At 47.0% G+C, this 72,089-nt stretch overlaps 1 protein-coding gene and 1 pseudogene across 4 annotated transcripts; both read right to left on the bottom strand.

Moving 5' to 3' along the window:
* Nucleotides 1-35,911: 35,911 nt before the first annotated feature.
* Nucleotides 35,912-57,257, bottom strand: LOC311360529 (WW domain-containing adapter protein with coiled-coil-like). 3 transcript variants are annotated; one of them, XM_084480611.1, is made up of 13 exons: nt 56,948-57,257; nt 56,437-56,470; nt 55,462-55,657; nt 54,488-54,582; nt 51,155-51,270; nt 49,165-49,259; nt 48,009-48,311; nt 46,419-46,550; nt 41,887-42,047; nt 40,467-40,564; nt 39,728-39,923; nt 38,646-38,773; nt 35,912-37,845 (listed from the first exon to the last, which is right to left on the bottom strand). In XM_084480611.1, the coding sequence occupies exons 1-13, from the start codon at nt 56,986-56,988 to the stop codon at nt 37,776-37,778; spliced, it is 1,665 nt and encodes a 554-aa protein (XP_084336737.1). In that variant the 5' UTR covers nt 56,989-57,257; the 3' UTR covers nt 35,912-37,775. The 3 variants fall into 3 exon arrangements, with proteins under 3 accessions (XP_084336737.1, XP_084336736.1, XP_084336738.1); XM_084480610.1 differs by having other exon boundaries at nt 35,913-37,845; nt 41,887-42,050; XM_084480612.1 differs by having other exon boundaries at nt 35,913-37,845; nt 40,467-40,561; nt 41,887-42,050.
* Nucleotides 57,258-59,181: 1,924 nt separating this feature from the next.
* On the bottom strand, nt 59,182-65,458 carry LOC311360728 (E3 ubiquitin-protein ligase TRIM35-like; annotated as a pseudogene). Its single transcript has 4 exons — nt 65,330-65,458; nt 61,586-63,877; nt 59,552-60,579; nt 59,182-59,196 (listed from the first exon to the last, which is right to left on the bottom strand). The product of its transcript is annotated as an E3 ubiquitin-protein ligase TRIM35-like (transcript).
* Nucleotides 65,459-72,089: the final 6,631 nt, after the last annotated feature.

The following is a 72,089-nucleotide window of genomic DNA, read 5'->3' as shown; positions in this document are numbered from 1 at the left end:
ATTGACTGTAATGCTTCTAAGGGTATTGTACAATTCTCCCTCATGCTTTGTGCTGCATTGGCTCTCTCAAACATTGTGATGACTGATGATGTGTGATGACGAGTGACACACGAGATCACACAGTGTTGTCACATACGTCGTCATGTAAGTATCAGGCAGGGAGACGATCTCAATATCCTTTAAACTGAACAATAAAGACAGAAGTGAATCATTTATCACATTTCCTGCTCATATAATCATGAATCAAAACGTCCTAATCCAACTTAAATCATTCATCTTTACCTTGTTTGAACTCAAAAACTCTCAATATGGCTCCAACAGTTCTAGACTGATGCAGTAGAGAAGGTTCTAGAATATGGCAGGAGAAGGTTACTGTACAGACCCTGGTCTGACCCCTCCATGACCCTGTGTGTGTGTGTGTGTGTGTGTGTGTGTGTGTGTGTGTGTGTGTGTTGTGACTGGATAGCACACAGGGGGAAATCCCTCCCTGTGTTTCCATACAGAGAGACCTGATCTGCTTCTGATGCCCACCCAGTTTGAAGCCCCTCTTTTCCCCTTGGACTTTGATCTGCCTAATCCGCAGCCCCAGAGACACGGGGCCCCAGAGACATGAGGCCCCAGAAACACGGGGCCCCACAGACACGGGGCCCCAGAGACACGGGGCCCCACAGACACGGGGCCCCAGAGACACGGGCCCCCAGAGACACGGGGCCCCAGAGACATGAGGCCCCAGAGACACGGGGCCCCAGAAACACGGGGCCCCAGAGACATGAGGCCCCAGAAACACGGGGCCCCACAGACACGGGGCCCCAGAGACATGAGGCCCCAGAGACACGGGGCCCCAGAAACATGAGGCCCCAGAGACACGGGGCCCCAGAGACACGGGGCCCCAGAGACACGGGGCCCCAGAGACACGGGGCCCCTCCATGAGGCCCCAGAGACACGGGGCCCCAGAGACATGAGGCCCCAGAGACACGGGGCCCCAGAGACATGAGGCCCCAGAGACACGAGGTCCCAGAGACAAGGGGCCCCAGAGACACGGGGCTCCTCCATGAGGCCCCAGAGACACGAGGTCCCAGAGACAAGGGGCCCCAGAGACACGGGGCTCCTCCATGAGGCCCCCGCTGTGGGCTGCTGCGTGGCGGGCTGCTGCGTGGCGGGGTCTGGGTGTGGGCTGCTGCGTGGCGGGGTCTGGGTGTGGGCTGCTGCGTGGCGGGGTCTGGGTGTGGGCTGCTGCGTGGCGGGCTGCTGCGTGGCGGGGTCTGGGTGTGGGCTGCTGCGTGGCGGGGTCTGGGTGTGGGCTGCTGCGTGGCGGGGTCTGGGTGTGGGCTGCTGCGTGGCGGGGTCTGGGTGTGGGCTGCTGCGTGGCGGGGTCTGGGTGTGGGGTGCTGCGTGGCGGGGTCTGGGTGTGGGGTGCTGCGTGGCGGGGTCTGGGTGCGGGCTGCTGCGTGGCGGGCTGCTGCGTGGCGGGGTCTGGGTCCGTGTTGTTAGACCAGACCTAACCGACCCGGCCTCGTCGATACACCGCCTCATCTCCTCTCAGTCTGGTCCGGGGAGGAAGCCACTGGATCAGTGCGTAGCGGTCTCCACGAGGTGGAGATGTGTACGCTGTACGCAGCCCGCCGGTGCACGCTGCACCGTTTGATATCGCCTGCCGCGGGATAACAAATCCGAAAGACAGCGAAGGTTAAAGGTGTGGATTGAAAAACAAATGAAGAGGACACAAAAAAAAACACTGAAATATCCGTCGAGCACTAAATCAACCTCAAGAACCTGACCCAGGCCCCAAGCCGGCCCTGACAGCAAGGTGTGTGTGTGTGTGTGTGTGTGTGTGTGTGTGTGTGTGTGTGTGTGTGTGTGTGTGTGTGTGTGTGTGTGTGTGTGTGTGTGTGTACCATAACATTGCGGTCGTCCTTGCGGGTGATAGCGCTGCACTGGTACCACCACAGCCAGCACCCAGTGGGTGTCACAGCGAGACTGGAGATTAATGGTGTGTGCTGAGCACAGAGGACGACCAGAGCCTGGCGGGACGAGGTCTTCAGAGGCAGGAAAATAAATAAATACATGAACAAATAAATACAACGTTTAGAATAAATAAATAAATCCAAGACAGAGGCATGCTGATGTGTAGAATATTATAATATATATTATAGTGTATATATATAATAATAATAATAATAATAATAATAATAATAATAATACCAGGTGTGGTGAGAGTAAAATAAAAAAAAAACATTTCAAATGTGAAATACAAAAAACAAGAAAAATATTTTCATAAATATGATGGAGCAATAATGGGGGTAGCCGTGGGACCTGGACATTTGTTTTGACCATAATCACAGTGGGCACGTATCGCTTTCGTCTGCTTTATGTCTTGTTTTTGTAACCACAGGAGAATCAATTCTAAGAATTGGAAACCCAAAACAGTGCAGCCTGAAATGGATCCCATGGAGCGCATTCAACCTATTAGATCATCAGTAGTCTTTCATCTTCCCTTGTGCTTTTCCATCCACAACCGTCCCTCTTGAAAAACACTTCAACAAGTAGATATTTCTGTTTTGCTTTCATTGTTTTTCCTTTGGCATTTATATCTTCCTCATCATAGTAGAGTGTCACAAATACAAAGATACACATTTTAGAACTCAGACAAGGGTCTGTGTGATATTGTTTTTGTTATACATTGTTATTGTGATGACCAGATAATGTACCTGGTCGCTAACAACCCATGTATATGCAACCGATCTAACTTTATTTTATCATTGCTCATTTGATATGCATTGTGTTTCACCATGTCTGTTGCTACCTCAACCCCGTCTCTGTCAATTTCATTTGCACATGAAAGCACTCGTCCTGATTTCCACTTCCGTGAGAATGAGACTCTGCGTTGATTTGGCTCCAAATTAAATGAGGCGTCACTTGAGACGCTGGCAGCCTGCCTGCGGGGCCGTCGCTGGGCCTCTGGGATGGAGAGGTTTTAAAACAACAGGCGCCTCGTCTGAAGCCTGCTGCCTGGGGTGACCTCGGCCAACAGGTTATTACTCTAGCTCTATATCTCTCTGGGCTGCTTCTGTGGACTCTCTCTATGGCTCTATGCACTGGCTCATGGTCTCTCTCTCTCTCTCTCTCTCTCTCTCTCTCTCTCTCTCTCTCTCTCTCTCTCTCTCTCTCTCTCTCTCTCTCTCTCTCTCTCAGAGAGGTATCAGTGAGATATGGGTTGGTGTCCCAACTTTGCCTTCATTTTCTATCTATTTTACTCTTTTTTTTTTCTTTTACTTATCTATTACTTTATTTTTATTGTATGAATAAGCAATAGATCATGACAGTCTGTGGAATGTTCTCATTATACCACAGTTAAGGAGACGCGCAGCGGTGGGACGGCTATTTTGCCGTACATTAGTGTGGCAAAATGAAAGTCATAGACATCCTCAATTTTGAAAAAACAAGAAAGTTGGAAAAGCATTTTTTTAACGAATACTAAAAAGTAGTCCCTCCTGGCTGCCTGCAAAGTGCGCGGCGGTTGCTATGCAACACACTGTAGCGTCCTTCAGAGAGAAGGCTAGGCTAGAGACGGTAGCTTGATTCGCCGGCAATTTAGCCTACTATCGAGTTCACTCACCGTGTGCCTATTGCTTTACAACATTTCCACCCTCTCCAGCAATCAACATATTTTTAGGCTTCAGTGAACTATGCTATTGCTTTTGTAAATAAATAAACAACAGTTCAAGTTAGGCACGGAGTGATACTGAACTCTGTAAACTGATTGGGCATGATAGCTGCTATGTATACTATATGCTCATTATACAACAGTTGGGAACCAATCAGATCGCTTGATTTAAGCCACCCGTTTTATAACAATGTTTATATATGAAGCAATTTGAGTCTGCCTTGTGTATGAAAAGTGCTATATAAATAAAGTTGCCTTGCCTTGTCTTGCTTTTCTCTCTCTCCCTCCCTCCCTCTCTCTCTATCTATCTATCTATCTCTCTCTCTCTGTACCTCTCTCTATGGCCCTATGGTCTCTCTATGGCCCTATGGTCTCTCTATGGTCTCTCTATGGCCCTACGGTCTCTCTCTATGGCCCTATGGTCTCTCTACGGTCTCTCTATGGCCCTACGGTCTCTCTCTATGTCCCTATGGTCTCTCTATGGTCTCTCTATGGCCCTATGGTCTCTCTATGGTCTCTCTATGGCCCTACGGTCTCTCTATGGCCCTACAGTCTCTCTCTATGGCCCTACGGTCTCTCTATGGCCCTACGGTCTCTCTATGGCCCTACAGTCTCTCTCTATGGCCCTACAGTCTCTCTCTATGGCCCTATGGTCTCTCTATGTCCCTATGGTCTCTCTATGGCCCTACGGTCTCTCTATGGTCTCTCTATGGCCCTATGGTCTCTCTCTATGGTCTCTCTATGGTCTCTCTATGGCCCTATGGTCTCTCTATGGCCCTACGGTCTCTCTCTATGGCCCTACGGTCTCTCTCTATGGCCCTATGGTCTCTCTATGGCCCTATGGTCTCTCTATGGCCCTATGGTCTCTCTATGGTCTCTCTACGGTCTCTCTATGGCCCTACGGTCTCTCTATGGCCCTATGGTCTCTCTATGGCCCTATGGTCTCTCTATGGTCTCTCTATGGCCCTACGGTCTCTCTATGGCCCTATGGTCTCTCTATGGCCCTATGGTCTCTCTATGGTCTCTCTATGGCCCTACGGTCTCTCTATGGTCTCTCTATGGCCCTATGGTCTCTCTATGGCCCTATGGTCTCTCTATGGCCCTACGGTCTCTCTCTATGGCCCTACGGTCTCTCTCTATGGCCCTACGGTCTCTCTCTATGGCCCTACGGTCTCTCTCTATGGCCCTACGGTCTCTCTCTATGGCCCTACGGTCTCTCTATGGTCTCTCTATGGCCCTATGGTCTCTCTATGGCCCTATGGTCTCTCTATGGCCCTATGGTCTCTCTATGGCCCTACGGTCTCTCTCTATGGCCCTACGGTCTCTCTCTATGGCCCTACAGTCTCTCTCTATGGCCCTACAGTCTCTCTCTATGGCCCTATGGTCTCTCTATGGCCCTATGGTCTCTCTATGGCCCTATGGTCTCTCTATGGCCCTATGGTCTCTCTATGGCCCTATGGTCTCTCTATGGCCCTACGGTCTCTCTCTATGGCCCTATGGTCTCTCTCTATGGCCCTACGGTCTCTCTCTATGGCCCTACGGTCTCTCTATGGTCTCTCTATGGCCCTATGGTCTCTCTATGGCCCTATGGTCTCTCTATGGCCCTATGGTCTCTCTATGGCCCTACGGTCTCTCTCTATGGCCCTACGGTCTCTCTCTATGGCCCTACAGTCTCTCTCTATGGCCCTACAGTCTCTCTCTATGGCCCTATGGTCTCTCTATGGCCCTATGGTCTCTCTATGGCCCTATGGTCTCTCTATGGCCCTATGGTCTCTCTATGGCCCTATGGTCTCTCTATGGTCTCTCTATGGCCCTACGGTCTCTCTATGGTCTCTCTATGGCCCTATGGTCTCTCTATGGCCCTACGGTCTCTCTCTATGGCCCTACGGTCTCTCTCTATGGCCCTATGGTCTCTCTATGGCCCTACGGTCTCTCTCTATGGTCTCTCTATGGCCCTATGGTCTCTCTATGGTCTCTCTACGGTCTCTCTATGGCCCTACGGTCTCTCTCTATGGCCCTATGGTCTCTCTATGGCCCTATGGTCTCTCTAGCCCCTCTCCCGTGGACCAAACTCTCCCATCCTGCTTTTGTCTTTACTGTAGTGCCGTTCACTCCAGCGACTGCAGTAGTGCAGTAGTGCAGTAGTACTGCAGTCCCAGATATTAACTGCTTCGTCGCCGATCGCCAGTGATGCAGAAACATGTATCTATTCCGGCGTGATGCTACGACGCAAGTCCCAGCCTTTGCCGTTTAAATAGACAGTAACAACGTTGGTGACATCAAACAACCAGAAAGGCATATAGGACAGGGGTCAGTATACAAATGATTGTTGTGGGGGTTTTCCTTCCTTTTACCACCAAAGCCTCACTGACTATGCAGGGTATGTAAAATAGGCGTCTCCTTTCTGATTGTCAGCAGATAATAATGTCTGTTGTTTTCGTGGTGTGTAACGTTTGAGGTCAGATAAGCGCCGGAGAACAGGGTTAGTAAACAGTAGATAGCAGCACAGAGGCCAGGGAAAATGTTCTGGTGATTAATACATTTTTGTGAGCAAAGCCAGCGGGTGTAAGGGGTCTCCTGCCCAGTAGCAAAGGGGCAGCGACCATTGTGGTGGAAAAAGGGTGTAATCATTTGGATGGCTCCATTTATTTATTTATTTATTAGTTTATTTGTCAGGGACAATGCAGCGCACATTATTACATACATAGCTATCACAGTCAATGGCATAACAATGTCTGTAGATGTGTTACATAAAAGGTTTCTAGCCGTTGGCTAATTTGCAACCCCAGTCCCTGGTCAGACCTTTCTAAAAACACGTTGTAGTCCAAAAATATTCTAAAAAGTATAGTATACATGTGCATACACCTCTCTATACACATAGAGACCAACAAAACATCAAGTTTAATCTTAGTGTTCGTACCCTAACCATACACATCAGAACAACCACAACATACATAGGAACATCACAAACAGCAAGTCATGTAACACAACCCCCAGACACCCATCCGCCCGCAAACTCTCACTTGTACGGACAGCCAGCCACAATATACACAAATACAATAACTATTGGAGAATGTGCTTGTGTGTTTACTGGGACCACTTTATCCAGGACGGCAACTCCGGTCAGAGAGTAGACTCATACACAGGGAACAGTTCTGGTTGTTTATATCTTCAATATTGCGAATGACATCAAGGAATCAAGCAATGGATGAATGATGAATAATGATTGAATGAATGATGAATGAATGATTGAATGAATGAATGAATGAATGAATGGTGAATGATTGAATGAATGGTTTTTCTGTAAGACAGAATAAGAAATAGACAAATACTTATTACAAGATCCACCTAAACATCGGGCCTAACACCCCATAAATGCTATATAAACATAACAAATAGTTTCCACATACACACGTTGGCATAGCGCAATATAACAGCCGACAACGGCGCAGCCGAGTGACGTATACACAATGCTACACGAGGTACAGGCTCATACAATAGCTACCCAATTCGTGAATGAATCAACTAAATAGCGGAAACCAGCTCAAACATGAAATCACGCCCACTAATATGGAACCGAATTGCGGACTGCATATAATATTTATCATATGTAAATATTCATAAATATACGTGGTTCAGTACATTACTCACTCTTCACGAACGCATTCTTGTCGTGGCGTGCTATGCGGTCGCGCGCAACAGGCTCTGACGTAGCCCCGTACACCTAGTGATTCTAGGACCCCACGGCGCTACCTGGGCTGTCCCAAATGCCTGAACAGAAATAACGATATATATATATACACGCATTCTATACGTAATACAATAAACAAACTAATAGGGAATTTACAACAATAACACAGACAGCAAATCACATACGATACAACCTCCAGATACCTAGCCGCCCGCAAACTCTCACCTATGCGAACAGCCAGTTACATATACACACACACACACACACACACACAACATACAACAACACAGACACAAAACATCACATCACGTACGACACAACCCCCAGATACCCAACCCCCTGCAAACTCTGATCGAGTAGTGATCGAGTAGATGGTAAGATATCCGTGTCCAAAGAAGTATAGCCTCGGTATTTCGTTTATATTTACCGCCTGGTCGTTGATGTCTTGGGATAGGCCTATTTGCTCGGATTGGTTTTGTTTATTCAGGTTTTTATGTTGACCAAGTGGCAACAGCAGGAGCCAACAGCAAAGCAGCAGTGCGCAAACATTTCCCTCATCTTTAGGATTATTATTATTGTTCTTTGATGATTGTCTTTGTTTTGTTCTAGAGCCAGTAAATGTTTCATTAAAAGCAAGGGCTATCAAGCCGAATGATAGCAGAACAAACGAGTAAAAGAGGATTTGAGTGGAGCCTGACAAACCGCTCAACTCCTCAGCAGCCATCTTGCTGCTGTAGCTCAATTTCAACACGTAGCCATGTGCTGGCTCTACGGTCTCTCTATGGCGTTCACACTGGACAATTCTTAGGCAAACTAAACATTGTTCATATAGGAAGGTTCATGTTAACCTGGCTGAATTTTCTGCTTCCAGTCCGCTGTAAAGGTGTACATTCAACCCACGATGCATTGGTTCTTGGTTTGCTTCATACAGAACGGATCACGTCGACCTAAAGCCAACCGAGCCCGTGTTCACTTGGAGGCGGAGCACCAGGCCCATTAACAAGAAGACCACCAAGAGGACCACCAAGAGGACCACCAGGCCCGTTAACAAGAAGACCACCAAGAGGACCACCAAGAGGACCACCAGGCCCGTTAACAAGAAGACCACCAAGAGGACCACCAAGAGGACCACCAGGCCCGTTAACAAGAAGACCACCAAGAGGACCACCAAGAGGACCACCAGGCCCGTTAACAAGAAGACCACCAAGAGGACCACCAAGAGGACCACCAGGCCCGTTAACAAGAAGACCACCAAGAGGACCACCAAGAGGACCACCAGGCCCGTTAACAAGAAGACCACCAAGAGGACCACCAAGAGGACCACCAGGCCCGTTAACAAGAAGACCACCAAGAGGACCACCAAGAGGACCACCAGGCCCGTTAACAAGAAGACCACCAAGAGGACCACCAGGCCCGTTAACAAGAGGACCACCAAGAGGACCACCAAGAGGACCACCAGGCCCGTTAACAAGAGGACCACCAAGAGGACCACCAAGAGGACCACCAGGCCCGTTAACAAGAGGACCACCAAGAGGACCACCAGGAGGACCACCAGGAGGACCACCAGGCCCGTTAACAAGAGGACCACCAAGAGGACCACCAGGCCCGTTAACAAGAAGACCACCAAGAGGACCACCAAGAGGACCACCAGGAGGACCACCAGGCCCGTTAACAAGAGGACCACCAGGAGGACCACCAAGAGGACCACCAGGCCCGTTAACAAGAGGACCACCAGGCCCGTTAACAAGAGGACCACCGTTCATTGACTTGGTCCGCACCAGAGTTTGATTGAGAGTTCACACCACCTCTCTCTCTCTCTATGGTCTATGTACCGCCTCTATGGTCTCTCTATGGCCCTACGGTCTCTCTCTCTCTCTCTATGGTCTATGTACTGCCTCTATGGTCTCTCTATGGCCCTACGGTCTCTCTCTCTCTCTCTATGGTCTATGTACCGCCTCTATGGTCTCTCTATGGCCCTACGGTCTCTCTCTCTCTCTCTATGGTCTATGTACTGCCTCTATGGTCTCTCTATGGCCCTACGGTCTCTCTCTCTCTCTCTATGGTCTATGTACTGCCTCTATGGTCTCTCTATGGCCCTACGGTCTCTCTCTCTCTATGGTCTATGTACTGCCTGAACTTTTAATCCCTTAACATAGTGAGTGTGTGTTTGTGTGTGTGTGTGTGTGTGTTATCTTCGGCAGAGCAATTGTGTGCAACCGTTTCTCTCAGGAGTAATAAAGTATCTGTCCATCCCCTGTGTGTTGTTAGAAAGCACACGCCTGAATTTGTGAGGTTCATAGATCCTGTCTCTGAGGAGCACACGCACACACAGAAGTGTGTGTGTGTATGTGTGTGTGTGTGTGTGTGTGTGTGTGTCCAGGTAGGGAGCCGTGAGCTGGGACACCCTGGGGTCCGGGGTAATGAGCGCCTAACACTACACACCCACACGCACTGACCCACACGCACACAATTATGAACACACGCTTGAATCGATGCGAAGAGTCCCAAGACAACTCTGCTATGCACGAAAAATGGATAGGAATGACACCATTGGGACCATTAATACCTATAGCAGGACACTGAATCATATTCTACAAGAGAGTGAGCGCGTAGAGACAGTCGGCAGCGTTGTTGCTACTATTCAGTAGCGAGAGAATATTACTCCTGCCATGTCAGTGTAACATTCTCATGCATAAATCTTCCTTTCAAGTTTAAGTTTAGTTGATGTACTTCATTTTTCTGCATTTAGGTGAAAAACAACTCTTTGATTTGGGTACTCCTTTGATTCTTCCCAGGCAAGCCTTTGAACGATCGATCAAAAAACAAACCAACGAAAGCCTAATCAACCTTCTGTTGACGGACAAAGCATTAAATATTCTATTCCAAATTTTCCGGTCCAAGCATGACAAAGATCCAGTATTTCTTAATCCTTTGAAGGAGAATGGTAAGCTATTCGAGGTACATTCTCAAAGGTTACTCTGAAGGTTAAATCAGATCCCGGAAATCAGTCCCGGATATTGAGTTCAACAAACCCATTTGTTCTTCTTATCGTTTGTATTTATTTTTAATTTTTTTTATTTTACGTTTATTTGACAGGGACAATGCACAACAGGGGCGGACCGTACTGTTAGGCAAACCAGGCACTTGCCTGGAGCCCCAAGTCCGATGGGGGCCCCATCGAGGCATTTTGGGGCCCCCAAAATACCGTCCTAATATTTCTTCCCCATATCCATATTGTCTTTATAAAAATCAGATTGCAACTGCGGCACGGAAACCCCCCCCCCCCGTCAACAATCCCGTTCGACCGCGACTCTGTTACGGAATCACCCCCCCCCCCCCCCCCGTCAACAATCCCGTTCGACCGCGACTCTGTTACGGAATCACCCCCCCCCCCCGTCAACAATCCCGTTCAGCTTTGCCTGGAGCCCCCAAAGGGCTAAATACACCACTGATGCACAATATATAAATGGGCCAGATTTTAGCCACAAGGCTAATTTCCATCTGTTGTCCCTGGACAGGAGTTGATGTTATAAATCAAATTAAAAGACAACATGTGATCAGTGATGCAGAGTAATACAATTGAGTAATTGAGTAAAAAGAAACATGAAATAAGATGAGAATAAACACAGAGACAAGAATCAATGACTAGAAATGTTCACAACGTTGGTTTGCCTTCAACCATTTCTGCCTAATTGAAAGGTGGTGAGTTTGTATTGCAGTCATTCTATTACTAGGTGTCTAACATGGCCTGAGGTACATTTTAAAACAGATTTATGCCGTTACAAACTGTTTTTTCTTGTACACTTCTTGACAGCAAAGTATTTGATTAAATAAGCTTGATTATGGGAAGACACATTGGGAGCATAAGTATTACCAAGTATCTCCACTGAGGCAAGACTGTCAAGGCTGTTCAGGACTTTTATATTCACATTATGTGTGCAAACATAAAAGAATACAAATAAACACAAACCAAAGGGCTTCTCCCCGTGTCAAATAGGTAAAAACAAAAGGGGGCTATGGTCTATATTGGGAGACTTGTTTTTGACAACAGACACCTTGCCTACAGTGGTGATACAAATTCAAACTAACACCTTTCAGAACCTTGCAGAAGGGACGGGAGCTACCTCTCGCTCCGAGAAGAACTAGAAAGTGTGGTCAATTAACTTGTAATAAAGTAAAGAAGGTTCATTGTTTGTGAGAATATTGTTTAGGAACCATTTTTCCTCGGCACAAACGTACTGTAATCATTTTCCAAAAGCGCTTCAACATCGCACAATAAGGCGTCTTCATAATTAGGAGCGAGCGAGAGTGAAAAATCCATATTCTCCGTTGGCCTCGTGAAGCGCTCTCCTCCTCCCTCCAGACTGTTCATTAGCTTCTCCTCGGTCCGAAGCCAACGTGACGAGGGGGCTTCTGGGAGGAGGCCGAGGAGGGCGGGGATAGGAGGAGAAGAGAGACCCAACACGAGGGAGGAAGCTGCTAGATAACGTCGAGGTCAGTGGACGGACCGGTCCAGAGAAAATCAATGTGAGCCACGGGTAGATTTCCCAGGAGGAGAACGTGTAGGAGGAGGAGGAGGAGCAAGGAGCGAGCTCCCGTCATGTGACTAACAACCTGGAGGGCCCAAATGAAGATCACAATCAGGGGGAGAAAATTAGATTCCTCCTCCTCCACCTCCTCTTCCTCCTCCTCCTCCTCCTCCTCCTCTGAACAGGGGTCTCCAGCCAGCATAGGGCCCCCCCCCTCTGGAGTGGTATCAAACTTGAGAAGTGGGGGCTCATGTGTAATTTTTCATTTCGGGGCCCTTGGGATTCGGAGTCAATGGAGTTCCGCGGGCACGTTAAATCAACGTCAGAGAGGGTATTCTCACCCAGGCACTGAGCTGCCAATGGTTACCGGTCGTCGATTGCTCCTGTGTTCTTTGTTTCTTCTATGTTGCCATTGGTGTTTGGTCAAATGATCAGAAAACAATGAGTAAAATACTTTGTAATTAACTGAGAAACCTGCTCCCTGACGTCTCTCTCTCTCTCTCTCTCTCTCTCTCTCTCTCTCTCTCTCTCTCTCTCCCTCTCTCTCTGTCTGGGGGCCAAAGCGAAGGGCCCATCAGGCCGATATGAAGATAAACAGAACAGTGGTACCAGCCATCCATCAAAGCAGTGGTCTACTTACAGCATGTGTCAGAGCAGCCCATTGTAGTATCGCTGTTCACCGGTCTGCTGGCCCGGAACGGGACAGGACACCGCGTCGCGCCCGCACGCCCCGCCACCCCCACCAGTACAACTGGGCCAACGCGCTGGGAAAGAAATCACGGAGCAGCGATGAAAGAAAGAAAGGAGTAAGCTGTATGCACTGTCGTGATTCAGAGCTGACGTGGCGTGTGAGCGCGGGGGAACGGCGGGTCAGCAGAAGAAAAAGAACGGAGTAAAAAAACACTAAGCTATGTTCAGTTATAATTCAAATGTGCCGCGCGGTGTCGCGACGCAAGCGGCCAGCGAGCTGCGAGAGAAGGCAGAAGGAGACGAGGAGAAATAAAACACGGTTATAGTACGGTCATAAATCAACAGCCACGTTATCACGTCACGGCGTTGAGAGATTACACCGACACCGTCCAGGGCCGCATGGGCAGAGGACATCATCCTCATATCTGCAACCTTCATTCTCCTCCCAGAATGACCTCTGACCTCGGTCTGCCTGCATGTCATTATGGGCTGTTTTGTTGCTGTCACAGGACCTGTCATCCTAACGCCGTTGTTTTGTTGTTGGTATTCTTACTGCTAAATCTGATCCGATTGGGTCGGGACAATTTTTTCCCAGACCAATCCGATCTCCCGTTCTGTCTGCGATAAGAGCAGGTGTTTATGCAGCGTTGTCCTCCCGTTGTCGCTGCCGTGGTGACACAGAGCTCTCCACCGTCATTACCTCTCACAGAAACGATCTCATGTGTGATCTCCTGAACCACCACTGGTACCCCCCTCCCAGGGGAGGCAGTGAGCAGCCAATGAGGCGGCTCGGTGGGCCGCGGGCAGCGTCGCCGTGGCCCCCGGGTCGAGCCCAGGGGCAGCGCGCCGGGCTGTCGCTGGGGGGCCAGAGAGAAGCCAGAGGGCAGCAGCCGTCCAGTCGCCCCGGAGAGGGTTGGCTGTGGTGGTCTCTGCTGGGGTCGGCGCGGGGGGCAGCCTCCCGGGGTTCACCTCCCCACGGGGCCACGCCGACTGAACCACTACAGGAACACAACCTCCTCTGTGGCGGCATGGAGACGGTCACGCAGACGCAGGTGGGCTCTCCAGGGGCCCCACGCGGGCCGGGCACACTGGGCCGAGGGCGAGGGATGCAGAGGCAGGGACGAGAAAGAGAGAGAGGTATGGCCTTGCAACTGTCGACTGTAGCGGGGCCCTACTCTGGGGGCCCCTGGCCTGGTGCTGTTGTAGCGGGGCCCTACTCTGGGGGCCCCTGGCCTGGTGCTGTTGTAGCGGGGCCCTACTCTGGGGGCCCCTGGCCTGGTGCTGTTGTAGCGGGGCCCTACTCTGGGGGCCCCTGGCCTGGTGCTGTTGTAGCGGGGCCCTACTCTGGGGGCCCCTGGCGTAGCACCAGGCCAGGGGCCCCCCAGAGTAGGGCCCCGCTACAACAGCACCAGGCCAGGGGCCCCCAGACAGAGTAGGGCCCCGCTACAACAGCACCAGGCCAGGGGCCCCCAGACAGAGTGGCTGTTGTTATACTGAGCATTAGAAAGGGGTTAGCAGCGTAATGCTGGGCCCCTCTGTACGTGTTGTTGCTCTGTGGAGGAAGGTGTGCAGGGCGTGTTGAATGGAGAGCAGAGAGCTGAGGTTCGGAGAGCCAGCGGGCCGTTCACCAGGGACCCTCTCATTAACTAAGAGAACAGCTCCTCCTGGCCGCTCTGCCTCATCTGCCTCGCCACCGCGCCGCATCTTACATTCAATTACCAACATCCAGAATACGGACTGGGAAAAGGAATAATCATGTCAATGGGCTAATCCTATAATCCTAATCACGTTTTGCTGATATTTGAGGGCATTGCTCTGTAACAGCCATGAAGACTACATTTGTGTATCATATTGGACTGTGCACAGGTAAAGGCAGAATGACATTCTGCAGAATGAGAGGCAAATCAAATCCACAACCGGACGGGATTTGCTCCAGCGACGAAGCTGGCGCGCTCACACCCACACAGACTCCGTCTCAGAGCCCAGCGGAGACCCGTGAGAGCCAGGGGGCGGCGCGCCACCGGCTGCACAGCGGCGTCTCTCGCTCGGCCGCGCTGGACCTGCTAACCACCACAAACAGGGACAGAGCCAGACGGAGACAACAATAGCTGTAGGCCAGCGTGACACGGAGGGAGGGAGGGGGAGGGGGGGGCAGCAGTGGTTGAGCTGGTACCGGCTTCCAGACCCAATCTCCACAACCTGTGAGCAGCCTTGAGCAGGACGAGCTGATCCCAAATGCTCCTCACTGTCACTTTTGATCCAAAAAAGCTGCCTAGTGCCTGAGTACTACTATACATACAGGAAGGTTGGATATCCACCTCTGGCCTACAAACTAAACCCCAGAACTCACTAAGCAGTATTTATCTTTCCAAACAGGGGGTGAAGTGACACACCCGCAGTGTGTGAGTGGGTCGGTCAGAGCCCAGGCTCCATAAAGCAGCAGTGTCACCTGAATTCATAACAAAAGGCTCCAGCGTAGCCGGCAGCAATAGTCTCTTTTGACCTACGTTCCCAAGTTCCAATTTCAAAAGTATTGGCGACCAAAGTCCTTGCGTAGCACAATGATTATTTTCCACTCTATTTTAAATATGAGTTACCATTATTCACTTGAAACCAAGTGTGATTGTTGCGTAATACACACACATGGTGCTGCTGAAGTATGCAGGAAGAGGTTTGGAGAGGTGAGGTCAAGGAGACTCTCTTTTCCTCTCTCTCTCTCTCTCTCTCCTCTCAGCACACTCTCTCTCTCTCTCTCTCTCTATCTATCTCCCAGTGTACAGTATATTATGCCCTCTCTCTCTCTCTCTCTCTCTTGCCTCTCTCTCTCTCTCTCTCTCTCGCCACGCTCCACTCTCCCCTCTGTTTCGCTCCCTATCTTCTGCTCTCTCTCTCCCCCAGTCCTTTCTCTCTCTCCTTCTCTGTATCCTGTACACACTCTGCTGCTTTTCTGCTATGTACGTTTTTTGGTTGTTTTTCAGACAAGGCAAGGTGAAACCCAAGTTCCCTCCAACTTCCTTGCTCACACACACACACACACACACACACACATACACTGCGTACATATACAGATGCACACAGCCATACAGACACACACACACACACACACACACACACCTTGCATGATCTTTCTCCCACATTCTCCCACAGCTTTATACACTTCTGCACACACATCTTCTGTCTCTCTCTCTCTCTGTGGCACTCACACACACACACACACCTCTCTCTGCTCTGTGGTTCAGGGCTCCATCTTTGGAGACACACACACACACACACACACACGCAGACCCACTAGTCCGGCACTTTCATTATTTACCCAAACGGGGAGACCCCGGCCCGGCTACGACTCCAGCGCCTCTCATTTGGAAACCAGCAGATGCTCGTCCACAAAGTTATGTTAATCCACATCCCACCGCTGTGCGTGTGTGCGCGTGTGTGTGTGTGTGTGTGTGTGTGTGTGTGTGTGTGTGTGTGTGTGTGTGTGTGTGTGTGTGTGTGTAGCAGGGCGCTACTTGGGGAGCGCCGTGTCGCAGCCTGCCTGCCTGGTTGGAGCAAAAGCCCCGGCTAGCGTAGCGTAGCTCACCTCTCCCCTCGTCGGCGTCGAAAGCTACACTCGGCTAATCCAAGACCGCGGCGCGGCGCGGCCAAACCATCCATCAACGCCAGGCGGCGGGTCAGAGGCCGGCAGTGAGGACGCGTTCGCCCTTTACACGCCGAGACCCCCGCGCTCAGGAGGAGCTACCAGAGAGAGGCTGGAGGGCCGAGGGCCGAGGGCCAGCAGGGAGAGGGACCGCTGGAGGGCCGAGGGCCGAGGGCCAGCAGGGAGAGGGACCGCTGGAGGGCCGAGGGCCGAGGGCCAGCAGGGAGAGGGACCGCTGGAGGGCCGAGGGCCAGCAGGGAGAGGGACCGCTGGAGGGCCGAGGGCCGAGGGCCAGCAGGGAGAGGGACCGCTGGAGGGCCGAGGGCCGAGGGCCAGCAGGGAGAGGGACCGCTGGAGGGCCGAGGGCCGAGGGCCAGCAGGGAGAGGGGCCGCTGGAGGGCCGAGGGCCAGCAGGGAGAGGGACCGCTGGAGGGCTGAGGGCCGAGGGCCAGCAGGGAGAGGGACCGCTGGAGGGCTGAGGGCCGAGGGCCAGCAGGGAGAGGGGCCGCTGGAGGGCTGAGGGCCGAGGGCCAGCAGGGAGAGGGACCGCTGGAGGGCCGAGGGCCAGCAGGGAGAGGGACCTCTGGAGGGCCGAGGGCCGAGGGCCAGCAGGGAGAGGGACCGCTGGAGGGCCGAGGGCCAGCAGGGAGAGGGACCGCTGGAGGGCCGAGGGCCAGCAGGGAGAGGGACCGCTGGAGGGCCGAGGGCCGAGGGCCAGCAGGGAGAGGGACCGCTGGAGGGCCGAGGGCCGAGGGCCAGCAGGGAGAGGGGCCGCGGCGTTGAGCCTCAGACTAATACCAGTGACGATGGTTGTAGCACTCCTCTCCCTGGAGAGGTGGACCAGTGAGACCAGTTTGCAACCAACTGAATCCCCCCACACAGCTCCACTTCACTGGTCTGTACTGGTCTGTACTGTGTGAGGTATCCTGTACTGGTCTGTACTGGTCTGTACTGGTCTGTACTGTGTGAGGTGTCCTGTACTGGTCTGTACTGGTCTGTACTGTGTGAGGTGTCCTGTACTGGTCTGTACTGGTCTGTACTGTGTGAGGTATCCTGTACTGGTCTGTACTGTGTGAGGTATCCTGTACTGGTCTGTACTGTGTGAGGTATCCTGTACTGGTCTGTACTGTGTGAGGTATCCTGTACTGGTCTGTACTGGTCTGTACTGTGTGAGGTATCCTGTACTGGTCTGTACTGGTCTGTACTGTGTGAGGTATCCTGTACTGGTCTGTACTGGTCTGTACTGTGTGAGGTATCCTGTACTGGTCTGTACTGGTCTGTACTGTGTGAGGTATCCTGTACTGGTCTGTACTGTGTGAGGTATCCTGTACTGGTCTGTACTGTGTGAGGTATCCTGTACTGGTCTGTACTGGTCTGTGCTGTGTGAGGTGTCCTGTACTGGTCTGTACTGTGTGAGGTATCCTGTACTGGTCTGTACTGGTCTGTACTGTGTGAGGTATCCTGTACTGGTCTGTACTGTGTGAGGTATCCTGTACTGGTCTGTACTGGTCTGTACTGTGTGAGGTATCCTGTACTGGTCTGTACTGTGTGAGGTATCCTGTACTGGTCTGTACTGTGTGAGGTATCCTGTACTGGTCTGTACTGGTCTGTGCTGTGTGAGGTGTCCTGTACTGGTCTGTACTGGTCTGTACTGTGTGAGGTATCCTGTACTGGTCTGTACTGGTCTGTACTGTGTGAGGTATCCTGTACTGGTCTGTACTGGTCTGTACTGTGTGAGGTATCCTGTACTGGTCTATACTGGTCTGTATTGGCCAGTAGGTACTTCCAAAATGATGTCATCGTCCAAGAGCGCATTGCGTAGTCGTGTCAATTGATGAGGGTCCTTCATTGATTTATGAATTGTCTCTAGTTATTCTAGACACTGTAAATGTAAAACTACAGGTCATAGTAGGGCTTCTACCACGTTGATAAAATCAATACAAATCATGGAGCTGAATGAACACATGCTGCAATTACCGCACCAAGGTCGATTTCTGACAGCGTTGGCCTGCGATTAAATGAGTTTTACCGACCACAAATGTGTATCTTTGTCCATGTGACCATGGACACTGTACATGTTGTAGTTGTTATTCTCACACACACTCCTCTTATTGCGTCCATAGTGGTAAACTACATTCAGTACATCAGTTGTATGTGTTGATCATCTCAATAGAATTCTGTGCTACAAGCCAATGTTTACTTGCACTGTGGTACGTCAATATAGGTTGCTTTTGATGATATAATATATATACTGTATATCTCTCTCTCTCTATATATATATATATATATATATTAGTGGTGGCCGTTATCGGCGTTAACGTGCATAACGCAAGACTCTTATCGAGCGAAAAAAATATCGCCGTTACTCTATTCTCAAAGTTGAACTAACCAGAAGCTGAGTGTTTAATAAAATATACTGTCCATAATCGCGCCATATGCTGGAGACAATGTAGCAATGATAATAGAAACAACTTGGGTGAGCGATGACACGTTTTGGGTTGATCGTGACATCAGAGCATCGAAATAGTTGGTGTTGTTGTTGTAATAATCCAAATCTTCCCCCGAGCTGCCCGCCTTGGTACGGCGGTAGGCGGACGTGTACCAGCCATCTGCCGTCAACGCCGCCCCGGCTGCCGCTGCTGCCGCGACGCGCACCGGAGACGAGCGTCCCGTGGACCTGTAGCGAGAGCGCGTCCCGGCGGCGTTATATTTTCCCGCGTTTGAGTTTGTGATAGTAAGCGTGTAGTAAGTTATGCTAGAGTTTGTGATGCATTTTGGAAACAGGAGATGAGCCCCTGGTCTAATGCGCCACCTGGCTTGAGAAACCCGTTCTCAAAGACTTACTTTTAGTCATTGTTTAGGTAGCACACACATATTATGAATGCCTTCGGCAGAATTCAAATGAGCCATTTTAATCTAGATTAATTCCAAGATTAATCTAGATTAAAAAAAATAATCTATGCCCACCACTAATATATATGTGCAGTCATCACAAGTTTCAACAACTTTCTCAAAAAGAGTGGTAGCCTATTTTTGGTTATCAAACAGGAAACAAGAAACAAACGTCTCAAATACACGTATTGTAGAACGTATCCATTGTAGTTGAACATACACGAGAGCGTTAAGCTTCTCGGATATTTATAGTACAACACAACGGTGTGTGCCACATTTAATATATGAAACGGCTCATTATAACTCTCCTAGACAACAACGCTGCTAAAAAAGGATCACAAATGGGTCGTAGCCACAGGCCTAACCCCCCCCCCCTTCGTAGTGTTCTGAGCACAAAACACAATCTGTTTATTTAAATAAAAACTGGTCCTCTCTAGAGCCCTTTGTCCACTCTAGGCCCCTGTAGAAACATGGCGGGGCAACGTGGCTGCCCCCAGCGAGGAGGAACGGTAGATATGCAGATACTATGAAGGGCTCAATCTACGGTAACGAAAACACAACCATCGCAATCAGAATCCTTTCATTGTCCTTGTACAGTGTTGATGTACAACGTCCTGCTTGACAGCCTCTGTATGTACGGCGGCTGTACTACATCAAGTCCTGTACGGGGAACGTAGCAGTGGATAAACACGTCCGAGGGTTCCCCCGTCAGAAGCCCTGGACCGACAGCAGGTCAGGACACTGCTTATTTGAGTGGGATTATACCAGGGGCGGAGTGGGGCACTAGAAGCCACCGGGAGAATTCTGACCGGCCCCAGCCCAGCCCACCACCGGCCCACCACCAGCCCAGTGGCGTAGCGATCGCGATTGTTGACGGGTGTGGGGGTCGCGGTCGAGCGCTGAAGTAGAATAATGATGTATAACGCGTAGGCCCGGCTTACACACGTCTGGCGGCAGCTCACATTAAATGTGGGCTGGTCCACCTGACCTCGGTGGTCAACCGCCCGACCGGGAAAACTCCCCATCGTCCCGACGGCCACTCCGCCCCTGGATTATACTATATTACTATGTACTATATATTAGAAAATACTAATATATATATATCAGGGTTGCCAACTTTGGGTTTTTGGCTGGAGTGAGACTCTGTCAAATCTTAAAATGCTGACATTATAGCAGCTGTTGTTGACGGGGGGGGGGGGGGGGGGGGGGGGTGGGGTATGGGCTTGAGTGTCACGCCAGATGCGTGAGAGTTGGTCACCCTGTATATATTATATTCCCTTTCTGCCAAGTGGGTTCTGCCAGATGCCACACACTCCACCTTTAACTGCACTTGGTTTAGGCTTTGTTGAACAATGGGGCGTTGCTTAAAATGTCCAACACAATTAGTTAGAAGGCATTTGGATTTAATGAGTTCAATATAATGACTCATGCCTGGCTTTCTCACAGAGCTGATTTGTTTTTCAGCTCAGAAGCACATTCAGCTTGTCTGACACTCACTGCTACATTGCAGTAAAATGCTGTTTGGAAATATATAAATATATATAAATAAATACTGACATATAACTTATAATATAGCATATAACCTATATTGTTTATTAAACACGTGTATGTGTGTGTGTGTGTGTGTGTGTGAGAGTGTGTGTGTGTGTGTGTGTGGGTGTTTGTGTGTTTGTGTTTGTGGGAGAACAATAAAGTAGTAGTAAAGTAAATAAGTCGTGTGATATTTAAAGCGTGGTGCAGAGGAGGGCCATGTGCGGCCTCCTGATAGGGGGGTGTCCTGCTTGTGTCCTGCAGGCAGAGAGGTGTGCTGTGCACTCCTGTGAAACGCTGCCTCAGCACTTGTATTCTGCTTCACGAGGACAGGCCCGCAAACAGAACACCTCCGCTGACGCAGACAAATCCACTTCCAACTGATTATTCAGTCGGAAATGGTTTTTATACAATTATACGAATAACTTTCATGTTTATTTTTTTTTTAAGATTTATTTTTTGCATTTTATTATAGAGAGAGACAGAGAGGAAAGTATGGAAGACAGAGGGGAAGACATGCAGTAAATGACCCAGGCCAGATTCGATCCTGGGTCTCTACGATTAGGCCTTTGCCTAATATATGGTGTGCACCTTAGCCCAGTGCACCACCGGGGCTCCTGTTTATTTTATTCTGAACATTACATTTTAGTTAGAAAGAAATTGTTCAAAGGGATGGCACCTAATCAATCACCGTGACACAGTGTTGTAATGGGAAAAGAGTTTGAGTGAAACATTTAGTAAACTGAGTGATTGTGGGATTTGCTTTCTCGCGATAGATCCCGACTTTACATTTGGTCTGTTTGTGTGTTGGGGTGAAGTCAGAGGAGTGAACTCAGCGACAGACCGGCGGCTGAACGAAGGCGGAGGGCTTTGTTGTCGGCAGACATGTTGTCAGGCGTTTGTGTTTCAATCAGGAGAGACACGCTGACATGACCTGATGATAATAAGCTCTCGAGTTGTTTGTCGGGGCATTGTGCGAGCTGAACGGGGGATGGTTAATATAGAGAGGTCATATCAGGCGTAATGTCTCTCTCTCTATGTATCCACCCGGTTGTTTGGCACACAGGGCCCCCTGCCGTGCTCATTCAGGAGCCACTGTCTCCGCCTTTAGTTCAAATGGAACAGGAACAATGATCTCTGGTTTGTGTCATCAAAATGCATTATGGGGAAAATAATTTTTTACAACAGAACAGAAGTACCTATCCAGCTTTTAGTGTTTCAAGAAAGAGATGAATTGGACGAGAGAGAGAGACAGAGAGAGAGAGAGAGAGAGAGAGAGAGAGAGAGAGAGAGAGCGAGAGAGAGAGAGAGAGAGGAAAACCGAAGAGAAAGCAAACAACCACATCACTCACTTCTCTCCCGCTGTCTCCTCACTCACCTACAATCGTTCTCTCATCTCGACGCAGCGCTAAGGGGAGATCGATACCTCATTTGGTCGGCCATTTTTAAAGTCCCAAAAACGATATTTGATCATTGGTTGACCGCGGCTCCAGCCATACCCCTCTCATTTTACAAGGAGAACATTAAAGCATTGAACGTTCATTGGAGAACATCAAACCATCTTTTGTGCTGCGTGAATCCTGTTTGCTTTGGCTGTTTGAACAGCGCTTAGCACGCTGGGAGATGAAACACATCAATAATGAGGCTCACGTTGCGCAAGACTTTCATGTTTCTCATTAAAACCAAGACAAAGCCAAACCTCCTGTAACCCGTCTCTCCATTCACAAACCAACTGCTCCTCGGGCGGAGACAGCCCAGGAGGGGGGAGGGGCTGCTGCCGCTGGGCCGCGTCAGCCCAGAGAAGAAGATGCACCAGCCATGGATTGTTTTAGTGTATGTTTCACTACGTTAAGAATGTTGAAATACATATCTTTGAATTGATCAAGTCCCACCGTTGCTCTTAGTCTTGGAGTATTTGTTCTATATTGAAGATGTCTCCATTTTGCTCTTGCTCCAACTGTCTGTTTAAACTCATTAAACAGCAGGTAAACAATATTGGTGTCTATAAAACGGGTGGCTTAAATCAAGCGATCTGATTGGTTCCTAACTGTTGTATAATGAGCGTATGCATAACTGCTATGACGCATAACTGCTATCAGTTTGCAGAGTCCAGTATCACTCCGCGCCTAACTTGAACTGTTGTTTATTTATTTATAAAAGTAATAGCATAGTTCACTGAAGCCTAAAAATATGTTGATTGCTGGAGAGGGTGGAAATGTTGTAAAGCAATAGGCACACGGTGAGTGAACTGCACGATAGTAGGCAAAATTGCCAGAGAACCAAGCTACCGTCTCTAGCCTTCTCTCTAAAGGACGCTACAGTGTGTTGCATAGCAACCACCGCACACTTTGCAGGCAGCCAGGAGGGACTACTTTTTTGTATTTGTTAAAAAAATACTTTCCGACTCAAAATTTAGGGTGACTATGACTTTCATTTCGCCATACTTACGTAACCGTTTATAAAAGCAATAGATCACTTCAGTCTGTGAACGCGCAGCGTAGGGACAAACAACGCCCCTTAACTGTGGTATAATGAGCACATTCCACAGCCTTGATCATGATCTATTGCTTAATTATTACAAGGCTCTTCTAAATGCTGTGGAACTCCGGAAATCGGGAAGGCCCATGTAAGTGAACAGAGCGTTCACTTACATGGGCCTTCCCGATTTCCGGAGGTGAATTATCTTTCAATAATGACCGTTGCTAAGCATATAATGACCGCTGTCAAGGAAAGTGGATTTTTTTTGCCGTCTTTCGTATCACTCCGCAAGTAGTCCGGTAACTTATCAACCCCAGCTGAATTGTAAAAAGACACACCGTGTGAAGTTATTTTTTCGTTTTGGCAAGTAGCTGTGAAATAGGCGGGATAATGTATAGAACGTTACCGGTCATCATCTAAAATAAGCCTTAATTTCTAATAAGCTTATTTCCTGATAATGACCGGTGTTCTATACATTATCCCTTACATATTTGACCTCAATCCATCCATCTGGTACCCACGGCAACAGAGCGGGGAGTGTCCGACAGCATATCTTCCTTTAATAGAAACCTGGTGGGATGATCACAGATGGTCTGAGATGGTCTCTTGGCACGCCGACTCACTCCATGGCAGCCCTGGTTCCTCCTGCTCTACAAACGTCGACCCTGGACGAGAAACGTTTGAATTTCCTCGGTAAGAAAGACAGAAATAGAGCTTTGGGTTGGGTTGATGGATGTAGGTTTAGACTAAGGAAAGAAAATAACCATGAAAAGAGAAAGAGAAAGGAACATGGGTGGTTAGAGGGGGAATATGGTTGGGGTGGAGTGGCTAGAGTTGGATGGCGGGGCAGAACCTGGTAGAAGGTTCCAGGGTCCATTCCCCAGGAACAGGCATGGAATTTCGTGATTTTAGGGGCAAGGCCGCTTGGCCTGCAGCGGGGCAATGTTTTTGAGGGCACAAAGGCCACATGCCAGGGCATCAAGGTCATGAGTTAAAAAACATGATTTTGATTTCACTTAAATAGACAAATCCATTTCTAAAAGCATTAAAGCCTTTTTAATAAACAGTCTAACACTTCTAGAGAAATTGTTAATTGTTTTGCAATTTTTATCTGCATCTTGAAGAGCCCTTTTGCAATAATTCTCCACTTCTTTTTCAAAAGGAAAAAAAGTTGAGTGAATTAGTTGAATTTTGTTAAAGGTTAAAACTGTATTATTGTCTATAAGATTATAATTTGCCATAAGTAATATATCTTTTTAAATGACACATTATAATTAAGATTATATCAAAATGATAATAACCCTCCCGCTGCCGTCATGGGGGTCACCAGTGTTGCCAGATTGGGCGGGAAATCTGGCCCAATCTGGCAAGCAAAAAATTGCAGCAAAAGTGCAGCAAAAAGCTCCACTGCACTTGAACTTCAGAAATGCTTGAGAAAATGTAACTTGTGTGAACGCTACCACATTACTTGGTCAATAAAAGAGCTAAGCTACTCAAAAGCTATTTGATTCAGAAAAAAACTATTTGTTGATCTTTCGAACGCTTACATCTATTGTCATGTCGTCTTTGGGATCGCTGTGCTGTACGGATCGGGTAGCCCATCAACGAGAGCTCTTTAACGCTTGCATTTTTATTGGTCACACTTGTTGATAAAGTTGCTGTTGTGTTGACCAATCACGTACATGTACTAACACTCTGTTGGCCGGGGCGGACTTGACAGGAGCGGGCAGAGAGGCAGGGGGAAGGAAAAAACTAAAGGGGCAGAGCGCGGGGCACCAAGGCCACAGTGGCCGATGGGCATACGATTTTCAGAAGGGCATCACGGCCAGATAGCGATGTACCTTTCAAAAGTTTTTTTTGTGCTTCCAACATCTCCTTTACACCCCTAACATTCCTCAAATTAAAACATTCTTCAAACCAGAGGGCACACTAGTGCCCTGCTAGTCTGCTAGTCCCTCTTTCTATTGGATAGGGCGTCTTCATTGGCCACTCTTGATTGGTTCACTCATATGTTGATATATACCTCAGTTATATACACATAACAAAAGGCTTCTTATAAAGAAAGAAGACCTTGTTTATGGTCACAGTAGCATCTGATAGTCAGATCCATCGGCCTAGGACAACGCAGGAGGAGCAGGAGGTGGACTAGAGGGAAACGTTGGCACTGGAATGAGATAAATACCTATTGAAATGTCATGGCCCAGTTCTGTCTGAACGAGCTTTAAATACACTCCTGGGATATATGTATATGAGCTATGAGACTGCACACATTGCACACAGCGTATTCATGAGGAAGCAGCATGTGGGGATGGTTCTACATAATAATGTTTCAATGTATATAAATAGTTTGACTTTCCTCAGTGGACATCATCATGGAGAATAACAATCAAAATACAAGCACAAAGGGTTAACCCTAACCCAGGTGATTGGATGGTGTACTGAGGGATAACAGGTCCATCTATTGGAGCTCCCAGCGGTCTCAGGGCACAATAACACACCTTGTGGAAAGGTCCACATATCAGATGTTTTCTGACGCATCTTGAAGATCCTTAATGATTCATTGTTGTTGGCGGGCCAATACCATGGAATTATCTTGGTTTGGACATCCTCTTCATCCTCATCCTCATCCTCATCTTACCAGTAACCTTGGTAACCCCTGACGGAACATATAGCACCAACTTTGACATAGACATATGATTATCGATCGATTTAACAAAGACAAGTTGAAATTAAAAACGAAGAAATTTAAAAAAGAGTGTGAAAGAGAGAGAGAGGAAGAGAGAGAGAGCGAGAGAGAAAGAAAAAATATAGAAAGAAAAAGAAAGGCGGGCAGAACTAATTAAATTGTCATTAATGCAACTCATTTTCATTCTTCTGCATTGTGAATGTTAGCCACGAGACCACCCTCTTACATTGGTTGGCTCCAGCCACATCGCTGTACACTATAAAAAGGTTAGTGAAATGCCACATCTTAACTGCAATTAATCAGGGCCACATGTGTTCCCAGCTGACCTTTGTCAGACTGGGCCACGGCGCTGCAGGGAAACAAGGACTCAAGGATACCCACCTTTCACCTCAAGATGTGTAACTCCCCAGGGGCTTTTACATGGGTGGCATTTACCGGTTGACATTGATGAAGATGACAAAATCAGTTTTTACCAAGTATCAAGCATTACCAAGACAACATTCCTCATTTCACTGCCTCATGTTTGAAAACATGGCAGCTGTTCTGGTTTGCTTTAATCACTTCCCTTGTTATTTCCGGGTTATCTGCGGTGAACTGGACCACTTCCGGCCACTGCTTCTGTCAATAACGCTCGCTAGCTTAGCTGCTACTTGACAGACCGTCCAGTGTACTGTAAAAACATGAGTCATTTTTCTATTAAAGCCGGTAAGCGTTTGAAACTTCAGCACCAAGTACAGAAGACTTCTCTTCAGTGCTGTGTACCGCTGTGTACCAATTCATCGCGGTATAATTCCATCCTGAGTTTCCATCGTTTCCCTGTGACTGAAGAGGTGAAGTCTGTGTGGACAGCAAAGGTTCGGCAGGAGAACTTCTCCCCGACTGCCGGTACTCAAGTTTGCAGTGTTCATTTTCTACCTGGGGATTCTGTGGGATTAACGACTGGACCGAGACGTTTAACAAAGGGCGCAGTCACATGTCTGTTCGCCTGGAACAATTCTTCTCTTCCGGCATCCAGGCTCAATGTCTGGCAACGTCGCCCGAGACCTCCGAGGCCAGAGTTACTGCCGGGGAGCATGTCTGAAGAAGAGCACAGCGTTCAGCCTATGGAAGTTACCGTTACCGGCCATGACTACTGTGTCACTCCCAACCCGTCCATGGTAGTTTATGAGCTGACGAGGGAAAACAAAAAACTCAGGAGGAAGATTGAGGAGCTCCAACACCAGCTAGAGGCTCTGCAGCTGCGGTCTACTTTTAATATCCAACGCATCGCCGGATCTGACGAGGATATTTGCTTTTATACAAGGTATGTTTATTATACTGATTGCCACCTCTCCCTCTCCCCGTGTGTGTGTGTTTTCAATTGCCATGGCCCTTGTCTTGGACCAAGTTTTTTGGCCCAATGATTGTGCGACAGCTCTGCAGCCTATCCAACAGCAACCCTAACTATCAAATCTTCACAGATCTGTTAAAGGACAATTCCAGTATTTTGAACAGTGAGCCCCCTTTCTCGGTTGTCTAGGATGAAATAGAGTGGTTGACACTGAAATTTTGACTATTGGTCCTGTCTCGGGTATTTGGCTGATTTTGAATTGCCCCTGCATGTTTCAGAATGGCTGGCTACATGCCTGCACAAACCTGTCCTTCAAACAACCCCAAACGTTTGTTTTCAGAAATGTGCAACTCACTGAGTAGTTAGTGTTGTTTGTTGATGTTCCAAATCAAGTATTGTAGCGAAATACAGTTTCTGTCATGTATTATTTGGCATTTTGTAAATCCATTGATTTCTGTTGGAAGAGTCATTGCTCGTTGACCGGAAACGGAAAGGGGGGCTTATTGTAGTCTTTTCACTCGGTTCTAGCCCTACTGTTGAGACGGAGAACCGAGCGAAAAGACTACAACCAAACATAAACAGCCCCCTTTTCCATTTCCGGTCAACAAGCAATGAATCTTCCAACCTGACATAATTTTAAAAATGATTTATCGGGCACTCCCCTCATAGTCGATCAAAAGAGACTTAGTCGACCAAGTTTTCATGTCACTTGGTGGCGCAAAAAGTCCAAAATAATATAAACATTAATCGTCTCAAACAAATACATCCATGGTCATTATAAGCCCTGATTTGACTCATATTTGTATCTTGTCAATAAAGGAGAAGCATATCTCTACAGGCCAGAGCTAGGCATCAAGCTAAAAGTCACCTAGTGGGCACTAGGACCCAGCCGCTACAGAACAAGAAGACTTCATGATTGAAGTCTGTCAACTTCCTTGGGTCAGCCTCGCCCCAGCCTCGCCTCACCACAGGGGTCAGGTCAGGCCCGCTGCACTAAGGTCAGGTCAGGTCTCGGTGCTGGTTGAGGGAGAGAGGTTGAGGTCAAGAAAAAAGTTCCAGACTTTGACAAATTGTTCAAGACTTTGCTTTAGTCAAGAAAAAAAAAAAAATTTGCAACACTGTTTCACCTGAACACGTCTGCAGTGGAAAAGCACAAGCTGATTTTTTGAGCTTAAGTCCAGGGATCATGTAGCCTGGAAATCCAGACCCACATCTAGAAAGCTGTAGGGTCTGGCAATGAGTAATGAAAATGGCCCAACTCAAGGGGCGGAACCAAGCATGCATTTGAGCATGCACCAATCAGAAGAATACAAGGGGTGACGTATCCAGACCAGCGGAGCTAACCAATAGATAAGACTCTTGCCGTATCCGGTCGGTAAAACAACGCTTTTGGCCTGCCTATATCAGATACACCGATGTGATTGGTTAATGTTCTGGGCCAGGGGAATCGGGGAGTGAGTATATTGCTCGTTCCTAGACTCGCTGAGAAAATTCAATTTGTGCTCTCGCGAGAACTCTGAATTTCCAGGGTAGGGATCATGGACAATTTGGAAACTTACTCACAAAGGGAAAGTATCCAAACATGAGGAAGTGTGCTACCTCCTTGACTGCATTATTTGGCTCTACTTAGTTATGCCAGTCAGCCTTTTCCCACATGATAATTAGTAAGTCCAAATAGCGTTCCACCATCACTGAATGTCATTTGGAAGCCTGCTTGAGACTAGCTTCCAGCAGCTACTCTCCAGACTATGAAACCCTGGCTGACTCCATTCAGTGCAAGTCATCAGAGTATGTACTCAGTATATATAAATAAATATATGTTTAGTATTTTTTAATCTAGGTAGATCATTTTGACCAGGTCATTTTGAAAGTAGCTCGCAGTCCGAAAAGGTGAGGGCACCCCTGAGCTAGGCCAAGCATTTGCCCTAGCAAAGGCCAGGAAACAGCATTTGTAGTTTGTTTGCTGTTATATTAATATTCAGAATATCATATTTAGCACCTTTAAGGGTTGTGCTGAGCACTGGAATTGTAATGTGGGTTTAATTACCTAATTACCTACTATTCAAAACTACTCAATTTCTGTAACTAATTTGAGATAATTAATACCAAGTCACTTCACCCCTCTGTTAGGGGTGCATTTTATACTATGTTTATATCTTTTTTTTTTGTTTTATTGTTTTATAAGTTTTATTGTTCTATCTTTGTATTAATATAGTGCTATCAAATTAATGTGCACACTGACTATTTTTCAGTGGAGTGCAATGTTCAATGTCTTTTGATGTGAGTACATAGCATTTGCACTAGCCATGGCATTTAAAACAGCATTTGCAAAATAAATGCTTTATGCATGGATGAACACTGGCCTTACACTGTTTTGGTCAGATTATTTATAATATAATGGTGATGAACGTTGGTTGGAGGGGCTCCCTAGGAATTTTTGTCTAGGTGCCCCAACAGACTCTAAAATCACCACTGCTGGTACTATGTACAGTTACTCTTGGACAACGACTAAACATTTACATTGTAGAACATCAAACCTTGTACTCTGTAGTGAGGGTTCTGAGGTCCTAGAGGTACTAGGTACTAGGACGGTACTACTAGGTAAGATAGTTCCGGGTAATCCAGGCCTATAAAATCACCGTCACCGTTCATTTGATTATTTCTCAACTACTGTGAAACCGTTTTTGTGTCTTAAAGGTACAGAACCATGCTATAGTTTTCAAAAGTGTTTCCGCGGCATTCATCTGGTTTAAAAGTTACACTTATAGCTTATCAAATACATGGTCTGCTTTTAGCCTTATTTTCTCTTGTTGTAATATTAATCTTAATCATCCTTTGTGTGTCACTTCTAGCAGTGAAAAGTACACGGGAGCAGATTCTGTTGCAGCACTTCCAAACGTGACCGATGGAGTTAACGTTTATGTTATCTACTATATGGTGATGTATGTACGAGTGACCCTGGGAGCTCGGTACACCAGAGGGCTGGGGGGAGTCTGTCCCTGACACCTAATCAAGAGCGCTCCCCGGTGGCCGTGGCACAGCGCTGCACAGAGCACTAGGGGTCCTGATGTGGCCCCACTTGGTAATAGATAGATAGATAGATAACTTTATTTATCCCCGGGGGGAAATTAGGTCATCGTAGCAGCGGTACAATATAATAATCATGAATATCATTTATTTTTCAGAAGTAACCTTATTCCGAATTGGAAAATGCTAATATAAATGCAAGTGGTTAAGTACTTTGTGTTAAGGCCTAAGGGGCTATAGAGCCGATAGGGAGGGGCAGAAATAACTGCTTGTTTTGTTTGTCCTCAGTCTTAGTCTTAGAAGAGAGAGCGAGAAAGAGAGACAGAAAGTTTTCTTTCCGTTATCTTATCCACCGAACTATGAGCATATATTCTACAAAATTGGAATTTGTTCTCCATAGGCCAAAAAGTAAATAAATAAATAAATAAAGGAACGACAATCATCGGTAACAGAGGCTGGCGGGGAGAGTATGATGAGGGCTGCTGCTGATGCCAGGAGGTGTTGAGGAGATTGTGGAATGACATATTTAACTACCCCCCCCCCCCCCATCATCCTGGGAGCAAAGGGGGAGTTGTGATTACAATCTTCTTGTGCCGATGTTTGCGGGGACAGGGAATTCTCTGGAGGGGTACGGTATGGTTCTTAAGGCAGTGGTCGGGAGTTCCTAGGCAGGGGAGTAAGTCTGCTCTGACAAACTGGTTTTTATGTGGAGAGAGTGTAATGGAATAATTATGTAAATGCTATAATACAGCAGTATGGTAGTCAACAAGTTTTGCACCATGACTTATACGTAAATACAGTATAATGCACGATCAGGCTGTACAATTATTCAAGGATGAATAGATGCTAGATACTGAATATGATTAGATAGGATTTTGCAGATTTTGAAGTAAACAAAGTGTTCTGCAGTGCTATCCTTTATTGAGACAGAACCATCTCCACCTACTTCTCACATTATATCACTGTCCTTCCAATGTTCAACTAGAATCCTTTCTGACTTTTATCCACCACTGAAACCAAGTGTTGTCTGAAATGCTTTTCCCTTAGGTTCTCTCACTCTCTGTACTGCGCTGTTCTCAATCCATCACTCTAACGGCCTCAATCTATTGCTTGTCCCCCAGTCACAAAAGTAGCCCGAAGTCAAACATTTCTAAAACAGTTTTCAGTAGAACTTTGACATTTACGGAGGAAGTAAAACAGAAGAACACCACACCATCGAGCAAATCCATCTGTGATTAATGTGTCTTTGAAACTGCCAGGCCGTACAAAACACAAACACAAAACACAAACACTGACCATTTCCAACAAATGACTCCCCCTAAACAAAAGCCCAAGGCGTGTTCGGGACTCCTCGTGTACGACAACACAGAGACGCCCCCAACACAGAGACAACACAGAGACGCCCCCAACACAGAGACAACACAGAGAAGCTTCACCTCTCCATCCCCTTAGAGAGGACGATGGAGATTAAACTATGGCCCTGTCCCATTTCTCCCCCCTTAAAACCTCCACTTGGTTTGGAGTGCCCTCAACAGTAAATCTTCCACTTTGTTTTAAGCCTGCATCGGACCTCACTACGTTTTGAGGGTTGATTATGAGGGCAAAACAGCACTCCCCCTTGCTCCCTACAGTAATGGGACACCCATTACACGAGAACGCGCAAAATATAGGGTTAGGGCAAACATCTAGGGTTAGGGGAGGTACTGGGACAGGGCCTATAAATATATATATTTAAAAAAATATATATATAGGGACGCAGCCCCCGTCAGGCTGGAGGTAAAGTGGGACTCAACAGAGAGTCAATGAGCAGGTGATGGGAGTGCTCCTTCACTGAGGTGGTTGTACAGTATGGTTAAAAATTTGAAAAGCTAAGTACACTGCAATGTATAAAGGTGCAATCTGTTCTTATCTAATTCTTTTAATGTTTTATATGTGTATCACTTCTTACTGTGGTGCTCTCTCTGCAAAGCTATATATAATGTGCAATTTTTCCTCAACCCAACTTTTAAAAATGTGTATGATGTTTTATTATTACTATTTATTCTCTCTCTCTCTCTCTCTCTCTCTCTCTCTCTCTCTCTCCCTCTCCCTCTCCCTCTCCCTCTCTCTCTCTCTCTCTCTCTCTCTCTGTTTTACTCTGAACTTGACTTGGGAAGCCCTGCACTAGAATTCTTATGTGTTTAGACTGTCTGGTTTTTGCACAAATGGCGAATAAAAAACCTTTGACCTTTGACCTGAGGGCTGTTAGTATGGAGCCCAGAAGTAATCGTGTGTGGAGTCCAGAAATACAGCATCAGCAGAATGCAGTAGGGTACCCCAACACAGTGCCCCGACCCCCCCCCCCACCAAGGACACTGTCACCAGCCAAAGACCCCCCCCCACCCCCGTATCCCAACGAGGGCCTCATGCTGACAGACAGACAGACTGACGACCCACCTGCCGCCCACCTGCACTAGTGATGGGTCGTTTGCGACAGAGTCAGTTAGAAGGAACGACTCTTTCACGAGAACGAACCGACCCGATTCCCCGTTTCAGTTCTCTCTCGTTCGTCTCTATCGTTCGTTCTCCCAGACTCGACTCCCACTCACTGACTCGCTGTTCACCGTGTTAAGTTAGCAGAGTGGTGAAGAGGGACTGGGCAACAGTCCCTCTTCTGTATCAGCGCTCCTCAGCTGAAAGGAACTTAGTTGTAATGTCGGGTGTTGATTGATGACCGTTTGCACGATCGTTTGAGAACGAGGGAGGAGCCGAGTCTGACCGACTCAGCTGAGAACCGTGCGTTCCATGATTCACCGGCCCAGGCTGGCCTCCACGCTGTGGCCGAGCAGAGGGTCTCCTCCAGACAGCGTTCACCGTCTCCGTCTCCAAGGTGCTCCACATCCAACAGGACGGTTCTCCGATAGCAGGCCTTAGAGAAGGACTCGCGACGCTGCAGAGTTCCTTCTTCCTGGTTTGAATGCTGATCACAGACTCAACACCGCCGCGGTCCACCAGGCCGGACGGCCGGCCAGCCAATCGGATTCTCAGGCCACCGCCGAGGACTTCTTGTTATTGAGCTGCAGGCGGCTAAATTACAAATCCACCGGTGCCAGGTGGCTGGGAGGAGTGCCAGGGGCCACAGGGGCCCCCGGAGGAGCCAGGTGGCAGGGATGGTTTGACAGAGAGGAGACAGCAGTAATAACATCACTGTCTACATGTCCCAACACAACAGCCCCTAGAAAACAGCAACAGTGCCAAAAGATGGGCCAGCTTTTGGACTACACACCTTTTTACAAGTTGAGTAAAAGTACAAGTTACAAGTTGAGTAAAAGTAATTTACAGCGACTGATTGGGGGGGGGGGGGATCTGGGTTTCATGGCCGACTGCAGGTTTTCCCCGGACCACCCAACAGGGCTGAGCTCTAGAAGACATACAAAGACAGTAATGTTTGGATCTAAGTCTGAGGCAGGCGTCACCAGAAGATCTAGCCTCCAGGGCAACTTTTGTGCAAGTTCACGCTTCACATGAACTAGTTCAAAGTTCAGTTCATACAAAAGGCACCACCGCCGCGGGGAAGTGGTGCCTCGGTGCTGCCCGCTGCCCGCTGCCGAGGCGGTGGTGCCTTGGCAGCGGGCAGCGGGCAGCGGGCAGATCCATAATATCATCTGGAGGGGCACACAGCTTTTGGTCATGATAATATATATTATATGATATAGATATCTATGTGTAATATATTATTTAGGTATAGAGCTCCAGGACTCCCGCCGGAGCACCCAGAGTGTTCTGGAATATTTACGGCCAAAAGCTGTGTGTGCCTCGCCATTGTGAAACATCCACTGTAAACACGAGCGCCTGGCACCGTGACCGCACGCTGCTCAGGGCCACGCCCCCTCCCTCCACCTTGACCTGCTTCTCAGATTGTTGTGGATATTATTTGTACACCTGTTTCATTCATCACACCTAAGGCAGTGACTCTAGTTAATAAACACGTCATCTGGACCTAAGCATCAATTCAGAATGTCACAAATTCTGAACTAGTTCAATTCAAGTTCTTTAGTTAAAAATATTCAGTTCAAAGTTCATAGAAAAATGAACTAGTTCTTTTGAACTAGTTCATACACACAACGCTGCTCCGGGGCTCTGTTTCAGAGCAGATGCAGCGCCCAGCCCATGTGCTACATACACTAGTGGATTTCTGCCATGGATTGCTTGCCAATAAAACTCACAAATAATTACATGTAGGTCTAATATAGGTCTGAAAATCCAAAGTCAATTCTGGCTGTCTTCCAAGGTGTAGCTGGATGCCATCATGCCACGAGCTCCCTATCGACTGCACAGGTCTGCCGGGGCAGCCATTAGGCTGCGATAGGATGTGGGAGATGGGGCTCGTAAAACACCAGGACCGCACCGGACCTCCGAGGCTGACCTCTGGATCGGAACACGTCCACCCGCTTCAAGATGAATAGTGTGTCCGTAATGAGTGACTACGTCATTCACAGAGGCTTTTATATCCAATAGTTGAACAGAAAAAAAACGCTAGGTCAAGGGCCTGCTCTGAAACGACAGCGCTGCAGTGACAGCGGCGCAGTAATCAGCATCCCTCGGGGAGTGTTAACAACGCACTGGCGGAGTGGGACACACGCGCGGAACACACTCGGACTGTGTGGGCCTGCTATTGGTCAGGGTGGCGTAGTAGGCGGTGGAGGTTGAATACCAAACGGGCGTCATTCTCTGGTCTGTGACAGCGGGAAGCTTCACAGCGTGGTGCCGTCACACTGGGTAGCCTATCAGTGACAGGCTAACCTTTACATCACATGAGACACCCTGCGAAGTTCAACACTTCTACTTCCACATTATATTTGATTACACCTGGGAACCATAGCCTGTATTCAGCAACACTGGCATTATTGCAGAACCCTATAGATAGTTGGCTGTGTTCTTATAGGCCAACAACTTCAACAGAAACTCGATGACAGAACACCACGTACCATACACCATAACAACTCTCAAGTCACAAACAAAAAGAACTGCATAAAGAATGGTTCATTAGTCTGCATCAAGAGGACACTTAACTGGAACAGAATGTAAAAGAAACAAACAGGAGGTGAATGGCCATTTAATTCTGAAATAACTGGATGCAAAGGGATTACAAAAATGAACACATTTCCATTTGGGGCAATGACAGACAGAAGCTAAATATGCTAAAGATTTTTAAAGTTTAAAGCATTATTAAATGTCAAACTACAATGTATTGTAGGTCTACGTATTGTAGACCTGAATGAAATGGGCCAATGTTTGGTGGTCTGTGCTGAGGACCTTCAGACCTATTCGTCCACTTTGTTCGTCTTTCATCAACACCCTTACTTCGTTGTATTCAACGTTTAGCTTAACATGATGTGACATGTTCAATTATAGCTTTATTAAATATGTGACTGAAAGCTGTTTAAACCATATCAACTCGGCCAGAAGGACTCGCAATTATGCAGGAGATTGTCCGTCATAAGTTACACACCAGCGGCTGAAGGGCGCCATCTCCTGGCTGAGAAGGGCACAACTTTGTCCCAAACTGAATTTTCAAGTTCAACAGATACGTTCAGGACTTATATTACACGACCACAAGCCTAAAATAAACAGAAAACGTATCAGTAGACTAGATTTCAGACAGAAGCCCAAACAACAGGATTAAGGTAGAATATTTTATTCTCATATATTTTACGGAATAACATACAAAGCCTTTCTACCCTACAGAAATGCCCATAACACCCTTCCCCAACGCCCCTCCAAACACAGATGTGCACCCCCCCCCCTCCCCTCCCCACTCCCAATGCACAACTGGAGCAACAAGAAGTCCAACAGTTACATGGCGGGTGACTGGTCTCAAGATGAGGGAGTAAACGAATGGTCCAAAACAGACCAGAACGGGGGGGGCCAATGTGGAAGAAAATATTACTGCAGCTTCATGTGAAATGTCTTATTCATATTAAAAAAAGACAAAAAGAGTCATCATAAATGAATACATTAATAATAGAGAAGCAGCCACACTCGGCCTACTGTGGATTTAAACTGGGCTGCAACCAAGGCAGCGAATTTGCAAGAAGAAAAAAAAAGAGATGAGTTTGTTAGGATGAAAGCAAAATTAGAAACTTTACGTCTTCATTTATCACAGGAGAAAAAGGACGTAATCAGTAATGTGCAACAATAATTTAAGTTTACATAACAGTTTATAAAAAAAAAAAAAAATGAATCTCTACTCTCGTCATCTCTTGCAAAGCTGCTCTATGGAATGATATATTCAGCCCGTTATCGGAGCGAAACGAAACACTGACCAAACAAAACTACCAGCGGGGGCCTTGGGGAACGTACACGTACAAATGGTATTGTAAAACGGACATTGCGGAGAGCTGAGCTAGGTCCAAACGGTATATTTTTTAAATCTGTAATATAAATCTTTTTTTTTATATTATGAAACGTAGGAGGGAAGTTTCGATAGCTTTTTGCTGGGCTACTAAATTTTAGTAGCCCAGTTGTGGTTCCACCATCTAGGACCCGGAGCGCCACGCGGCTGGCAGTGGCACCGCGGGCGGAGCGTCCAGTCAGAGGAGCGGCTGTTAATCGTCGCCTGCCTGCCGGCTCTGGAGCAACCAAAGTTGGTTACAATTCTTCCAGGGCCAATTTGTTTAAGCCCAAAAACCAGAACGTTGGTGACACATTATGTTTTGCATGAATCAGAAGTGAATAACAACCTTCAACAGATTGGGATAACGCGGGACGTTAAGATTTGCCCGTTAAGTGCCAACACTTCGCTCTTACAAACGGAGAGGCTGGGTCACGCTGAACTACCGTCTGGTTCACTTGGTTTGTGAAGAAACGCTCGGCTCCGTTCTGGATCTGAGGCGTGGTAAATAAGCGGGGTCTGCCGAGCGTCAACTCCCGGTTGATTCAACCGTTCGTCACGCTTCCTGAAGACCAAACGCCCACACTGTTATCAGGCGTCACCTCCAGGGCACCCCAGCCCTGCCTGAGAGAGACACCGCTTGTTTCTTGCAAAACCTACACTTCTAATTACTGAAAGGATTTGGTGGAAATAAGACAAAAACAAACTAAAACCCATTCTTTAAGTTATTTAATTTAATTATTTTCCTGGGGGGGGGGGGGGTGGGGGGGGGACGTAAAGACGATCCTGTTTGCTCACACCACTACATGTGAAACACCAGAATAAGAAAGAAACGGTTAACCTGCACAACATAAACGGAAATCCAACAGTTCACAGTCCAGAAAGGTGCTATTTGAAACAGTTTCTCAGGGGCTTGAGAAAGGCTATGTCAGAGCAGACGCATCCTACGAGTCAAACATCTTCTGCGCTCCGCCCGGCTGACAACCTCAAGACGCCAGGACATTTTGTATTTTTCATTTTTTGTCGTTATGTTAGCGAATGGAGAACCCTTCAGAGACCAGGTGAGACCAGCTGTCTCCGGACAACATCATAGTGGAGGGGAGACTCTCCTCCGGGGGGGGGCTTCCCCTCGTTGGGGGGGGGGAGGCGCCGGTCCTCTGGCCCTCAGAGCCTACAGCACTCCCCCCCCTCCTCCTCCACCGTCCCCTCTCTGTCCCTTTATATAAAACCATCTCCGTCCCTCCGGCCTCAGACCATGTAGGAGTTCTGGTTCTTCAGCTTGTCCAGCTCTTTGCTCTGCTGCCTCAGGAACAGGATCCTGGGTGGTGAGGACAGGAGGCACACGGGTCAACGGAGCTCAACCCACCCATGTTATGTCACACGTTCCCTGATCATTCAAACCCATGTTATGTCACACGTTCCCTGATCACTCAAACCCATGTTATGTCACACGTTCCCTGATCATTCAAACCCATGTTATGTCACACGTTCCCTGATCATTCAAACCCATGTTATGTCACACGTTCCCTGATCATTCAAACCCATGTTATGTCACACGTTCCCTGATCATTCAAACCCATGTTATGTCACACGTTCCCTAATCATTCAAACCCATGTTATGTCACACGTTCCCTAATCATTCAAACCCATGTTATGTCACACGTTCCCTAATCATTCAAACCCATGTTATGTCACACGTTCCCTAATCATTCAGGCCCACAAGCATCAACTTTTTTGCTTGTGGGCCGCATACAGAAAAAATGAGAACGTCAGGGGGCAATATAAAATCAAGATCGCCAGTTTTCAACCAGTTAAAACTGAAAGAGCAACATGTGTTTGTAGACCAGAAAACCCCTTTGATTGCCAAAGCATTCTATAATACTATAGTACTAAATCCTATTATTCCAATTGTTTAATTGTTGAGATCTATGAGCAATCTTTTAACTGTCTGAGTAAAATGTACATAGAAAAATGGGCCACATTACATTTTATGTAGAGATTTCATGGCGGGCCACTTAAAAGAGAGCAACGGGCCGCATTTGGCCCCCGGGCCTTAGTTTGGCCACCCCTGCTCTAGGTGGTTCTGCTGGTGTTCTGTCGTGCATGGTGCAGCCTCACCTCTGCTCCCTCAGCGTGGCCTGGATCTCACACACCCTGACCAGGGAGCGCAGGTTCTTGAGCTCGGTGCAGATCTCAGACATGTACAAGCTCCCCATGTTGTGGAAGTCCTCGCGCAGCCGAGCCGCCTGAGAGACAGAAGACACCGGGAGACCTGACGTTAGAGCCCACGCGGTGAAGCACCTCGACCCGTGTCACGACGAGGGCCGGGACACACAACTCATCCCCCACTCCTGCTACACAACTGTATGGAGTGTGGAGACGTCACGATAACCACTGTGCAGAGCGGAACCACGGCCCTGAACCCACCGAGAAGCCCCACAGGGACAGCACCGTCCATCTAGTCACCACCGCAGAATAAGCAGTGAGTAGAACCAACAGTGAGTAGAACAGTGAGTACATATAAGGAATCTTAAACATTTTGTAGGTGCCTCTTTTTTTTTAAAGTCTGCAATATCCACCTAATACTGAAAATCCTCTACCGTGCAGTACAGTAGAAAGTGAAAGTCTCCAGACCAGGACTGTCTCACCGCTGACACCCTGTCCTATCCTGACGGTCTCCAGACCAGGACTGTCTCACCGCTGACACCCTGTCCTATCCTGACGGTCTCCAGACCAGGACTGTCTCACCGCTGACACCCTGTCCTATCCTGACGGTCTCCAGACCAGGACTGTCTCACCGCTGACACCCTGTCCTATCCTGACGGTCTCCAGACCAGGACTGTCTCACCGCTGACACCCTGTCCTATCCTGACGGTCTCCAGACCAGGACTGTCTCACCGCTGACACCCTGTCCTATCCTGACGGTCTCCAGACCAGGACTGTCTCACCGCTGACACCCTGTCCTATCCTGACGGTCTCCAGACCAGGACTGTCTCACCGCTGACACCCTGTCCTATCCTGACGGTCTCCAGACCAGGACTGTCTCACCGCTGACACCCTGTCCTATCCTGACGGTCTCCAGACCAGGACTGTCTCACCGCTGACACCCTGTCCTATCCTGACGGTCTCCAGACCAGGACTGTCTCACCGCTGACACCCTGTCCTATCCTGACCACCGTGGCACCCTGCCGAGGTCTCACCTGCTTCTCCGTGTGTTCGCCCGGCCACCCCTGGACATGCCTGATGAGGTTCTCGTCAAAGTGGGTGGCCAGGGAGGGGGTGAAGGAGCCCGGGGCGCTGGGCTGTGATTGGTTGGCACCGCTGGAGGAGGTGGAGGAGGCGGCGGCGGCCATGCCGGCTCCACATGCGTTTGGTCCAGGGGACGGATTCTCCTGGCTGCAGGGGGAGGGAATCAGTGTGGAGCCATTCTACGACAGAGGGGTCCCCACAGCTCACTGCTTTAGCTCAGCGTTTCACCAACGGGGACAGACAGACCCTTAATGGTGCTTTGAAGGATTGCAGGGGGTATATAAAATATATATATATATATAAATTATATAAAAAACAACGAGAACATGGCTGTCAGTCATGGGATTTATTCACACAAGCTCCGCCCTCTCTGGCTTGGAGTTCTTTTAGGGGAGGAGCCAGCAGTCACATGTGACCAGTGAAAGCAGCGTCATATTGGGAAGCCACCCTGACTGTTTTGAGAGTAAACGTTTCAACTTCAGGTCAGCCCAAAAATAAATGCAAAAAGCCTCACAAATGTTTCCCCTCCCTAAAATGTTTTGTTGTGTAAGGGGTGAAAATATCCTTGAGGGGGAACAGGAATACAAATTAAAAAGAAATGTAACCAAGTAGCGCCCTGCCTGTGTACGTGTGCACATGGTCAGTGTGTGTGCATGTGCTCATGCGTGCGTGCGCGTGTGCATGCGTTACCTTCTCAGCTGGAGCGTGCGGGGGTCCTCGGGCCGTTTCTCCACGGAGGACTGGGACATCAGAGCGGCTCCAGGTTTACCTGCAGACATGTTCCCCTGCTGAACACAGGCAGTGGGAAGGAGCTTTTACCAGTGTGGACCAGGACCAGGGAGACAGTGACTGTGAGCAACACAAGGAAAAGTATGTTCCTGGTACCGGACGTTGGTGACGCAGTAACCTAGTTGCCGTTGCCACGCTCCACCTCGTCGTTCTACGTCAGCCGCTGTGCTTTTATTTCCGGCCTGCGTCGCTGTGCTCGTTAACCTGCCTCGCTGATTGCAAACTCAATCCTAAATTTGGGTGTAGGCCAGGGTAGCTAAACATTTTAAAATGAGTCCGTCAAAAACCGTCGCAGCAAGATCTGCCAAATGCGTTTCGCGCTGAAGGGGATTTTAAAAAGCGAATGGAAGAGCGGGGCCGGGGCAGAGTGTGTGTGAGCCAGAGGCAGAGCGGGACGGAGAGAGATAAGCAGAGCAGAGTCCTGCACCGCTCTTATTTTGCAAACCCGTACCCGCAATACTTAAAACCGCATCCGACCCGTGTTCCGACAGTAGCACAAATTACATTCCGCACCCGACCAGACCCGCTATAAATTAGACACATTAGCCGGAACGCCGGGGAATGATTACACATCTGGTGTTTGGCGTGGCGCTTTAGATTGCCGTGCAAAAAAGGTTTAGTTGACTCCTCCGCTCCTGAATATCAGATCCAGCACCAGAGGAGTCTTGCTGGCTTGCTGCGCTGCATGCACTGAGCAGGGATGGCGAGGAGAAATCTGTCAATCTGAGCAATATTGGGAAATGAACGACCGTGTCGTCACCTGAAGAGTCGTCTTCAGGTGTTTTGTAATCAATGTAAGCAGCACCTTCGTCCCGATACGGAGCCTCATCACTGGCATCCTCTACGTCCAATAGTGCACTCCGCCGACACCCGAGCTCGCTTCTCGGCCCGGGGGCACTGCTCAGACACTGCTCGCAGCATTTTGAAATGCAGGCATATGTTGTAGATGTGTCACTAATAATGATTTCTTTATTTGCACGTGAGGCCTTGAAAGTTGCAATCGCGAACCGGCGACCGACAGGCGCTGTCCTGCGGTCCGACCCGACCCCGCGTCCGATACAGTACGTTATGCTTCTGTGCGGGTCACCCGTCGGGTTCCCGAACCCGTGCAGGACTCTGAAGCAGAGTGAGGAGATAGCAGGCGGCGGGCGCGGCTCGGAGAGCCCTTTTTTTGGTCATTTCAACGCAAATCGACTATATCGATGTTGACGATAGCGTCTCGTTCCATATCCCTTATCGATATACCGCCCCGCCCCAACAGGAAGTCAACGATGACAAACAGTGTATCCACCCGACAACAGAAACGATCCAGATCACTGACCCTGCTCTGGGAGGGGGCGGGGCCAGAGGAGCCGCCTCCCATCAGGGGCTTCTGGCCCGCAGAGGCACTGGGCTGGGTGGAGGCACTCCGCGGCGAGCTGTAGGGCCGCGGCGAGGGCGTGTCCGACGTCAGGGACACCGGGGACTGGCTGGACTGCTGGGCTGCTGGGGGCGGGAGGCAGAGACAAACACGGTGAGGGCACTGTAACGATCCAGTGGTTATCAACAACACCGCCGGTCCTCAGTCATTACCCGACCCTTCCTATAGGCCCGTCTTCAGAGACGCCGTTACGTTGACCTTCTCTGTGTTCGCATGTTTTTCCCCACAATCAAAATCATTCATCGCTTTGACAAAGGAAGGAAAAAGCGCGTCAGAAACCGTCACTGAATTGACCTCCAATAGAATCACAGAGACTTCCTCTACAGCTTCATGCGGTATCCCAGGGCTCCCACTCTGCCGGCCAGATTCTACCACTGCTGGCTAGTTCGGTCTTTTGCAGAACCTTATCTTCAAGAAACAAAATCACCTTCCTCTCATCTGGTGTGTTATGTTAATTAGTCAATTCAACTTGGAATTACACAATATTAACTGAACATACTTGAAAATGTAAAATGATTGGAAACATAAAGGGAAGAGTTAAATAGCTAAATGGGTAAAGTTTGAATACATTTGAGATAATATATCGAATAGCTGAGCTGTTACAGCTGATGAACAGATGAAATAGTTGAATCAAGTTTGTGCGCTCGTGCGCGTCATCACTAGTAGTAACCAGGAAGTGTTTGTGACGTTATTCTTTCACATCTAGTTAATCGAGATAAGCTCACAAAATGACAAGTCTTCTACCATTGGACTCCTTGGAGTCTCTTTCATACAGCATGTCGTTTGTGTAGATATGACGTGAAAAAGATTGTTTACGGTTAACATTTAGCTTCTACCGGGAGTACATCGGATATGTAAGAAGCAGCTAGCCTCTAGCCATATACACTAACGCCCAATTTATAATAATCATATTTCCAATTGGGCGTCTGCGACGTCCAAAATGGTTAGTGTAATGGTTATTGTAATGGTTAGTTAATGGTTAGTGTAATGGTTAGTTAATGTTTAGTGTAATGGTTAGTTAATGGTTAGTGTAATGGTTAGTGTAACAGCTGTGGTCAGCTCTAGCCGAGGCTGGTGCGTGTGACGTAGGGGTGGGCGATATCGCAAAAATATCATATCACAAATTTTTCCGGGCAGGATCACAATCCACGATCTTATCACAATTCTTTTTCATGTTGGTTTTAAGACTATTTTGCAAGTTACAGAACAGTACAACCAAACTTATTTCCCTATTTAAAAAAATACAGCTCTACAAGATAACAAAACTGAAAGAATAACAGACCATTCAGGCCAAAGTACCTTTTCCAACAGATTTGAATCAAATGTGTAGTATGAACAAGTATGAACATTCAACAAGAATTTTGACATGGTTTAGACTTGTATTCAAGTACAATCATAGACTTTTGCATAACTCCCAAAATTAACATTGGTTTCAAAAGGTAAACAACACTCAAGTAAAATGCACTCTTGCTACATGACATAACAAAATCTAACATTGGTAGGAATTGTAACAGTCAGGTAGCCTATTAACACAGCTCCTGAGCAAAACCAGTCTATTCACTTTCTATTTTTTGAGGTAGCAGTATGTAACATTCTAATAAACATGAAAAGTAGAATAGAAACAAACAGAAGACATCAATGACGAAAAGCCAGTTTCAAACAATATAAATAGCTTATTTAAAAAAAAGGTTAAATAAAAATGTAACCTCACACTACAATCTAATGCAATTCTGCAAACTTAACATTCAGCAATAATTTTAACATGGTCTAGACTTCAAGAATTTAACATAACTCCCAAAATGAACATTGGTTTCAAAAGGTAAAACAACACTATAAATAGCTTCTTTTTTTTTTTTAATGTATATAAATAAAAATGTAAACCAACTCTTGTAATCTCTTAAGTACATTTTTTTAAAGTGAAGTGTGATTCAGAACCAAAACAATCAAACATAAGGTGCAATAATGTCAAAATCCTGACTATTGAAAACCCAGCAGCTTTAGAACATATCTTTCACATCTTGTTCTAGCAACATCTCTTTCTAAAAGAAGACAAAGTATGACAGATCAGTCACAGATTCTTAGCCAGGAAAACCAGTTTATCGACTTTATCTGGCCTGAGAGTTGCCCTTTGGCGTGTGACAATATTGCCACCAGGGCTGAAGACTCTTTCTGAAGGAGCACTTGTTGCTGGAATGCACAAATTCTTTCTAGCTAGTTGGCTAACCCTTGGAAAGTTTCCCTCGTGGACTTTCCACCATTCCAGAGGATCCACCTCACGGTCTGCATTTGGTGTGGACAGGTAGGCCTTCAATTCCCCCATCTATTGCCTCTTTCGGAGATAGAGAAGCAGATGTGGCTGCAGTTACAGCACCTGAGAAAAAACTGGCCAGCGTTTTCTTCGCTTTCTTTGGTGGTGTTTGTTCTGCCTCAGGGCTCTGTGATGTGGGAGGTAGATGAAGGCTGAGCCGACGCTGCTGGATGCTGTGCTTGTACGGTCAGTAGGGACTCCAGCTCATACACAGATCTGGCTTGTATTCCCTCTGTCTTGTCGCCGTCAATGTATTGGGCTTTGAACCTTGGACCAACAAGCGAAGCCATATCCAGCAGGGCATCAGTGGTGGGACCCTGATATTTGGCAGTGAGGTAATCGAGAATGGTTGTCGTCATTGTTTTTGTTAGTTCAGTGTCGTCGTCATTCAGGTTCAAGAGGTTGACTTTCAACAGGCGCAGCACTGGCTTTACATAAGACACACTCACATAGTCCTCACCTCCTGAGAGTGCATCTGTGAAGTCCCTTAGTGGAAACAGGGCCTTCTTCACAGAGTCCATCACATCAATGTTTTGCCACGATGGCACCAAATGCCTCGTCTTCTTGTCTGCCTTCAGGACCTGAGAAATGGCCTTTTCCTGGTCCAACACTCGCTCAATCGTGTTGAGTCTGGAACCACATTGTGTTGGTGACTCTGAGTTTCTGCTGAGGTAGTTTCAGCTCTGTTTGAGCCTTACTCATGTCCCTCTTCTTCTTCCAGCTGAAGGAGAATGTACTGACCACTTTCTTGCAGATAGATGTTGTGCGATCAACACGAGGGTCTTTGGCACTTTTTTCTAATAATAAGATTTATTAATCAGATTTAACCTAAATCACACTGTACATTTTAATTCACAACTGTTTATATTTTTAAGTTGTACTATTTTATTGAAAAGTGATTATTCTACAATACTATATATTTTTTCATTTACAAAACATTTCAATATAATAAAATGTAAATTATATTGTGGACTAATCTCATCGTTCTACTTTTGTTCTGTGTTCCTATTGTAATTTGTAGTTATTTTATTAATATAACGGTATTGTTATTATGTACCAACTCTACATAATAACAACAGTATTGTTATTATGTACCAACTTATGTACCAACACTTATCTGAATGCCAGTGGCAATATTTTATTTGAAAGGTGAAGTCTGTGCCCAAAGCACTGCGGTGGAGTCCAGCTGTTGAGCTCCAAGGCCCTCACCATGTTAGCCCCACGGTCTGTGGTCATGCAGGTCATGTTCTCCTCTTTCCGTCCCCGACATTGAAGGCTTCCCTCAGGCCTGGTGCTATGAGCTCCCTGTGTGGTCTTAGGATGTATGTTTTTTGAAGACACGCACTGCACAGCCTCCGGTCGTGTATGTAATGAATGGTCAGACCACAAATCACTTGTTGTAGCAAAAAACTGGACGTTCAGAATTTTGTGTTGAATCTTGTCGCGGCATTCGGAGTACAGCCGTGGAAAGGCCGTGCTGTCAAAATATTTGCGGCTGGGTATCTCGTACCGCTATTTTGAGCAGTCTTTTAAAACCCTAATTTTCCACCGTTTTTTTGGGGGAATCATATCCTTGGCCAGGTAAAATGTCACTGCATCAGTTACCTCTTCCAGCGCGTACTTGTCCTGTCATACAGAGTGCTGTTCTCAAACGCCTTCGTTGGAGTTCTTGGTTTTGGCCTTGTAGCCTCTGGCTGCGTGGTTGGCTGCCCAGGCTGTTGCACTTCTCTTCTTTAAGGTTGAGCTACAGCCACGCTGCCGACTGATCAACAGGGAGCTCTCATGCTCCTAATTGGCGACTACTGTTGTTGTCACGTGACACGCAGCGCGGATCAGATCATATTTCTTTCTCCCCTCCGATATCCGATCCAGCGTAATGGGCCAATATCGGACTGATACCGAGGGTCGGGTCGGAAGGAAACCAAACACCCTAAAAAAGAGCCTCCCCCTTCTGAACACCAGACTAAAGAACTGCCGCCAAACCCAACAAACCTTCAATGGCGCCGCATTGGGAGGGCTGCATCAGAGGAAGGTGCTAGGCATTCAGGAGGAGCGTGGGGACCAGCCGGAGGTGGCGGGGAGCTGGATGTGGGCGTGTGAAGGAGAAGCAGAGGCGGGGCCCTACCTTGACTGGAGTGCTGGGCGGCGGCGGCGGCCTGGGACAGCAGCGCCGTCACGTTGTAGCCCGACGGCCCGGCGGCCAGCAGCTTGTGAAGCATCGACCGCAAGGAGGCCTGGGTCACAGCCGCAGCCAGGACTGGAGGAGGAAGGAACACACACACACACACACGTTGAGACAGGGATTGAGTGGCTTCATAAGGTGAGGAGACGTGAAGGGGGAGTTGGGCCGGAGCGCTGTTGTTTCCACATAGTTCCAGTTCAGTGTCCCCAACTACTGCAGAAGCTACCTTAAAACCGCACGATGGCTGAAGCGGGCTTAGTGATAAAGAAATCATTGGCTTAAGAGAGAAGAGGGTATAATTCCAAGGTGCACTCCGGTGAACCCGGGAGAAACTAGATGTACAAGTTACATCCACACTTCTGAACGTCCACTGTCAGATAATAAACATTGGGCATAACTCCATTGGAAGGAGTCTCTGTATGTATATTTTAGGGCTGGGCAAGTTAACGCGTTAATTACGCATTAACGCAATCTTATTTTAACGTGATTAATAAAAATTTACGCATTAACACACGTTTTTTTTCTCTCTTTGATTTTGAAAGGTTTTGCCCACAGAATGTCGACATTCATATCAGAAATATTTTGTTTTTAGTTCCACTTACTTTACATTCAATTACACTCGCAGTAAGTGACTGCCTGATTACAATTCCCAAATGTGTGGTGCTACTTATTTGAATTGAACTACACTTGTAGTAACTGTTGGTTTACAACTGTACTAATTAACTGCCTGTTTACAATTCCCAAATCTGTGGTGCTCCGTAAGTTTCATATTAACCCCACACTGAGTGAGTCAATAAAACTCTCAAGATCACTTGGTCTAGTTTTTGCTCATTAAGTACATTTGGTATGAATGATAATGTGTCATTCCATTTGATAATCTCATTTAACTTTGATTGGAATGGATTTAAAATAAATTGTATGGTGTGATTAATCGCGAGTTAACTCACCAATACTATGCGATTCAAACTTTTAATCGTTGCCCAGCCCTAGTATATTTATATTTAAAGAAAGAAGGAGGACAATTGGTGCTGTTTCAGACAGCTTCAGATCTCCACTGAAAACACTGGCCCGTTAAATGACTAAACATGTACTGTATGCACCTTCCACCTTCCAATTAAAACCCACATATAGCTGAGGCCTCAGGTGAAGCCAGATGAAACAGTGTAAACAAAGCAGCGGGTCTCTTGCAGAAGCCCCTTCAGTACACTTAAGCCCAAAGTATACTACTCTGTATCCGTAATCCGCAATCCGACTCCGTAACCACGGAGACCCCTAGAGCATTCGCAGGTGCAAAGTCAAACCGGGGAAAGTGATTCCGGAAATGATTTTGTTAGAGGACCAATCACAGCCCTTGCCATCTCCGTCCGTCTCCGTTGCCTCGACGGAGAGTTAAAAAAATACTGGATGCGCACGTAGAGCTACGGAGAGGGTCTCCGACAGGCTCTCCGTCGACGGACAGGGCTCTCCGTAGCTGCGTACAGCGCTTTACGGAGGACTGTAAATCCACCGTCATACCGCCACACAGACACTCACCCTCGTTGATCTTGGCCATGTCCACACTGCCGTTGGTCATCTGCAGCGTGGCCTGCAGCGCCGGCAGCAGCTGGTGCAGGATGGCCGGGTCCTGGAGCAGCGCCGACGACTGGGCCTGCACCGCCGCCGCCGCCGCCGAGGAGGTGGAGGTGGAGGTGGAAGAGGTGGCGGAGGAGGAGGAGGAGGAGGAGGAGGACAGGGTGGAGGGCAGGGTGGAGCTCAGGCTCTGAGAGGCTGACGGAGTGGAGGAGGAATGGGACCCCGTGGTGTTGGGTCCGGTAGGGTGGTCCCCGGAGCTGCTCTCTGAAGAGGTGGGGCAGAGATCCATCAATACGCTTCAAAGGCTCGCTGGGTTACTCAATACGTCGGCCATGGCCAAATTACATTTGGCTTTAAACCGAGACCATGGAGAAGACAAACTCAAAAGACTGTGGAAATGATGGTGTGGTGAGAAAATATTGCCAAATCAATTATTTAGACCTCATTGAGGAGCAGGTAGCGGATAGGCCTCTGGCTCACCCCACAGGTACAAGATGGACATTATTTAGGCATCACTCCACTAGTGAGGGGGGGGGAGGGGGCATCACTCCATTAGTGAGGGGGTTCCATCACATCCCACTTGTCCAGTGAGGGTTCAGCTTGTCAGACACTTGTAGTACAACGGCCGTGTGGCACATGTCATAAACAACATCGCTCATTACATAACGCTCATACACAACGCTGCTTAAAAAGATTTCTAGAAGTTGCCGTGGGTCGAAACACAGCCCCTACTTCATAGACCAGCCCGGTAGTGCTTGAATTCCCGCTGAAACAGTGGGTTCACTTAAAGAAGCATGTATGTTTGCACTGCTCAGCGCGCGTCTGAGGGTCTGAGCGTGTCCCGAGGGAAGCAGGCATGGAGCTGAGAAGCTATTGCCAAAGAGTCTCATGCCAGGCTCAACATTTAAAATGAACTGACAATTTATACTCCATGTTCGCGATTAAGTAAAGTGCTACATACCGTGCAGAACAAGCCGCAATACATAGTTGATTCAATATATCTCCGAAAGAAATCTTGAAAAGGAAGGCAAGACATCCTACCTATCAGCTAACCAGCATCCTGCCGCCCTCAGTAGGTAAGCCACTACCAAGTCTAGTGCATGGGACCTGTACTCACTAGCTGTGGCTTTGTCCTGCAAGGCCTCTTGTCTGTAGTCCATGTCTCGGGGGAAGCTGTTGGTCGTCTTGGAGGAGTCCTTCTGCCGTTGTTCTCTGTGATACGGTGGAAACAGACGGATGAGGAGCAGCACTGTGTTTATTCCACCCACTGATCGGCAACTTTGGATGCGTGTATGAGCGATAGAACTGCAACTGATTGAATGTGCACTAGGGCTGTCACTTTTGAGAAAAATCAAGTTTGAATGGATATAAAATATCAAGCAATGTATTAAAATATCTACAAGCCCCACCCCCCCTGCCCCCCCCCCCAAAAAAAACAACAACACAGTAACGGAGATTCAATCACAAATGTATTACGTGACAAGAGGAGACATAAACAGGACTTAGGCCATATCCTCTTTGTTTGAAACAGGTTGTCAACTTAAAACAATATCAAGTGCCACTATGCATATCACAAAATTAGGCTATGCAATGAAAAACGGAATCGGAACTGCACAGCGCAAACAATGACGTGACAACTTAAACAGGAGACAGCAGCAGGAGTAAAGCCTATAGCCTATCTGTAAAAAAATTATTTCTTAATGTTGTTTGCTAGAAACACCAATCTATCAACTTGATCTGGATCAAGTGCGGCTCTCTTTTTATTCACAGTGTTACGTGTGGCGGAGAACACACGTTGGGAGTGCATAGACGTGCCCGGCACACACAGGGATTTGCGCGTCTATGTTGAGAGAAGCGGGTATTTGTGGCAGCCCGTGTCTCTCCACCAATGCAGCGTGTTGCTGTCAGCGGGGATGACTTGGGGTCGCAATTTACCGCTCAGGCTGGCTGCTCTGTGTGTTATCCATTTTCGACTCAGGATATATTATTCGCTTGATTAGCGCGCCCGTGAAAGAATGAGATGGCAAACAATAAAATAAAAAGTAAAAACCAAACGGTCTAATCATACTGTAAAAAACACACAACATGGCACTTTATATAGCGATTATATATATTTGAATACGGATATGTCACGTCATATTTGAACGCATATTCAAACATCGAATAAAAAGTGACAGCCCTAACGTGCACTGTAGCACGATACTAACGATCTCTCTGTAAAGACAGATCGTGGAGACATTTGAGACATTTTAATCGTTCACAATCTAATATCGTCATATCGCACACCCCTACCATGAATGTGTACCTACCGATTGCGCAATACCCACAATTGATATAATACCCACAGTGATCCAGCACTGAAATTCAAGCCATAAAGGCCATTTGGCCTTTGTTTTGCAAATTATTGCAACCTCTGCAATTCCCCAGCGACGCTTGGTGAACTAGCGTTAACAACTGGATGCTTTTGGCTCAGATGTTGAATCATCAATGTCGTGCTGTTGTGGTACGCCAGGTCTACTTTGCAGTAGACACATTGTACCTTGTTGTCTTGACATTCTCTGCCATTTACGGACTGTTTCTTAGCTCTCCACCATCGCTCCAACTGAATTCTGAATGCAGTGGTGTGCTTCCTCAAAAACGGTCCGTGTGGAACAATGTTCCCTACGTTGAGCAGGCTGCATAACGCGCGAGATAGGAATTTAACAAAGCTTCGAGGCAGAGTTTTTGCCTCGAGAATTCGTTTCAGCCCTAGACGTACGGGGTCCGTAACTCCGTTGCGTTGCGTGAACGTGGGACCGTAATCAGCCCCTTAGTAGAGGAGTAGAGACGATGAGTATAAAGCTGGATCTAGCCCTGTGGTAGATGCTTCCAGGCTTCAGACATGTCATTAGGAGCAGGTAGGGGTTGTGCATGTTGCCCAGGTGTGGCTACAGTGTGACTGGAGACATGTGGGATGGAACCCAGTGCCTCTGGGCTGTGAGACAAACACCACACACAAGCTACTAGACAATCCTTCTCTTCTTCTTTTGACATGACAAAAATGGAGAAACGACTTAATGCGCAAAGACAACATGGAGACGACCAATAGTTGAGTTGTGGCGGTCTACCTCTCCAGCAGGTCCCGGGGCTTCTCCCACTGCGACACCTCCGTCCTACAGTTGTAGTAGTACTTCTTCCCAGAGGAGCTGATGTGCTCTGTCCAATCGTCAGCCGGCTCCTGGCGCTGCGGGCGGAGGAACAAGAGGGTGAGCACACAGGGCCACCGTCCCCTTACATGAGATAAAGGAACCGCTACAGCCACACACACACACACACACACACACACACACACACACACACACACACACACACACACACACACACACACACACACACACACACACACACACACACACACACACACACACACACACAGTTATACAGTGCTAAAACACCATATAAAATAGAGGTTAGTACTGGACCGTCAAGTTGACTTCATCCTTAAGATACATGTTCTATTACTATGTGTCGTACATATATTAATCTAGTATTCATTTATGAGCAGGAGACTTAACCAACGAAGCCTACAGGTACAACAAGACATTGTTCCTTTCATTTCCCCAGGAGGGATGAGGAAGTAGACACAGGAAGGAGGTGTATGCATTCAGTTTGATACTGCGAGTACAGTACGCCTGGACCCCCGACCACCAACAGTAGGGCTGAAACGCCATGCCAAGCCCTCGGGGGGCTCCAGTGAGAGGAAAAGTTGATTCTAGTTTCACCTCCTTAAACCAACCCAGTACGACATGCATTAGTACACAGGGTGGCTTCTTAAAGAGAGGGAAGCATGCTGGGAGGAACAAGAGCGCTGGCTCCTTCAGACGGGAGAGTGTCTTATCAGGAGACCGACTGGATCCATCCACAACCACTGGGTTCTTGTTGAGTGCAGAAAGTGCTCTGGGCTATAGAACAGCTCTCTCATGCTCCACACAGCTCGCAGCAGAGAATAGAAGAGCAGAACTTGGGGTCTGGTAACAGCAACGGAAGAGAAGGAGGCCGAGCAGCAGCAACAATTCATGTGTGTGTTGCTAATGGCTCTAATTGGGGACGTCCCGATTCCACTTTTTCACTTCAGATAGCGATACCGCGGCTTTGGCTCTCTGCCGACACCGATATCAGTCCCATACTTTGTTGTACTCTTGAACAAATAATAATAAAATGTATTGAAGCACTTTGCTCATGACTGCCAATTTTCCACCGTAAAACATCTCACTAAAGAAAAGTTGAATGGCTTAAATCAAGTGAAAAGATTCAAAAGTCTAAATGGAGTAAACAATGTAAACATGCACACCATTTAAAAAATGTAAAATGGTTGGAAACATAAAGTGAAGAGTTAAACAAATATGTAATAATGTTTGGATACAATACATTGAGATAATATATATAGAATAGCTGCGCAGTTACAGCTGATAGTTTGAAATAGTTCAATCAAGTGTGTGCGTGTGCATGTCATCATTTGTAACCAGCAACCAGGAAAAGAAAGTAAATCGAGATAAGCTCACAAAATGATAAGGCTGGTACGGTTGGACTCCTTGGAGTCTCTTTCATACAGCATGTCGTTTGTGTAGATAGCGTGACGTGAGAAATATCATTTACGTTAGCATTTAGCTCCTACCGAAAGTACATTGGATATGTATGAAGCAGCTAGCCTCTAGCCATATCAACGGGGGTCACCACACACAAACGCCCGATATATAATAATCATGTTTCCAATCGATTAATCATTTTAAATCGATTGGACTTCCGCGACTTCCGAAATGGAAGCGTGGCGATCGCAAAAGCTGTGATCCGCTCTAGCCCAAGCAGGAGCGCGTGACGTGACGGTGTGGCCGCGCTCGGCAACAGCCAAGGAGAGCCGTGCAACCGCCAGGATGTTGCACTTCTCTTCTGTAAGGTTGAATTACAGCCACACTGCTGACATGGCTGTTCAACACGGAGCTCTCATGCGCATGCGCCTAACTGGCTACTGGTTGTTATCAGTGACACACTACGCCTGATCGGATCATATTTCTTTCTCCCCTCCGATAGCCAATCCAGCGTAAAGGGCTAATATCGGGCCGGTACAGAGGCCGTGGATTGGATCGGGACATCCCCAGTTCTAATATTTGATAAAGAAAACCTGAGCTGCAAGCAGGGACGTGGAACGGAGGTTCATCATGTATTGTGACCCCTTCCCGTCAGACAAAGGCCGGACAAGAAACTTTCACTTTCAGTTCAGAGGAGCCTAGTTTCTCTTTACTTTGTCACCTAATGAACGCACAACAGAACCCTATACATTCTCCTCATCTTGTTATGAGGGTTTGTGTACGCAATGGCCTTTCATTATTAGAACCCCCCCACCCACAACTTCTAAAAGAAGATTGTGTCTGAGAATGATCATGAACCACCCTGAAACCCACGTGACCCCGTACTGGATGTTCCTCTTAAGCATTCATTAAATGCAGAGTCATATAACCTGCTTCACTACTTCACTAAAACATCCAATGACGTTTTTGTAAATGACTTCCTTGTACTGATTCTGCCATATCATTTAGAAGAGGTATGCAACTAGTTAGGCAACAGTCCTAGACAACCACTCTGTGGCTGTGTTGTGTCCCTGTGTGTCCAGGCTGACTGACCAGGGCAGGGCATCCTCACTCAGTGATGCCCGCACATCATTTAAAATGTAAAAAGGTTCAAAGGTTTTTACAGAAAAGTCCATCAAAAAAAAAAAGTACCTTTCAGTCAAGATGAGAAGCAGAGTATCTGCTTATATAATTCAAAGGCAAACCCATGTGTCTAGTTTGCTTAGAAACTATATCAGTTATGAAAGATTTCAACTTAAGTCGCCATTACTACAACTGCACTGAATATAATGCTAGTTGTGGCACTTAATCTTGGGCCACTGTTTTGTGCCATCATTGAATGATGATGTATGTGAGCCCTTTGCACTGAAAAAAATACTAATCACTCGTGTGGCTGTTGTTTCTTTAAAAAAAAACTTGTATTTGTCTTTTAACAAGAGTATAGACATGTTAAAAATGCATTTGAGCATAGAAAATATGAAATGAATGTATGTTGGTTCAATTAACATACATAGGCTATGAATCTGAATGATTTTTTAGGTAGTGGCCATCCCCAAAATGCACCAGAATACAGGAAATCACATCTACCAAATTCACATTTTTCTGAGGGAGACCCCCCGTCCATGACAACCCCCCACCCACAAATTGAACCATTGCCGCAACTGATAGCCATACATATATATATATACACATATTTTGTTGTTATTTTTAAATATTTTGTAGCTTCTCTCATATCCGATTAGTTGAAGTGCGCAGTCATGTGGCCCTCTGATGGTGATCATGAAAGTCGCCCATCCCTGGACCAGGGGAAGCACAGTAAAGACAGCTAGATCTTACCCGCTCTGTGGGTCTGCTCTGGGGGGCGTGCGAGTCCGAGCTGTGCTGGGCTCCATTATTGTTGTGAGGGTTCTCTTGTGGAGATCCGCTGGTCCCTGAAACGCAGGTGTATGACAAAGTTAAAGTTAGGCCATGTGGAAGACCCCTTATTCCAAAACACCAACATGACCAAAGACATGTTTCAGGAAAATGTGTTTTGGGTCGGAACGTATGGAAGTTTTCTAAGCCGAGCCAGGTGGCTACTGATCGCAGTTGCTGCTCTTATCGTTATGCATCTGGTTCCAATATCACACTACAGCCGCGTTCACACCAAAAGCGACGGGCGGCGTGACGCCATACAGAGTCAACGTATAGACGCATTCCAGGCGCCTGGAGCGCGTCTATACGTTGACTCTGTATGGCGCCGAACGCAGTCAACCCAATGCATTTCCTCACTTCATTGTGTCAACAGTGGAACTGCAGTCTACTATCCTGCAGAGGACTGTGCTGTGACATATTTAAATGTAGTTCTTTAGTCTACTTCTTTGTTGTTTAAGGCCTCTTTAAGATAAACATTTTTTGAGCAAACAGTCCAATTGTGCCTCAGAGATTAGGAAACAAATTGTTTACAAAAACAGACAAACTATGTTAAATTTCATATTTCTCCCCAATATCTGTTTCAACAAGGTTGGTTTACAAGGCTAGTTGGCCAAACATAACAACTGATATTTCAATAGAGTTAACTCGGTTACTTGCAAAGAGGATCTTTTCACTCTGGTGAGAACCGGGCCTCAATGCAAAATGCATGTTTGGGCAAAAGAAAACATTTCCAACATTGGCAATTTTGCATCACGGCCAAAAGTGAACAGGACCTTACATTATATAAAACAGCAATGTAACATAAGGTTCCCCTATATCGTATTCACTTAAACATTAGAATACTGCAGCAGATAAGAGGTTAACTGTTTTTAGACACTACAAGTGTCTGGGCATACCATTCTTTCCACCGAGCGTGTGTGTGGTTTTGGCCCTGCCGTGTCCCCCCACTGCGCCGTCCCCGGGGCGGCTGACGGGACTCTCGTCTGAGCGCCGCAGCATCTTGTAGGGCGGAGTGGGCTCTGACGAACCATCACGCACCTTGTCGTAACGGTGAACGCTGCCCGACTGGCTCTTTGGTTGGGACTTGTGGGGCTGGAGGAGACGGTGAGGACAGTACGTTGTTTCAATCATTTACATGAACACACAGGCGTGGACATGTTATTTGTGTGTTAGTGTGTGTGAGAGATGTTTGCCATGTCGGAGACGATTACCATGTCGATCTACAATAAGTGTCAATGAATGACTTGGCAAATAAGGCATATGGCAACCTTTACAATGCATATTTACTTTAGGAAGAAAAGTAAAAGCTGTTTGGATAACGTGCAAATTAACTCAACTCAAAATTAATTCAACTTTAGATAACGGTTCCACTGCATGTTCTACTGAAACAAACGGAGAACAACATTTCAGAGATGAGAGTTCGTGCTTGTTTGTGTGTTGTTACTAAATCAGCAGCAGTATGCACTTTTCCCCCCATCTAATTCATTTTTCTGTCTGTTCTAGCGTGTTGCAGTGTCTGCGACTGGACTCTCCTTATGGTTAACCGGCCAGCACCGATTACAAATGTTTTGCCTGTATGTATGTCAATTACGGCCCCTGTTGCACTCCTGATCATCCCCTAGACGGAGGGACCCCCACTCTGAAGGAGGGTCCCCCCACTCTGCGGTCCTCCTCAAGACTTCTTCCTTGCTAATTAAGGGAGTTTTTTTCTTGCCCTCTTGGGGGCTAGTGCTAGGGTTAGGGGTCAGGAGGTGTCATTAATATACTGCCTGTTAAGCCCTTTGAGACTGTACCTGTGATTAAGGGCTATACAAATAAAATAAAATACAACTGAATGATCGTTGAGACCTCCAGCAGCAACACACACACACCTGGTAGGGTTGGGAATGCCTTCTGTCGGTGCACCTGTACAAGACAAAGGAAACAGACCTTTAATACAGTGTTTAACACCAGCGTTATCTTTCGATCGTGAACAAGTTGAGCTAAATGCTAACTTGCCCAACGGTCGGCTAGCGACAGACTTTTAACTAGCTAGTTAGTCGTCCTGTCAGTGACGACTAACCAACCTACTCGTCATTCTACGACCCGCTCGGACCCTGCGCTACTGTCAGACATCGGCGCACTACCAGCCGGAGTGACACCTTCCACACCCCGGTCCCCAGACCCCGCGCCACACGGACGTGTTTGGCGAGCAGGAAATGCCCTGCTGCGGTGCGAGCTAACACAAGCTAACCCGGCTAACGAGCGGCTAGCGTTAGCCGTTAGCTTAGCAGTTAGCTTAGCGGATTATTGAGTCGCCTCGACCGCCCCCCCCCCCTCCCCCCCCCCCCCCCTGACAGACATTGTGTTTTTATACCATAACAACCATGACAGTGGATTTACCCATCGCTGACTCTTGCTGGTTTCCTCGCATGCATCACCATAAGGCCGTGGTGATGTGTGTGTGCGTGTGACGGGGGCTGGGGCCTCCGTCTGCCCTCGGACCTGGCGCTTCTCTCCGCCAACCGGACCGAACCGACCCGTCTGCGATGTTAGACCTGACGCCTAATCGGTGGTGCGAGGGGCTTTGCACAGCGGGCGGCCTGTTCTGTTTACCACCCCCGGGTGTGTCGGCTGGCATTAAAGTAGAGAAGTGCTGGAGACGGGGCCGAGCAGCAGCGGACGAGGAGACCAGGAGACGACGGAGCAGAGGACCGTCTCCAGGCCCCGCCCCCACGAGCCAGGCAACGCCCCCACTACATACACGCCCCGCCCCCACGGACCAGGCTCCGCCCCCCCGCCGGTCGGGCTTCCGGGATACACCCGCGACGTCAGAATCAGTTATTTTAATTATTACTAATCTTATTATTTAGTACACAAGAATACAATTCTTAGGCTTTCTCAACAGCCACATAGCAGCAACAATACAAGAAAAAGTAAATAAAGATAAGTAAAAATATGTAAAATAAGTAGCAGCATAGATCACAATAATAAATAATAATAATAATAATAAAATAAAATAAAGCAAGTAATAATAATAAAAACTAAGACAGTGGTAAAAAGTCATGAATAGAATAATAATAATAATAAGAAGAAGAACAACAACAACAGTTCTGTCCAAGTAGTCAGTGTGTCTGCATGTTAATAATAATGTATGCTATTTGCTATCACAAATGCATGCACTTTATTTACTACCAGTGAGATTTATCAAACCAAATTCTGTTAAACCTTTGTAGTCAATAGAGGAGCATAGAGACGCCTCACAAATGACAACGCTGATTCACCATCCTTTGCTTTCTCTTCTCTTCCACACTATCCTCCATTCCTCAATGTTAGATGCACTTGCTAGAGGCCATCCATCCATCCATTAATCCATTTATCCAACCATCCATTAACCCTTACCTGTACATTTCCCTCTGAAGAACACACTAATGCTGTTCATTAAACTGCTTGAACACTTTTTTGTTTGCTTAGGAACTTTCTACCTGACATTATATAGGCTATATTATGTCAACGTCCCATATTTTTTTATTCATTTACAAAGTAAGTACCACTGGTCTATGTCCATGATGATTGTATTGAATTAGAATAAACCATTAAATAATATTCATTTGTGTTGTAAAATTTCTTGTGGGGTTATAATTACATATGTGGCTGTCAAAAGAATGGTCCTCACTGTAGGCTTTTGCTTTTCTCTTCATGGAAGAGAAAAATTGAAACATCATCTTATTGACTTATTAAGTTATAGATGGTTAGTTCAGGTTATAGTTAGAGATTGTTAGTTTAGTTTAGAGGTGGTTATGCCGCCTTCAAAACGGTGGTTCGGAAGCTCTTACGTGTCTTTACGTAAACCTTCCCTTCTTCCGAAATAAAGGCGGGCGCGTTCACGGTCCTGGTAATAATGGTGTGTTCCAGACGCCTCGGACACCACCCGTCCGAGTTGCAACTGGGGAAATCTCCCAGCTTTCTTGTGGCATTTCTCGGAGGCACGCCCCCTTTCGGTCACGCCCCCTTTCGGTCGCGCCCCCTCGGAATTCTGAGAGTAGACCAAGCGATGTGATGACGCTCTCAACACACGCCCGTGAAGAGATTTATTTCTTTGTATTTGTACCACATTGGTCATTTGAATGTTTTAAAAAATGTAAAAATCTGGCCCCAGTTTCATGTATATATATACATATGTATATATATATATATATATATATACATACATATATATATATATATACATACATATATATATATATATATACATACATATATATATATATATATATATATACACATACATATATATATATATATATACATACATATATATATATATAGGGCTAAAGTGAGAACACTGACAATGTGGTCATTCTTTGTGACTTTGCACATGACGTTGTGATGACGTCACCCTGTGGTAGCACGGGTCGCCCACTAGCGGGCAACACGGCCGCATGGTGGATGTTTGTTTATTATTGATTGAGTTTAGCATAATAATAAAATAATATTGGAGGGCTGGTCAGTAGCCATGAAACGGTAGATGAGCAGAGAAACAAGTCAGTCGCTATGGAGACCGATGCCTTCCTCGGCCAATGGATTATGTGTGTGTGTGTGTGTGTGTGTGTGAAGACGGCTTCCTGTTGTACGTGTTAGGAAGGCTTCGTCTGAAGGAGATATGGAAGACATGAATCATAGAACAGGCCGAACAATGTTTATTGTAAGAAATAACTTTTAATTGGTTAACAGGAATGGAACGATCCATTCATAGCCGTTAACAAGAAAACACTTTCATCTTTCACTGTTAATGATCCACAGGCTGCACTGACCATCCTGTACCGTCTATGATACCACACACACACACACACACACACACACACACACACACACACACACACACACACACACACACACACACACACACACACACACACACACACACACACACACACACACACACACACACACACACACACCACCCCACCCCCCCCCCCCCCCCCAGAGCTGAGTGTGTGAGGAGACACCACACACTGTAACACCTCTGGTCCGGGCTTCACCTGCTGGTCTAACACTAAAATAAGGGAAGATGTTGTCAGTGAAAGTGTGTTGATGGGTGTAGATGAGTCATGTCTTCAGGGTCGTAGAAGGACACCTCCCCTCCATCATAGTCCAGCTGGACTCTGATCCTCTCTGGAGTCCTCTTCAATGTCAGGGTTTTATTAGTACCCTGACTGTACCTTCCACTGGTATGGAGTAAACACCAGTTTCCATTATCTGGTGAAGCAGTACACTCTCCTCTCCTGTCCACTGACTCTTTAGCAACACCTATTAACCAGTCAGGAAGGTCTCCCACCTCCACCTCCCAGCAGTGTTCCCTGAGCTGAAGCCCTCAGAACCCAGAACATTAAAGTACCTACTGAACCTCTCTGGGTTGTCAGGAACCTTCTGGAATACATTTCTATGTCTCACGCTGGTCAGATCACCAGACAGAGAGAGCCAGCTTGATGCAGTGTTTGGGTCCAGAATAACGGGGCTGAAGGTGGTCCTCCGCCCCATCTCCTCCCAGACTCTGTGGGCCAGGTTTCCCAGGTGTTTGGCCTCGTCCATCAGCTCTCCAGGAAACAGCTGGGGATCAGAACCGGAGAGCAGGGTTCTGGCGCGGGTCCGGGAGCGCGTGGAAGCACTGAGGAACGCCGCGCCGTCCTTCTGCGGGTCTGCCTCTACAGCCGAGAGACCCTCTGAGAGAGACCGGATCTGCTCCTCAAGGGTCTTCCTCTGCAGGAGGATCCTCTTCCTCTTCTGCTCCTCTTCCTCTCTCAGGGCCACCACTCTGGCCTCCTCTTCCTCTCTCAGGAACCGCTGAAGTTCAAACTCTGCTCTGATCCGCCTCTCGGTCTTCACCCGCTGTCCCTTGAGGTGAAGAACCATGGCCTCATACGTCTTCTCCAGCTCCTGGTGTCTCCTCCTTCTGTCCTGTAGAACCGTGAGGTCAGGTGTCAGCTGCTGCTTCAGCTCCTGGACTCGTTCCTCTTGAAGAACCACCCAGTGACCTGTGATGGAAAAATATTTTTATGAAGCTTTGTTTCACCCTGCTTCTCCTCAGTGTCGTTTAAAATGTTGATCTTTGTGCTTGGTGTGATGGTAAAAATCAGTTTCACATTATGTGTCTCTGTGTCTGTTGGAATGTGCCGGTGTTCAGTGAACCCCTTTCGGGGGATGTGTTTTCGGGCGAAGGCTGTATTTGACTCCCAAAGGGAAGGCAGACAGTGTTCCAACTGATAAGGGCCGGTCGCAAACCCATTTTATAACATCCTGAGGAGGTTCATCGATAGATTACCATCTGGTTAACAAAGGGTTATTGGGGGGCACAGCTGCCCTCAGAATCCCAACACCTAAACTAACCATCTCTAACCCAACACCTAAACTAACCATCTCTAACCCAACACCTAAACTAACCATCTCTAACCCAACACCTAAATTAACAATCTCTAACCCAACACCTAAACTAACCCTCTCTAACCCAACACCTAAACTAACCATCTCTAACCCAACACCTAAACTAACCATCTCTAACCCAACACCTAAACTAAGCCTCTCTAACCCAACACCTAAACTAACAATCTCTAACCCAACAAGTAAACTAACCATCTCTAACCTAACACCTTAATAACCATCTCACCTAAACTGACCATCTGTGTGTTCACACCGCACATTGAAACATGTCGCAGGGCGACACGTTTCAGTCAACGTAGAGTCAACTTATGTCATATGTCATAAGGGGCAGATTTCCAAAACGGCTTGTAACGGCTAATCACACCACACCTGGTGGCATGTCATGGGATCTTTAATAGCCTAAAAATATTAATCATAATAAAATATTTTAATGAATTACTAGACAAGATGGCTGTCAAGCTTTATATTAACCAGCCAAATAAAATTCCACTAGGCAAATGGTCTGTAAACGCCGGCTAGTGGAAACCCTGGCCCAGGTCAACAGATCACTGGAATTCTATGTTCAGCCTTTACAAGGGAGGTTCTCATATCAGATCTCTTTACCCATTTTCTGTTCCAGGTCAGTCAATCTTGCCGAGGGAGCATCTGTAGAATCTGCAGCATGGCCTGCAGCGCCGCATCCGGTCCGTAGTGTTGCAGCATGACTCCAGCCAGGTCCGTGGTGTCCTTGTCCTCCAGCCGGCTGTTGGGGATGGCATCATGGGAAGACATCCTTAGCCCGCTGAGATGGAATCTGAACGGTCAACATACCAACCTGCTTCCTGAGGAGATGAGTGACAATAAGCATCTGGGTAACCCCAGTGCAGCACAATGGGGCTGTAGCAGGGTCAATGAGTGGGCGGAGACAGAGTTGGCGATTGATCCAGCCGGTTCGCTTTTAATGTTCAAAAGCGAACAACAAGTAAATCATATAGCAAAAGGAATTGATCAGTAGTGTCCAAAACACGGCGGCCAGGCTCTCTGCCCCTTTGGCCGCTGTCTCTCCTGTCCGCTTGAGCGTCTCTCCGCTGTTTTCTCTGTTTCTCCTCTACTGAAAGGCAAAGCAGACACATAAATACACACTTCCTGATTGGGTCTGATTGCGGACACCTGTCCGCAATCAGACCCAATCGCCCCAGCAGACCCGGTGCTCCATACTCCCCCTACAGGCCAGACGCCGCCCCCCTCCACAGGGGCATAATAGTGGTTTCATAAACTGTCCACTATGAAAATATCATCCATCCTTGTGCCAGGGGCGGAGTGGCCGTCGGGACGATGGGGAGTTTTCCCGGTCGGCCGGTCGGCCACCGAGGTCAGGTGGACCAGCCCACATTTAATGTGAGCTGCCGCGAGACGTGTGTAAGCCGGGCCTATGCGTTATACATCATTATTCTACTTCAGCACTGGTCCGCGACCCCCCCCGTCAACAATCGCGATCGCTACGCCACTGGGCTGGTGGTGGGCCGGTGGTGGGCTGGGCTGGGCCGGTCAGAATTCTCCCGGTGGCTTCTAGTGCCCCACTCCGCCCCTGCCTTGTGCCGTGTGGAGATGACAAAATCGAATCTACTACAATTATACAATCTATTAACTTAAAGTGGTAATCTTGTTTGTTCTCTTCGCTATGGCGATAGCGATAAGCGGTAAAAATCGCCAAGGCATTTTCCGACAAGCAGCACTAGTCCTTCAGAGACTGAAGCAGTACGGTTACGTTGTATGGCCGGACCAATAAAGAAAACTTAGATCACTACAGACAATGAGACTTGTTAAAAACCGATAACTGGTACAAAACTGGTACCAACTACCTTGTGGGCCGCTTGTGATTTTTCTAACAGTTAATTCTTCGCTACAGTTACCACCATTTTGTTCATGAGTTCTAGGCGTTACATTTTCCTTAGCTATCCTTGTCTTTGTGTGTGAGTGTTATAATGAGCGATAGCGTATCTGATACTGTAGCAAATCACAAGCTGCTCAGTACTAATTTATTAACATGAAAACCTTTGTAACGATTCATTTAAATCGAAATTGTGATGCAAGAAGTAGGAAGTCTTACGGTCGGTGTCCTGGGGGTCTGTGTCCTGGGGGTCTGTGTCCTGGGGGTCTCTGTCCTGGGGGTCTGTGTCCTGGGGGTCTGTGTCCTGGGGGTCTCTGTCCAGGGGGTCTGTGTCCTGGGGGTCTGTGTCCTGGGGGTCTGTGTCCTGGGGGTCTGTGTCCTGGGGGTCTCTGTCTTCTGCAGCGTTGGGATCGCCACCTTGCTGGCCTTCTGGACCTTTCTATGTGGTTCCTCTCCTGGGCAGGGCGGTGAGGATGTAGCAGCCCCGTCTTGGGATGGGCTGGTGTTCACGACGCCATTCAGGACAGGTTCAGGATTGTCCTTCAAACCTCGAAGCAATGCCATAATCTTCACAGCAGGACCTCTGGGTCTTCAAAGTCCTGCTTCTGGAAACACAAGACAGTCCCCAGACACGCGTCCATGTAGGAGCTGGTCTGCGTGTTTGCCATCTATCTTTGCATACTCTGTTATCCATTGGTAGACCTGCTCCCTGCTCCATCGCTCCACGAACTCTGGAGACGGAGACTGAAAGGTGCGGCCTTGCTTCAACAGTTCCAGGTGTGCTTTAATTTTAATTTTAATATAATTTAATTTTAACAGCAGTGCCGTGTTCTTTGGTCAGATCCAAAATGTCGCCCTTGTCAAAGAACTTGATAAACTCTCCTGAGACCCCCTCCTCAAAGAACCTGTGAGCAAGAGTCGGGCTGACTTTGACCAAGGTTGTCAACCACTGACACACCCCCTCCTTCGTCCATTTCTCAATCTCAGGTTCCAGCACAGTTACAGGGTCGTCCATTTTGGATCACCTAGAGTGAATAAGAGTTGACAGTGAACACCTCTCTCTCTCTCTCATTTTAGATCAAATACTTACATGTTTTTATCAAGGGCTGTCAAATGATTACAAGAAATATTGACATTAATCACATTATCAACATTTTCTGGGAAAGGGCCTCAAATTATGTATCTATTGAAGTACCGTTTAAAATGATGTAATTGTTGCTTGATCAGTATCAATAAAATCGATTAGTTGTACTTTGCAGCAAATAATGTATTTTATATATTATATATAGCCTATTTGATTTGTTAAATGTCATGAAGCCCAATAAGATACATTATTTACAAAGTCCTTAGTTTTAACGTCATATAGTTTGATATAAGTGTAACAGGCAAGAACACAAATGCCACAGTGGCCAAAGTGGTAGTGACGCCAGCTCTAAAATCACGAGGTTGCATCTTCGATTCTTTCCACAGTCAGATTTATTTTTACTCTTATAGTCCAACTTATTGATTCGTCGCTTGGGCTGTCGCACCGCCCTTTTTAAGGCGCGTCTGCCAGTCGTGCTCCACTGTATTCTTGTCTCGGCGTACGCGCGGACAGACCGACACACCGGAAAAGCACTAGATATCCAAAGAAGGGCGAGTTCGTTGAGATAGATCCGATCTGACACTATACATGGACAGTCACATGAACACGGCTGATTTACAATGTTTTTTCCCCCCATTTTTCTGTACTCTTTTTCAAAATTTGGTCTGTTTTTATGTGTATTTTTGAACTGTGTGGTTGAAAAATTACATTACAAATTACATTTCAAGGCATGTATTCTATAACTGAAACTAGTTCTTGCAAGTTTATTCTATGAAAGGCACGTAGCAGAGACACCTCTGTTCAGAAGAAGACTGCACCTACTGCCGTGTCTCAGATCCGAAACTATGTGCTTGAAGCGTGACCGTGGCATCACTTCTGGCTGTGTGTCTGTCTGTTTCTGGCTGAAACTTAGCGTCGCCACCATAAAAGCGTCTCTACGCTTTTGAAGGCAAATGAATCGCATTCATAGCAGCCAGCCACAGTCAACACCGTGGCTGCTACCAAAGCAGCTGTAACTGGCTTGCAGAGCGCCTTCGGCCATGTGATTGAACAATCGACCAGTACAGGCGTACGGACTCGTGGTGACTCGACAAAGTGGTGAACTCCCAAAAGCAGCCGCTAGAGGGAGCGCGGGGCGCGCCTAACCTTAACCGCATTAAGGTTTCCACTTAAATCCAGCTAATTACCTATAATAATAAAAATAATATAATAATTATACCATTATTCTATAATAAGAATAATGGTCCTTTCCCTAACTCTAACCCTATTCTAGAAGTGGATTTCAATTGCTGAAACACTCCACGTGAAAGTGAAACAAGTTTTACACAAGCCTATCCCGACTTCCTGAATATGATATAACATAGATATATATAATAATATGGACTAGGCCTACCTATCTCCCGCCTCCTGGGACGTCCAGAACCCCGAGGAACCCGCTCTGTCGTGATGAACTGTGTTTTAGGCCTACTAGGTTAAAGCTTCATGAACTCATCTGTCAGACTGATGGTGTGTTCCAGATGCCACGGACACCAGCCTTCTGAGTTGCACTTGTGACATAATTTCCTGTCTCGTAGCACTTATAGCGTTCCTGTCAGGCCCATGGACCTTTAAAGGTCCCATGGCATGCTATTTTATGGATGCTTTAATATAGGTGTTAGTGGGCCCCTAATACAGTACTTGAAGACGTTCAAGAAATTCAGCCTCGGTGCAGAGTTACAGTCACAGCCAGTCCCACAATGAGCGCTCCACAAATGTGCCGTTTTTAGAGGCGGGTCAAGGTGGAGGGTGGGGGTGTGGCCCTGAGCAGCTTGTGGCCACGGTACCATGCGCTAGTGTTTACAGTGGAACACTGAACACTCCGGGTGCTCCGGCGGGAGTCCTGAAGCTCTATATCTAAATAATATCATATTATATTTAGATATCTATATAATATTATATATATTATCATGGTCAAAAGCTGTTTGCGCCTCCGGATGATATTATGAATCTCAAACGACTGCGTTGGATTCTCAGACGCCTCTGGTTCTTCCACTTCCACGTCAATATTAAGTATAGACTGAACCGCGAAATGGAGGAGAAAGGGATTGTTGCCCAGGGTTGTCTGCGTCGGGTTGGTTGAGAAGGAATTGGGAACCGCGACATGGAGGAGAAAAGGATTGTTGCCCAGGATTGTCCGTCTGAGCCCCGCTGCCCACTGAATGGTGGCCGCTCCCGGGGCTGCCCGCCCAGCCCCGCTGCCATGGCAGCGGTCCGTCAGAGCCCCGCTGGCCGCCCCCGGAGCTGCCCGCTGAACGCTGGCCACCCCCGGGGCTGCCCGCCCAGCCCCGCTGCCATGGCAGCGGTCCGTCAGAGCCCCGCTGGCTGCCCGCCCAGCCCCGCTGCCCGCTACAGCGGGGCTCCGGCGGACAATCCTGGGCAACAATCCTTTTCTCCTCCATGTCGCGGTTCCCAATTCCTTCTCAACCAACCCGACGCAGTCTAGTCTTTTCACCAGCTTTATGCAAGCTTGCATTATTGTGTTGCGTGTAAATGCGCCATAACAACAACAACAGAACGGTTATCCAAATAACAAAGAACACTTGCGTTACAGTGTGTGTATTCACACACACACACATGTGGAGCTCGCACGGTCCTAGCTCATTGTCTCATTGTCGGGCCAAATTCTCTGGGCGGGCCAAGCAGAGAAAGGGGAGGTAACCTGGTCCCGTATGACGTCATAACGGACCAGAAGCCAAATCGAAGCGCTTCAGCGATCCTTTTTTCAAAGACAGAGTAAGATAGCTACTTCTCGGTTTATACCTAAGGCAAGGCAAGGCAAGGCAAGGCAACTTTATTTATATAGCACTTTTCATACACAAGGCAGACTCAAAGTGCTTCACATATAATACAATAATAATACACATACAATAAAATAAAATAATAGATAAGTAAAAAGTAAAATAGATAGAAAGTAAAGGCAAAGTTAAAGAACAACATTTTAGAAAGGCAGAGTTAATAAAAATGCATTTTAGAAAGGCAAAGTTACTAATAAAATAAAAATAAAAATAGAAACATTGTAGATTTAAGATTTAGCAGAAAGCTAAAGCAAACATAAAAGTCTTCAGTCTTGTTTTAAAAGCTGTCAGAGTTGGGGCAAGTCTTAAATCCTCAGGGAGTTTATTCCAGCTATTTGTTGCATAGTAACTAAATCCTGCTTCCCCATGTTTCGTGTTGACTCTGGGGATAATTAACAGATTGGTCTCAGAGGATCTTAGTGGTCTAGAAGACTTATGTAGTAGAAGCATATCAGTTAAATATTTTGTAGGGATGTGTAGGTTAGCAACATGATTTTAAAATCAATTCTCTGACATACAGGGAGCCAATGTAATGATTTGAGAATTGGTGTAATATGTTCACATTTTTTGGTCTTTGTTAGAACTCTAGCAGCAGCATTCTGAACAAGCTGTAGTTGCCTTAGAGTTTTTTTTGGGAGACCTGTAAGGAGACCATTGCAGTAATCAAGCTTGCTAGTGATGAAGGCATGTACAAGGTCCTAAGATCGAACCTTGTGGGACTCCACATGTCACGTTTGTTGATTCTGAAACAAAGTCGCCAATGGAAACAAAGTAGTTCCTATTTTGTAGGTAGGACCTAAACCAATTTAAAACTGTGCCTGAAAGCCCCACCCAGTTTTCTAATCTGTCCAAAAGTATTGTATGGTCTACAGTGTCGAATGCAGCACTGAGGTCTAGTAGCATTAGTATTGAGATTTTGCCAGAGTCTGTGTTAAGACGGATGTCGTTTACAACTTTAATAAGGGCGGTCTCAGTGCTGTGAAGGGGTCGAAATCCGGATTGGAAGGTGTCATAGCAACCAGTTGATGCCAGGAAGTCACTAAGTTGCTGGAGGACAATTTTCTCAATGATTTTACTTATGAAGGGTAGATTTGATATTGGTCTGTAGTTGTTAATAACAGAGGCATCTAGGCTCCGCTTTTTTAAAAGGGGTTTGATAACTGCAGTTTTTAAGCCTTTTGGGAAAGTGCCTGATTGGAGAGAGTTGTTAACTATTTGCAATATGTCTATTGCTAGGCAGTCAAAAACATTCTTAAAGTGGTTGGTAGGTAAAGTATCAAGGCAACAGGTGGATGGCTTCAGTTGTGTCACAGTTTCCACAAGAGTTTTAGAGTCTGTGACATTAAAGCATGTCATTGCCACGTTACTTTTGCCTGAATATGGTGGTAGTCCAGCATTTTTGTTTAAAGTGGAGACATTGATGGCGCGTCTGATGCCTTCAATTTTATCAGTATAAAATGCTGCAAACTCATTGCATTTCTGAGTGGAATGAAGGTCAGGTGGAATTTGTGTTGGGGGCTTGGTCAGTCTGTCAACAGTTGCAAATAGGGTTTTGGCATTATTAGTATTGGTTTTAATGATATTGGAGAAAAATGTTTCTCTAGCACTTTTTAAGTCTAAATTGTAAGCACGGAGGCTCTCTTTATAGATGTCATGGTGTATATGAAGTTTTGTTTTACGCCATATGCGTTCAGCCTTCCTGCATTCTTTTTTCTGGGCTGTTACAAAAGCAGCTTTTCTCCAAGGTGCCTTTTGCTTTCCAGAAATCGTTTTAACCTTATAAGGTGCAATGACATCTATGACTTTCAAAATTTTCAAATTAAAGTTTTCTAAAAGATCATCAGCAGAACATGGGTTGAGAGGTGGTAGCAAGGAGATGGCCTTTTTAAAAAGTACATTAGAATGTTCATTGATATACCGTTTTTTGACAGTATTTGATTTTGTCTGTATGTCGGGAATAAAAGATATATTAAAGAAAACACAGAAATGGTCAGACAGTGAAGGATCAGTCACAGAGAGATCTGAAACATTGAGACCCTTTGTGATAACCAGGTCTAGAGTGTGCCCCTTACAATGAGTAGCCTCTTTCACATGTTGAGACATTTCAAATGTGTCCAAAATGGTAAAAAGTTTTTTTGCACACTTATCATTAAAATCATCAGTATGAAAATTGAAGTCACCAGTTATAACTAGACAGTCAAAGTCTGTGGAGATGCTAGACAATAATTCTGTAAAGTCATCGAAGAAATTTGCAGCGTATGTGGGTGGCCTGTAAATAATTAATAGGAGAACTCTGGGGGAACATTTCAATACAGCACAAAGGTATTCGAATGATGGAAAATCACCAAATAGCATCTGTTTCCCCTGAAATACATTTTTAAATATAGCAGCAACCCCTCCACCTCTTTTTCCAGATCTACATACATCAAAAAAGTTATAGTTGGGAGGAGCTGTCTCTATCAGAACGGTTGCACTGTTATTTTGTTCTAGCCATGTTTCAGTTAAAAACATAAAATCCAGTTGAGCAGTGGTAATAAAATCATTAACTAAAAAAGATTTGTTATTAAGAGACCTAACATTAAGTAGACCCATCCTGATGGTGTTATTGATAGGCTTTAAGGTTGATTTTGGTTTGGAGGGAATAGGTATGAGATTTGAGAGGTTAGCAGTGCATCTAAGTTTCCCTTTGTTTACTCTCTTAGTGATTACAGCAGGAATGCAAAAGTTGCCATGTTTTGATGTAGGCAACCTTGGGTTCAACAGATTATGCAAAACTTCCTTTGTGCTGTGTCTACGGCTGAACCCTTTTTTGTCTCAGTAATAATCAGGACTACTATCAGTACAGGGAGGGGGGGGGCTGGGGCGCCCTCCGCTTGGCTGTTATCAGACTGTGGTCATGACATGGGGATGGTATCATTGACGCAGATGCAAGTTTGATGCCAACATTTCTCAGTTTCTTAAATTCATCTGGAAAATCATAAAGGGAGGAGACAGTGGAACTGGAGTTGTCGTTGTGGCTATGGGAGAGATGAGGCTGGTGGTCATCATCAATGGGGGACAGCTGGAGGTCATCATCGATGGGTGAGTGCTGGAGGTCATCGTCGATGGGGGAGTGCAGAGGAGGGGGGTGGCCGTTCCTCGCCAAGCCAGCATCAGCAAAGGGGGGAGGCATGGTGTCGATGGTGTCGGGCAGGCTGTTGTCTCTCTTCAAGGTCTGTGGTCTGTCTGCTATCTGTGTGTCAGATAGTGGGACAGTAGATGTGTGGGGGAGGCTGTAGTCTCGCTTCTTCTCATGGTGGGAGAGTGAGAAGAGAAGATTGTCCCTTAACAGTTTTGAGCCTAACCTGTTTGGGTGTAGGCCATCTGCTCTGAAAAGATATTTGCGCCCCCAGAACAAGTTGAAATTGTCAATAAAGCCCCTTCCTCTTTCATTGCAGACTCTTGAAAGCCATGTATTCAGTGCAAGTAGACGACTGAATCTGTTTATTCCCCTGTCAACGGCTGGTATGGGTCCACTGATGAATGACCTAACGTGTAATTTGTCCAGTGTGTCCAATAGTTCAGTGAAATCCCTCTTCAGAAGTTCTGACTGTTCTTTTCGAATATCATTAAGTCCTGCATGCACAATAATCTGTGAGATTTTGGGGTTTTCCAGTATAATTGTGGCTAGTTTCTGGTTGACATCACTAACCATCACATCTGGGAAGTAGCATGTTTTGATCTTCTTACCGGTTATATCCTTTATGGTTGAGTCTCCTACAATCAGAGTGTCTGGTTCATCTGCTTTCTGTGAGATGGGCCCTTGTTGGCTTGAAGTGGCGGTCGCAGACGCATGCACAGCTCGACTCCGTGGTGACTGGTTCTTGTTCCGTCTCTGTCCCCACCGTCCGTCCGGACGCATCCTGGGGCTCAGGGGTGCACGGGTGGCAGATGCATGCGCAGCTGGCCTCTCTGGCGACAGGGTCATGGTCGGTCTTTGTCCACACCATCCGTTTGGACGCATCTTGGGGCTTAGGGGTGCATGGGTGGCAGGCGCGTTCGTGGACTCCTGGAGTGGCAGGAACCGGTTCTTCATCGGCATGGTAAACTTCAGCGATTGGCTAATCCGGCTGATTTTAGCTTTGGGAAGCTTAGCATTTGGCGTTGAGTGAACTTGTTGATTCACTTTGGAATGTTGTTTGGGCTTAGCGCCGACTCTGTGCCAATGAGAGGCAGTTGGAATTGTCTCTCTCTTGTCCAGCTTCGGGAAGGATACAGTATAGCTGTGATCATCCTGTTGTGGATTTGTCTGAGCTAGCTCAGCAAACTCACCCATCGGCACTGTATCCTGGAGAAGTCCTTTGCATTTTTCTAATGCTGCTAGCCTCGTTTCAAATAAAGCCACTGTCTGTTGCAGTTTGGTGCAGTCTGTGCATTTCCCAGTCTCTGTGCCTGAGACATCCGAGTACAGAGGCATGTTGGCGATAGGAAAGTCCAAGGCTTTTGCTGCGGTCTGATCCGGTAGTCAAAGTGCCAAAAAGTATTGTTGAATCGAGCAATTGAGGTTGACGGAAACAAACTATATATTCTTAAGTATTATGATCATGAAATAAAGTAAAATAAAGTAGACCTGAACGATGAATGAAGTACTTTTTGCCACTGTCTAGCGGAGCTTCGGGAAACACGACCTCTCTCTCTGCTGTCTCTAAAGGGAGATTTTAGCTACTGGGGGACCATAGGGAGGCTAGGGGAACTCAACTTAATGTTAGAAAACCTCATAAAGTGAAATTTTCATGCCATGAGACCTTTAAAGAATGGTCACCGGATTGAAACATGGCACCCATTCATTCCTATGGAAACTGCTCAGTGGCGCAGGGAGAAAATTGGGAGAGAATTGCTTCCGCATCATGGGAGCCTAGCCACGCCCTAGTGCATGACGTTACGGATGTAGAAAGATTCTCGTTCTCTAGTATTGTTAGCATTGTAGCATCATAAGCGAGAGGTCTGAGTGAGCACAGTCGCATTGTTTACCGACCATGGAAGTATAAGTTACTAACCCCCCTGATTATTCTCTATATGTGATACTATACGTGCACTGAGCCATCTCGGAGGCCCGGCCAAAACAACATTTGTTTCACTACGACTCCTTTTCAGCTTGAGGTGGCGTTTTGAAAAGAGACTTACATCTTACATTTACATGGTCCAAAGATAATTATGAGCCTTTGATTGATATCCAGAGAAAATTTGCAGAGACACATTCCTGTTCCCCGCTTGTATTGGAGTGAACGGGGATATCTACTTCCGGGCCCCATGATTTGAGGGACCCGTTCACAGCCCTCT

This window comes from Micromesistius poutassou, assembly GCF_964030765.1.
Source record: "Micromesistius poutassou genome assembly, chromosome: 16".
NCBI classification, from domain to species: Eukaryota; Metazoa; Chordata; class Actinopteri; order Gadiformes; family Gadidae; genus Micromesistius; species Micromesistius poutassou.
This window is presented reverse-complemented; position numbering and strand designations above follow the sequence as displayed.

What these genes read in the sequence shown, in the direction of transcription:
- LOC311360529 (XM_084480610.1), bottom strand. Translation starts at nt 56,988, where the DNA reads ATGGTGATGCATGCGAGGAAACCAGCAAGAGTCAGCGATGG. An exon ending in CCGCCCCCTCCCAGAGCAGG is followed by an intron (nt 40,565 to 41,886) that starts GTCAGTGATCTG and finishes GCCTGTGTTCAG; the next exon opens with CAGGGGAACATGTCTGCAGG. An exon ending in GCGAACACACGGAGAAGCAG is followed by an intron (nt 38,774 to 39,727) that starts GTGAGACCTCGG and finishes TCTGTCTCTCAG; the next exon opens with GCGGCTCGGCTGCGCGAGGA.